We start from the raw sequence: 70,532 nt of genomic DNA, 5'->3' as shown, positions 1-70,532 counted from the left end.
AGAGCAAAGTTTTTGTCTCTTTTTGTGTTTTGTTTTTTGTGTTGTTTCCTTAGCTAAAAAGATTAAGGACACAGCTATGGTATTTCTGCACCTGATCACTGAATTCTGTCCAGGGATAAATAAGTCTCCCCAGTTAAGAGGTTTAGGATTACTTCAGCAGAATAGTGCATGTAGGTGTCACTTCTGGATCAGCAAAAACTGTATCAGTGGATTGGCTTTAACTCCAGATAATGCAGTCAAGGGGAACAACTCCTGCAGCTGAGTTAAGGACATCTGTGAAAATGTAGCTTCCTCAAAATCCTGGAGTTTTTGTGCTGTGCAGCGGTAGTTGTAAGGACACTACTTTTGCGATGTGTTTTTCATCTTACAAAACACTTTCATGCTTTTTCTACATGAACTCCACAGACACATGACATTTTCTGCTTTACTTGAGATTACAAAAACCGAAGCTTTTGTACTCTCAAAGACTGCCTTGAGGGCAAGGTTGGGCTAAGAGCACGCTAGTTCAAGAAACCGTGCTGCGGTCTCGGTTCCACAAGCTTCATATATTTGAAACAAAATTCTGAAAAGAATGTGACTTGTTACAGCTGTGTGCTGGGTGAAATAGAACCTTGACTTTAAATTCTTAAATAGCTCAGTTTGGAATGCTGCTTAAGCTAGGCTTTTATTCCCATTGTTCAGTTACTTGGTGAGAAGATACTTGTTACACATGTGTAAATGTCCTGGATGTAGTATCAATACTTGTCTCTAGTTCAGTGGGACTGTAGGTATCTGACTGACAGTTTATGTATAGCTAACTTTGGAATCTTATGTATAAGGCATATCCTGTAGCTGTGGCTGTACTTTCATTATGAGGCTTCCTGGTCTTGTGGATAGGTGCTGATTTACCACTTTGCAGGAGAAGGTGCAGCCAGTTTATGAAATCAAGGCTTTTGCCTTTTTTGAGTTCATGTTCTCACAGGCTTTATTTCAGCTGAGTAAGTCAGATTTCAAGTTTGACTCTGTTCTGTGTCTGGGTTAAGAAATTAAACAGCATGTCTGTTGTGTACCTGCTTCACAGCATGTTTGTAATTCCTTGAATAGATTAAGAATAGGTAACCTATGTAGTACCTCTTTTCCTGAAGTGTGATTGCTGTGTGTAATATCACACCTACAGCAGGTATTTGTTTCAGGAAACCATGAGCAACTCTCAAGTTAACTGAAGTGTCTTGGTTTGATCCATTTGCCAAGCTTGTTTATGTATCATATGCTGAATGTTCACTTACAGTAATGGTTTTGGTTGGGATAAGAAGCAACATCTAACTAGTCTCTCCTGGCTTCTTCTATGTAGAGCACTTAAGATATTTTTAACACATCTTTTTTTACAGTGAGAGTAGCATGTTTGTCTCCAAGAGACGTTTCATTTTGAAGACGTGTGGTACCACCCTCTTACTGCAAGCACTGGTTCCCCTGTTGGAGCTTGCTAGGGAGTACAGTGGGTTTGACTCAATTCAGGTAAGGTGCCAAAAATGCTGCATGTTCCTTGGGATGTACAAAGCTTTTTATGAATATTCCAAATTCACTGATTTTATTAAATATTCTGAAACTTACTTTGCCATTTATGCTTCCTGTAATGGGAAAATTGAAGTTTAAGGTTGCTTGCTTTGTTGTAGGATTCAGCCTTTTTCCTCTTAAAGGATGTTAACTTACAAGTGCTGTTGTGCTGAGTTAAGGTTACTTAAGGGTGAAAGACTTCCATGTCCATGTTGTCAGTGCTGAAGTCACGGATGTTTTCTTGTGGAAAACAGATCTGAAAGTAAGCGTTTCCTGAGGCTTAGAAATGAAGCTAGGAATAACCATATGCCTCTGAAATAGAAATACAGGTAGCAGCATTTTGATAATGAAAGCTTAGGACCTGTGAAAGCTTATGATAAATGCTTGCATTTTTCAGATTTTTATGTTCAAGGTGGGTGGGTATATTCAGTAGCTGTGATGCACTTTCTTTTTTTTCTTCAGAGCTTCTTTTATTCACGTAAGAATTTCATGAAGCCTTCCCACCAGGAGTACCCACATAGGAATTTCCAGGAAGAAGTAGAGTTTCTTAATGAAATTTTCCCAAGTAAGTTCATGAAACTTGAGCAAAATTGTGCAGCTTGTGTGAAATGTTGATGTGAAGTGAGAAGTGACAAGAGGTAAACCACATAGAGGCTGCCAGGCCATTCAGTGCTCATTCCTTGCAGTTCTGCAGCCAGCATGAGCTTGGGCTGCAGAAAAATCAAAAGCTGTAAATATCGATTTTCTGCATTTCTGACACTTAACTTGCCAAAATCAAAATTTAAATCATACTGAACTTGATAGTTAGCACTTTATCTTAACTGAGGTCTGAAGACTTCCAAATGGAGGGTAGCAAGTCAGTTTGCGGAATCCAGGTCTTACTAATCCTAAATACCTCATTAAAAAGGTAGGATGGTAATTTAAGGCAACTAATGCTGATGAAAAAAAGTAAGCTTTTCTCAGGAAATCACTGCGCTAAAGACTGGATTTAAACATTTTATACAATCTAAAGCCTACAAGAATAATGCTGAACTTTAACTGACAGAAAAGTTTTCTGAAGGAACACGAATGCTGTAGTACTTGTCCAGGTTATTTTGAAAATAAATGCTAATCATAAATTCATTAAATAGATGCTTAAGAGTACCAGGACTTCTGTCTGTGCACAGCCAAAGCTGTCACCTGAATTTCCTGCTAGTAGACTCTGAACCAGGGTGCCCAGGCCACCTTCTGAGGGAGCCTGTTTTCCTGATTATTGGCTTTACATTCCTGAAGTTAAATGCCTGATCATCTGATACAGAGGCTGACTAACAGTGCACTATTAATGTTCTGCAGAAGACTTCTATCTTTAGCTATGAAATGAAGCTAATTTTTTATGTGAAGTATCAGTTGCGGTGCATTAACTGGAGACTTTTTTTTCCTTCTCTAGATGGAGCAGCTTATTGCATGGGGCGTATGAATTCTGATTGCTGGTATGTATGTGGAGATTTTGAAATCTTTGGGGCTTACAGTACACCTTGGTGCTGCTAGTATTTATTACATCCATGATCTGTATTTTATGCAGGTACCTGTACACCCTGGATTTCCCAGAGAGTCGGATATCCAATCAGCCTGATCAGACACTGGAAATTCTGATGAGTGAGCTTGACCCAGTAGTTATGGACCAGTTCTACATGAAAGATGGTGTTACTGCAAATGATGTCACTCGTGTATGTTCACTTCAAAACTAAGCGTTCTGGGGGAAATGGCAATAAAATATTTCATTTACCATTTAATACAAGGTTTATTTTGGGGTAGGAAAGATGTCATAGAAAATATCAGATTGCTGTTTTGGGGATCTCATTTAAATCTAGAATGTGTTTTTGGGAGTATAATTTCACATTTTCAATGCTCCTGCTTTAATATGTTGAGAGGAGCAATTGGGTGATTGCAAGCTTATCTTCTGGAAAATGGAGTAGAAATAAAACAGCAATTGAGTAACTTCTGCTGCAGGATGGAGATTAGGAGGGGTAAAGCTTAGATGGAAGACAATGAATGACATAGGAATCTCTGTATCAGAGTTAAGGTTAAATCCTGGAGCCATTTGCATGGGGGAGGGTTAAGGTCTAAGTGTAACTAAATGGTTTTGCTTCATTTTTCCAATGGGAAAGTCCTGTGACATAAACAAGCTTCTCTGACAAGTACATTGACTTGATCTGGGTTTCCATCTTAGGCTTTGTTTCTTATACTGTATTTGCTATGGAGATTTGGCTGTAGCTCAACTACCATGTGGGAAATCAAAGTGCTTGGGATTGCACTTCATTCTAAAGAAATGTATTGTTACTCTGGAGTAGATGGTAACACCCTTCACTTTGTGGATACTGGTTGAACAGGAGCTCTGTTTTCCATTTTAGTTGAAGAAGCAACTAAACAATGCTATTTTAGAATCCTGAGCTGTTCCCTAGTGTTGGAGGCATGCAGCTTGGTTCAGTAGGAGGCAGTGTATCTGATAGCTTGCATGCAACTTGTCACTCTGGCACTTGGTATGTGACAGGGTGCAAAACAAGTTCATCTACAGTGGTACGCATTATCAGACTGACTTGTTCTTGGGAGAATTCTGGTGTCATGTTATCTAAATTGTTCATTCTGCCTTTGATTTAAATCTAAACAAGTATAGGGGTGTATGACAAACTAAGTGGTGTAATTTTAATTTCTGTTGCAGATGAGTGGAATTCGTGACCTGATACCAGGTTCTGTTATTGATGCTACAATGTTCAATCCTTGTGGGTATTCAATGAATGGGATGAAATCGGATGTAAGTTTCACACTTAGCGATAATTAACATTAAAATAAGTAGTTACTATCTGGTAATCATTTTTTTCTTTTCAGGGAACTTACTGGACTATTCACATCACTCCAGAACCAGAGTTTTCTTACGTTAGTTTTGAAACAAATATAAGTCAGACCTCTTATGATGATCTGATTAGAAAAGTTGTAGAGGTTTTCAAGCCAGGAAAATTTGTGACAACTCTCTTTGTTAATCAGGTGAGTTTTCTTGCATTAGGTTGTCAGACCCTGAAATGCACACAGGCACAAACAAAGCAAGGGTAGAGATTTCTTTTTTTACTGGCGCATTAGTGGTTTACAGTTTATCTCTGTTTAGATGGTAGTTTCTTTGGAAAGTAAAAATATTCCTCAGTATTGCTTTGGTATGTACTAAATCTGATCTCCAGAAAACTTATGAAAATACTAATATGGGGGGCAGCCCAATCTCAGTACTCTAATGACTTCCTGTGCAGTTCTCTATAGGCATAATTTCTTGCTTTGGTATTTTTCTGGATTTGGCTTCAGCTGTCAGTTGTATTATGGTGATGTTGCCAGCTAGTCACAGAATCCTGGCTCGGTTACGATTGGAAGGGACCTTAAAGCTCATCTAGTTCCAACCTTCTGCCATGGGCAGGGACACCTTCCACTAGAGCAGGTTGCTCAAAGCCCCGTCCAACCTGGCCTTGAACACTGCCAGGGATGGGGCAGCCACAGCTTCTCTGGGCAGCCTGTGCCAGTGCCTCACCACCCTCATAGGGAAGAACTTCTTCCTTATGTCTAATCTAAATCTACGTTCTTTCAGTTTAAAACCATTGCCCCTTGTCCTGTCACTACATGCCTCTGTCCAAAGTCCCTCTCCAGCTTTTCTGTAGGCACTTGAAGGCTGCTCTAAGATCTCCCTGGAGTATCACAAGAACCACATGTAAAATACATGTTTTGCTATCACTAAATGGTAAATTTACAAAAGTAACTTTTTCCCTCTTTTGTTTTCTAGAGCTCTAAATGTCGTACAGTGTTCTCTTCTGCCCAGAAGATTGAAGGGTTTAAACGTCTCGATCACCAGATTGCCCAATTCAGTGATTACAATTTTGTTTTTACCAGTTTCACAAAAAATCGCCAGCAACAGCACAGTTGATTAAGAATGAAGAAAAAGCGCAAAAAGAAATCCCATATAGAAGGTGGTGGTTGCTTTCTAGTTAATGATTCAGGGGGCCACGCTTTCCACTCCCACCACCTTGTAGTTGTGGAAAGCCCTAGGTGTAATCATAGTATAACCATTTTGAATTGTATGCATTATTATATCAAGGAGTTAGATATCTTGCATGAATGCTCTCTTCTGTGTTTAGGTACTCTATGCCACTCTTGCTGTGAAATTGAAGTGCATGTAGAAAAATCTTACTGTATGAAACTTCACAACACTTGTAAAAATGATTCAGGTAGAATTGCACACAGTATAGTTTTTCTCCAGGTATCACCAAAAATTCCCCACAGACAAGGCTTTCGTCCTCATTAGGCTTTAGCCTCCACCTGCTCACTGGGGACAGTTCTCTCTTAAATCGTCACTCTTTTTTCATTTATGTTGTGATTTCAGTCTAAAACAGTTTTTGACAAACTTTTATGATTTCTAATGAAACTGATTCCTAACTAACATGTCCATGTTTGGAAAAAGTTCTTAAAACAGTTACAAATTGTTTTGCTACTACAAGTGGTGGCTGATTTATTTTTTAAATCAGACTGACTTTCCATGCTCTAATAAAGCTTATAGGAATTTGCTCAGCTGTACTGCAGCACTGGGCTAATGCATTGGTCTTTCACCTTTAGAAACTTGGGTCTCGGTACTAATGCTGGTTAAATTTCACCTTACCTTAATGCCTCTTTATCTGTCCACATCCCTGAGTGTCATACTGCTACACAATGGCAGGGTTTGAAGAAGGTCCAAGGCTTGATAGGGGAAATGCTGAGTCAGGATGTGAGTGCTTTGGTGTAGTTGTGTGACAGCTCTGCAAAGTGCAAGCTCATTTTGGCACCAGATATTTTCTTTCCTAATCACCAGTTATGTCAGGCTAAGAGGCTGGTGCTTTCGGGTGCTGGCAGGTAGATGTAATGAAGGAGTGGGATTTGCCAGTCTGGGTGTGTTGATTGGTTTGGATTACTCTCAGTAAAACCTGTGACCTACCACTTCTAACTGTAAAGAGTGTTTCTAAACTGGTCCAGTGTCACTTCATTTTGTTGTTCAAAGCAAAGCTAATGCCTCTATCTTGTGACAGTCCTGTGACATTGTTGTGCATGTGACTTATGTTGTATTTGAGTGTTGTGACTTCATCTGTTTTTTCCTCCTAACTACTAAGGTGATTCCTCTTATGGTGACTTGAGGGCATTAAAGTGAAGGCATAGAACAAGAACTGTCTGGGACACCTGGACAAAAGTGAAGTAGAATGCTATTCATAGAGCATGAATAAGTGTAATTCAAAGTCACTTTAATGGGTATTGACTAAAATGCAGGCTTGAAAGAGCTGGCACACTTTCAGCTATGTTTGCAAATACTGGGATTTTAACAGCTGTGAGACCAGCATGTTCACTACAAAATTGAGATGATTCCCCCCCCCCCCCCGTCCTAGTGAGGTTTTGACTCTTTCTGGTTTGACGCAATGGTTTTTTGTTCCTTCCATATTTATAAATGAAGCACTTTTTTAGTGCTTCTAAACTAAAGTCTACTTGGTTAGAAATCAAGTGGTTGGAACATCTTGATTTTTTTTGTTTGTTTGTTTAAATATATTGTTGATGTTCTTTACCAATGTTATCGATTACATGCTGTAAATGGCACTAATGCTTTTTGGTGTTAATATTGAGGACCAATATTTCAGTGGGGGGTTTTTTGTTTGGTGGTTTTTGTTTGGTTTTTTGGTTTTGGTTTGGTTTTTTTTTTTTTCTTAACATTGTCCCAACTGACCTGACATTTGTTGGCTTGAGGTCCTTTAAGTAGACTGAAGATCCCTTTTCCAATAATACTGAAGTACACATTTTACAGATAGAAGCATAAGCCTCAGCTATAAAAATGAAAGCTGTTGAATGGATTATTGAACTGTGTAGGGTGATCAGGATGGGGGGAGTATGGTGTTTATAATTTCTGTGGTGTTAGACTTTGATCATTTAAAAATATCTGTACCACAACTTAATGCTTCAATAAAAGTTCGCTTAAATTGTTTGTAGTGATGATCCAGCAATTCTACTCTTCATGCTTCATGCTTTTTGATACCAGATAGTTTAATTCTGAAATAATCTGTGCTTGTCCTAAATTACTTTAAATTTACTTTGCCCTTGTAGCGGATGCATCTCAACTGTAACACATCAGTAGTTTAAAATGAGGCAGGATGTCAAAGGAAGCCAAATGAAAATGATGCTGTTATTGAGGCTAAAATTGTTTGCCTAAGTGAATACCTAAAAACTTGAGATTTTCTGTCTTCATCTAACCTGTATTTTTTTCTTCAACATTAAACACTTAAAATTCTTCTGAATTAGGATAACTCTTTCTTCTACTGGTCTTAAGTAACAGCTCTGGCCTGCGCGTATGGTACCTAAGCTTAGACTGACTTTGAGAGTTCAAGGTGAAGTTTGTCTCTTAAGTAGACCCAAGTACCTAATCTGGATAGTAAACTAGTCAAGAAGCTAGTGGCTAGGAATGTTGGTGCTAAGCAGATGCAACCAACATAAGACTTCATCAGTTCCATGTGATCAGTCCTGCAGGGACAACAGCTGCAGTTCAGCCATATCTGCAAAGCTCTAGCAATGGTGGTATCCCCACAGTCACCCAAGTACGGAAAACTTGTGTTGCCGTTGAAGGCCTAATACCTTTAAATCACTCATGTCTGGGTACAGGTTTCATTAGTTGCCCAGAACCTATTCTGTGATGCTAGATTTCTTTAATTGTACTTTGGATATTAAATAGTTAAGTCCTAGTTATTTCAAGTAACACTCTTGAAAATGCCCAGCTGAGTCCTCTACGAAAAGAAGTAATTCCAGCTTACAGCATCAAGAGACCATGTCTAACGGTCTCAGCAACCTACCATTTAAGAACTGTTTTCTAGACTGACTGCTACGAAACTCAAGATTTGTGTTAATGGTTTTCTATTTTAATCTTGCCTGGAGTTTGCAGGTTTCCTGTGAAATTATTCATCATCTCCACATTTTTCACCTCAGGAGTGTTCTTCAATAATATTCCTTACGCTAGCCCTTCTCTTTTATAAATGGTGCTGGTAATTGACATGAGAACATGGTCTATACATAATTCTATCCATTATGGCAACACAAATGCAAAGCTTGCTGTAGTCGTTAGCTCTGATAGATGTTAGTATTTCTCATAAACAAGTGGAGGAGAGAGAACTGGTTGCAAGTCCACATGTCCACCTGGTTTCTGTTAATAAATCAATGAAGTAACTGCTGTAAAGTGGTAGGAAGTGCTTTCCACAGATGTGCTGCTGTCAGGTGAATCCCCTCCAGTCTTGCGAGTTTGTGAGGTGTCCGGCTTTAATAGTATCTAACTTGATGGTGCCTGTAGTAGAAGGAGCACATCTCATTCCACAAACTACTACTATGATCAAAGACTTGCGTAGTTTGAGAAGAGACTCTCTAGTCACCTGCTTTGTTCAGCAGTTTTAAATCTGAACTTGGCCATTTTAGTTATCTCTGTGTGCTTAGGGGAGAAGCTTTATATTTCCCCTGCGTAGCCTGTCCTTCCTTCTGTTTCTGAAGGACTTTCTGCATTTAAGCTCAGTCTGGAGTGATGAGTGTTGTGGTCACAGTGTCTCAAGACAATGGAGAGATGAACTTCAAAGCTAATCAGAGCAATTGAAAGTCCGAGGAATTAAGGTAATACTGGTTGTTGCAAAGCTGGGGAGTCTCATCTTGGGCTATGTGGGGTGGAGGGGGTTGGGCAGACTGCAGATAGCATGGGTTAGTCCAGGCAAGAGGACAAGGCAGTTATGTGGGTCTGAGCACCCTGATGTAATTTCAAAATGGTAATAATGCTGCTGGTATCAAGCTATTTGAATAGGCATTAAAAGCCACTGGGTTTCATTCCTAGCCCTGTGCTGAAATGTGTTAATGCCAAAGAGATGAATCTAAGCTGCTCTGTACTTGGGTCTGAGTGTGGGGTGAATCCAAGAGCAGGTGCTGGCTGTCAGTCTGACTGCTGCTTTGGTGGTGTGGGATTATGTTGACACAGATGTTGAAGCTTCTCAGCTAGGGCCTGTGAACAGCTTTCCCTAGTGATGGTCCTAAAAGCAATGCCATCAATACCTAAAGGCACAAGGCTTAGAAACACTGCTGCTCCAGGAGTGTGGAGTTCTCCCAAGATGTACAGCTGAAACTGAATTAGAGGTGGGAAAAACTGCTTCCAAACACATTACATAGTATCTGAAGCCTGTCAAGCCCTGTGGCCAAAGCCTAGAGCAGGCTACTTCAACACTGCCTGTTAAGCTCCTGTGCAACCATAGTAATGACAATTCAGTAGAGAAGTTAATGAACAACTGAGGAACTGCTTGGCCTTGGCTACATGTGGCTAAGCAAATAGGATTCATGTGTAAAGGAATGAAGAGAATCACCTGCATGCTCTTAAACACACTTGAGTAAAAAATACTCCCATTTTGAATGCTAGTGCAGCCACACTGAATGTACTTAGAGACCAGCATTTGGAAGAGAATGCTGTCATTAGAAAGCTACTGAGACAGGCATTTCCTGACAATTTGTTCATTTGACTTTCAATTACAGGTTTAATTTCAGGTTAAGTTGCACTTGTGCTTTTTTATTCTGCTTAATTTTGTCCGTTGAATTACTGGTGCTGCAGTCCATGGGGTATTCTGCATATTGCTTACAGTTCAGGCAGGCCTCTGCTATTTGGGGCAGATTAGGGTAAAAATTGCTTATAATGTTTGCTGTTAGTACACTCCATGCCCACAAAGAAGCACTGCTGGAAATGAAGTTTAGCCAAATTTCAAGTTAACTGTTCAATTTTCTTTTATTTCGTGGTATGTGCTGCACTTACAATACCAGAGCTGCTGTTACATTTAATAAAAAAGCAGACTCTAGAGAATGTTGCTTCTGCAGCTGCCCAAGAGCCATAGCATGATACAGATTTTACACTCTCTATAAAATGCTTTGTTCTGCTTCTGGCAACTGCTATTAATTTTAAATCTATGTATACAAGTGCAATATATGAAGTCACATTTAGGAGCAAATTCAAACTATATATTGGCATTTGTCATTCCTGGATTAGCCAGAACATGAAACCACATTTTTGCTGTTGTGTAGTTCCTAATGTGCAGGGTTTACCTAATTGCTAACTTTATGAAATTTATAGCATTCCTGTCATTTTCTCCACATACCTTTTTCTAGGTTATATTGATCCTCTCAGTCTATACTTCTAAATTTCTCTTAAAAAAACTAAGATTTCAAAGTACCACGCAAGGCATCTGCCCATCTGAAGACATGCACTAGAACACTGCTTTGTCAGTCTGGAATAATGAAGTGTACCAGTGCGAGATTCCTGGTGCTCAGTTCAAACCCAGAAAAAAATACAGTCAGCCTCGAGAAGCCAAACTGGATCCTTTCCAGACAGGCTAAGAAGGGAGCAACATATTCTGTGGCTGGTATCATTTCATTTACCAACTCATAGGCTTCTACAGTCTTAAATGCAACCCAGGACAGAAAAAGTGCAACTTCTTCCTTTCCTCCCCTTCTGTCCACTGTACTGTATTTTGTTTGTTTTGAAGAGTTGCAGAAACTTACTAGTTGCAACAGACAGGAGTCCAGGTACAACTGTCAGATTATCTGCAATATGTAACCTGATACTGTCTGACTTGCAATGATGTTTCATTTTTTATTTCTTTAGCAAACATTTTAAGATTAATATATTTAGAAAAAAAATAAATCACTGATTTATGATGTGCAAAGTATTTGACCTCAAAGACTAAATTAGAAATCCATTTGATTTTTCAAAATCTTCCCACACAACCCATTTTGCTCAATTAACTGTCATGTGCAGTGTAATGGAGTCAAGTACCACCTGTTAAGTATATTTTGTGTAAATATGTAGTTGGTGGCACATCTGTTACTATAAGTTCATAAGCAGCACCATGGGTTAGTTAAGATAATCTTTTTCCTAGGGTAGTGAGAAGATTGATGCAAAATTGTAAGGCATGTGCATGACAGACAACCCCCCACCTGCAGACATACACACACACCTTTACTGCCTGATCTGCATCCGCTTGAGCAGAAGCCAAAGCTTATCAAGCACACTGTGGAAGAGCGCTGGGCCTTCTTTTGAAGGCCTCACTGGCCAGAATGGGCCTGTTTTAAAGGTGAGTTATGAAAGCAGCCATCCCCTGTTACAACTTCTTAAATGGTTTGCTTTGTGCTGGAAGTAAAGCTTTCACAGTGGATACAGTGCTTGCTCTTGGTGATCCAGTTTAGAAATTAAATTTAGGCCAGTTAAAAACTGCAAGTTGTCTGAGCTGCTGGTAGCTTGTTTATAAAACAGGTCTTATAAAAACAAGACACAGCAGACTCTGAAATACATTTGAATTCCAGAAACTGGAAAAAGTATCAAAACATCAGAAGAATACTGCTGTCAATTAACTGTTCAGTTTCCTACACTCTTGAGAACGAGCATGTGGAGATACAAAATGCTGTGATACTTACGCCTTCCAAATGAATAATAAATCATTAAATATTAGTTCATTCCATGATCAGAACTTGCAGATGCCTATGTCTAAGTTTCATGAAGCCAAATCCTGTTCTCTCTTCTAAAGAAACACACTCCTGAATATTAAAACTGAAAAAACCCCACCCTAAACCCTTTTTAAACAGTTGAATTTTTGAGTCTTTATCTCAGAGTACTCTCTGTGAAATCATGCGCTCATTTAACTCATGGCTTACACTGCTGTTGACTGAAGTGGAAGGGATAATAGGACACTGAGTAGTGAACTGTAATGAGTAATTGCTCTTGTAAATTCAATCCCAGGGAGCTCAATGGGATGACTTACAGGGGAGCATGTTCCATAGCAGAATTATAACTCAGTCCTACAGTCCTTATAAACATATTTCGCATTTCACTTTGCTGTCAAAAGTAATGGTGTGTTTTGAGTAAGATGATCCTTAGCAACCATGTGTCAGAAATGAAGGGGAATTTTAAAACAAACTTCCCTAAAAGTAAACATAGCTTTTTGACTTTGAGAGTGAACCAACTGATAGCATTACTACTAAATCTATTTGGTCACTTAACTATCTATTGAATCCTAGAATAGAGTATCTCAAGTTGGAAGGGACCCATGAGGATCATCAAGTCCAGCTCCCAACTACTGAGGCACTGACACAGCTAAGTGAGTTATGCAGACTACATAGCTGTTAACGTAATTGCCTGTTACAGCTCATCTTTCCGAGAATATTTTTTGTATTCAATAATGCAGTTGTATTCTTATTTCACAGTTTAAAGGAAATTATTGTGCAAATAGATCACTATAGGATTGCTGCTTTCTAACTGCAGATGTTGATACATGCCCGTGTGTTAGAAAGGTGCAAAGTTCTGGTTTGAGTTTGCAAAGTAGGCATGGAGTTCTGACTCCACTGGTCTAATTCCCATCTGTTAAATTTCATTGTCTTATTTATTTGCAAAAGTAAGGATTTGGTACTTGTTTTAAGCTGTTACAAATGCTGCACTAACAAAACTGTAGGAAGACAAGAAAACCAGCATAGGATTGAAAAGTTGTTAGTTGCAATTACAGGGCTAAACTCTAGCCTCTTTTTTGAGCGCAGTACTAGTGTACATAGGAGTTAATTACATGGATGTAATGAAACAAGACAAAATGTTCCACGTCCATTTTTCTTGCTTATGAACTTAGACCAGTATGGTGCCTTTTCATCATCTGCTTCTTCCAGAAGAGGCACTGGCCTCTGTGCCTGCCAGAGGTTACTCTTTAAAACACACCTTATGACCGCTCCATCTGCAGCTAGCCACTGTAGCTTTACAGTTGTCTCCAGTCTGTAAGTTTGGATTTGTTCTTTCAAAGAGGAACTTTCTGTGTATCTGTCAGCTTCACTAGACTCATCGTTAACAGCACAAGTTCTTAAGGGTTAGAAAATGTTTAGCCGAATGCAAGGTCAGATTTCCACTTACAAATTAGAATTTAGGCTATAAAAAGGCAGATAAAGCCAAACTCTACTTAACTAGAAGATTCCTTCTGAGCTGCTCTGGTTTCTTGCAGCCAGAATGCTTAACAGCCTAGACAGCAGTAACATACATTTTCCACGCTATTTCAGGATGAAACTTCAAACTACCCAGAAGGCCTAAGGCCTTGAGGGCAATTTTCTAATGGTAACCCCCTCCAAACTCGCTCTCTTCTCTTTGTTAAAGATGTCTCCCTCCTGGTTTTATTTCATGATGCTGTTGTAAAGCGAAGATAGTGTTGCTGCATTATCTGAAAGGAGAGGGGAGAGTGTGTTTTTATTCAGTTACTAAAGCATTCCCAATGCTGTTAGAATATCCTGCAGGGCATGTATCATAAGGAGTACTCATTGTATGGTCATTTGGTTAGACTTTGAGATTTGTATTCTTTATATGCTACATAATGTCCAAGCCCACATTATTAGCTAGGTTATGTATAGGATGCTCTGTCCAAACCATTTCTTCCATAGCCCAAATCTGCGGGTTTTAAGGGTTCTTACAGACATGTATTTTACAGACACATTCAGATAGTGCAGAGTTTGGGGATTTTTTCTTATTTGAAGATCTAACATTTTATAGTTTCTAATTCTCAAATTTTATTTAGAGCAAAAACCTGATGCAAACTAAAAAGTGTTGATAGAGTTGCTGATTTAAAGACCTAATTTATTTATGCTCTTTAAAACTGTTGTGAAATACAATACTGGGGGGAAGGGGAAGACACAGCAAAATAAAACAAAGAAAATTACTAATTCCCATTATAGAAGGTATATTTTACCCAGTGTGCTGTAGTGAAAGCTGGCATATGTAAGAACAAGACCAAGCTACAAAAAGGCTTTGGAGTGCAAATGCTGAAGCTGCAGTACCTACAGCGGAAGGATACTGGGCATGAGGCTGACAGGACTAGTGGAAACAGTAAAGCAAACAAACAAACAGCCATCACTGTATTTGTCTGTACTCTTCTATGATTAATATTGGTTTAAATGTTAGTATTTAATTTGTTGAGCTGTGCTTTCACTGTTTCTAGGCAGATAACTGTAAATTCATTGGTTTTAATATTGTAGTTTTAAGACCGGTAAAATGTTTATTTGCAGCTGTATTCTGTTGTTAAGTGTGTGACTTGGAAAAGCTGAACAATTTATATTTTTGCCTTTCAACTCTTCCATTTAGTGTGCTGCTACATAACAGGAAGATGTGTTTTCTGATTACCTGCTCTCTTAACATGGTGATCTCTTAAATACTTCATTCCTGAAATATTTAAACTATGCAGACCACCCAGAAGGGCTCAGCAGACAAGAAGTTACAAACCCATTATTTTCTCTTTAGCTCCTCATGTTACTATGTCTGTCAAGCAGGAGGTAAGAAATTAATCAGCTACTGGAAAAAGCTATCTACTTTTATTTTTTCGTAAAGAAAATGTGACAGAGACACATAGAAATCACATGTTTAAAGTAGCTTTCATAAAACTGTCCTAACTCCTTTTAAAAGCATTGTAATCCTAGCTATTCTTACTAAATTTGGACAATGCTACATCATTGAGCTACTTCTCAGTTTCTTACAGTATTAAAGCTTGATGATAGGAATTTAATGTAAAAGGTGATATATAGATTACATTTGTTTCCTGATCTTACAGATCTCAACCAAGCAAAGGCAGGAGAGCACTTCATCTTATATAACATAAATAGACTTCTTTATATGGTAGAGAAACATGCTAGGATTATTTTTAAGCAAAGCACGTCATCATATATTTGGTTAAAATGTGTTGAAACCTATCTATAATTACAACCACTGCTTGTCCAGGTCAAGAGGTCTCCAAATATGTCATTGCCTAAAATAAACACGTACATGAATCTGTTCAGAAATTAGAAGGGTGTAAGTAAGTGGAGGGTACTGCTTGGTATGATTCTGTGTGTATTTATGTGCACATGTGTTTGTTAGAACTGACATAGAATCATAGAATAGTAAGGGTTGGAAAGGACCTTAAGATCATCTAGTTCCAGGGACACCTCGCACTAAACCATGTGGCCCAAGGCTCTGTCCATCCTGGCCTTGAACACTGCCAGGGATGGAGCATCCATAACCTCCCTGGGCAACCCATTCCAGTGCTTCACCACCCTCATGAGAGGAACAGAGAGACAGTCACAGAAGGGCTCAGAATGTGAATCTTAAAAGCATATTGATAAAACTACTAGGTTAAGTGCTAATTGAAAAAGAGTGAAAGTTCTGAGGAAGGTAAATCCACGATGTGGTATTGTATACAAATCCTGGGGAATTCAGAAGATTTGGGAAAAAGGAGAATTCAATCACAAAAAATAGATGGTTACAGTCCATACTGAATGTCTCAAAATAGTCTTTTTTTTTTTTTCTTTTATGTACTAGTGACTCAAATTAATACAATCTCTGTATTCCACCTGTAATATGTAGTATAGATATGAAATATACATCTGTACATATATATAAATATGCAAATGATAAACACAAAATAGAAACAATTCTAGTATACCATTTTTGTAACAGTTCCTCAAGTTTAGTTGGGTTTTTTTATGGTTTTTTTTTTAATCCTTAATTTTCAAGATTGTTCAAGACTGAAGGCACTTTGAATTATTTTAACCATTCTATCTGCAAATCTAACCAAATTGCCCTTAAACAAAAGTCTGAGCTCTGAGACAGCGTGATGTACAGTTTCTGTTATGCCAGGAACCATACAATTTCCTAAAAGACATCTATAATTCTGCAGAAAGATGATGTATTTTCATGCATCCTGGGATGGAATGGGAAGGTTTAAGTTAGGCCTTTTTGCAAATGGTGCATCATTCCTTCCACCACCACAGGGACCCTATAGGAATGTGAGGAACGGTTGCTTGTATGCTGATGAGAATACAAATATCATTAAGTCTCCCCCTTAAAGAATGCTCTGAGTGCAGCCAAGCTCCCAAGGAACAACACAACACAAAGCATAAGTACAAGTTGCCATACAATCCAAAAGAGACAATCAGGATTTTACTGTACCGATAGGCATCACAGAATACAATTAAATCTGACATCACCTGAAACCACCCAGGAAGACAGACAATTGTCTATTTAAACTACTTAAGGATGAAATAGGAATAAGTCTTCATCTTGAAACTTGGACTTCTAGTGAGTCAGTGGGACTGCCTGCAGGGACAGAAGTCCTTACTCTTTTCATGATCTTGCAAACCAGTTAGTATGGAAATAAGGATAGTCACTTGACAGAAGCACCAGTGGCAACTAGAATGTTAGAAAAGTTGGCAATAGGCAGAGGCTGAATGAAATGATCTTTCATTAGTAATTACCCTGATGCCCCAATATAGCGAGGATTCTTTTGATAAGGCAATCTTAAGACTACATAAGCATAAATACGTTTCCTAAATTAGGTCAAGACATCTGAACTACTCACCCTCTTCTGAGTAACCAAAATGGTATTTATTAAAGTCGCCAGCCTAGAGATGTAGAGGTTGAATCTTTTTTTAAGTTTTTTGCTGTCTCCAGCAGTGAAAATACTCATCATAGTATCTCTTGTTTCAGTGCTGTACTAGGATTAGTTTTGTAGTTTCTAAAATTCTTGATAACACTTCCTGAATAAAAGGATGCAGTTGGGGAATTCCAGAGAAACAGCAAAGCCAACTAAATGAATCATTTACTGCTGGCTGCTGTGTGTATCTGCTAATATGGGAGGAAGAGTTAATGGAATAGTATAGAAGGCAAGAGAGAAAATTGTTGTTTCTAGGCACAAATTCAGGGCTGTTGCCTGCTAATTCTGAGCTGATTAGAGAAGCTGAAGTGAAGGAGAGGTGTTGGCAGTGAGCACTGTTCTTGCTAGCAGTGCCAGATCTGGCCCTTCTGTAGCTCTCTGCCAAATGCGCAGTCCCTTGCCCAGTCTAAAGCTGGTCTTTCCAGCAGAATCTTTCCACTTGGTTTTCTTCCAAAATGAAGATGACAGAAGGGTATTTGTAATGCTTCGCCTTGCTGTTTCTGGTTTCCAAAACAGTGATGGCTGAATGAGCTTAAAGAAACTGAGGTGGTGCCAGTTACACATTATTATGTGTTTTAACACACTGAATCTAAGGGAAAGGAAGTCTAAGGTGCTACTCAGTAGCTTCTACAATGGGAAAAACTTTTCTGCTTCCAAATGACTGGGCATGCTTTCATGCACAGTGGAAGTGTACCATATTATGTAACTATTACTGAAAGACAGAACGTCTTGAGTTTTACCATAGTATCTTTCAAAAAACTTGAGGAGGATAAAGCAAAAATACCAGCTCAAAATACAGATATGACAGTATAAACTTATAGGCACCTTTTCTCATCTCCTATAATTCTGTTGCTCAGTTACAGTGTGAAGGCCCTGGCAGATAAAGCAGCAGTTAATGGCAATCTTTTTTAAAAAACCCTCATGTAACACATGCTCAGATGAATGTTCTTTAGCAACAGTCACCATTCAATTAATATTTTATTCAGTATAAGCTACTCAGAATGCAAGAGCTACAATAAAAAGTTACAAAGTTAGTAACAAAAGAAGGTATTGGAAGTTCACTCACTGGGGACCTAGTACAAATACAACACATGCCTGTAAGAACAGAAACAGGAAAAGAAAGTCCTGAATTAATTGTGTGTAGAGGTTATAATACATGTGTGTGGCTGCTGACTGTAGAAGATGAGCCTAAGTGTCAATAACGTGCCTTCAGAATCTCCAAGAGGGCCAATAAAGAGAGCGAAAAAGGCCAAGGCCAACAGAATTCAATATTCTCCTTTTTAATTGCAGACTTGTACAGAGTGGCTCAAGTCAAGTTTCACCAATCAGAAATCCACAAGAGAAGGTATAAATTCTTCTCAAAGCAGATCTCTACAGGAAAGAAGAAAGAAAGAAAGAAAAAAAAAAAAACCAAACCCCAAAAACCCAACCAAACAAGCCTCCCTTCCCCCACCAAAAAAACCCCACAACTGAACCCCCAAATCAGCAGGAAGTACTGTTGAGGCATTTGCAGACAGCTAATAACTCTCTCCAGAGCTGACATTTGTATCTCCCTCTCTCAATTGCTTGCGGTGAAAAACCAGCTATGCTTCCCTGCAAATATACGTAATAAAAGATGGTGATGTCTTTAGGCCTTAAGGCTAATAGATCTTTGGGGTTTTTTTAAATAGCATGAGCTTACTGCAAACTAAATGAGGTAATCATCAGTATTCACTTTTTCTTTTTTTTTTTTTTTTTTTTTTAAATAAAGGCAAAAATCTCATTGACAGCAGTTGCACAGATACAGAGAAATTTTCTCAGACCTAATCTCCTGACCTGCATTTCTGACTAGCTTACACAGACAGTCATGCCTTTGCTCTATTCACGCTCTCAGCCAGCTGGACATAACACCAGCTTCTTTCCAGAAATCATGTGGCCACATTAGCACAGCTCTGAGCCCAAGCTAATATATCCTGCCTCGCAGACAGACTTATTAACTCATGCTCAGGAACACACAAATTGCAGCTACATAGCCACAGCTGGCTCACAGCTGCCTGGTTCAGGGCACATGCAGAGTGAACTTGTCCCTGTCCACACCCATCCACATAGATATACCCTCAAATCACCCTGGGCATTGTGCGCTGTAACAAAAGCTATTTTTAAGAATTGGTTCTCCAAATAATTGCCCTTTAATTACATAATATGAACCGTATTGGAAATGAAACAAGAAGATCTTACAGGCTATGGTAGTGTGAGTTTGTGTCAACGTAGCCACAATAGTGTGGCACATAAGCACGTCTATGAACCCACTTAAAAACACTGAACTGATCCGTTAGCTTGTATTATTTTTTTTTTTTTCATTATTATTGAAAATACATGCAAAAATTTACCTCTTGTCCTGTATCAGGAAATTGATACTCTATAGAATGCTTCTACATTGCCATCTAATATGTCATTTCTGTTGTTGCATCTAAAGCATTACTCTCCTCTTAAAACAACCATACATGCAAAACACTTTAAAAGAGCCAACTGTCAAGGGAAGGATTATCATATTGCACTGGTTGCTTTGCTTTCCAAACACATCATCTCTCAAGATATGAGGTGAATCAGGAAGGTAAGGCCTAGTAAAAGAATGTGGTCAACCATGTCAATTTCCTTCTTCCCATTTTTTTGTTTGTCATTTCTGAACAGTATTCCTCAAGCAGGGAAAATGGTAAATGTGCTATGCTATAGATTCAGGTCCTTCTTCCCATTCGTTACCCTCCCTTCCTCTTGAAAACAGACATAAGATGGTGTGACTGCACTGGTTTTGCATCAGACCAAGCCAACACAACTCCTCAAAATTACTTTTCCAATAGCTTTAAAGGCTTAAAAGTCATTCACAACAGCACTTTTCACAGTCTTCCTACATAGAATTCCTAAAGAGCTCAGTAACAGCCTTTTTCAGGAACTGTTGTCTTCACAAGTAAAAGCAGTAATTGTAAGCATACCAAATGTACATTAACTGTCAATGGGATCTTCACAGGGATTTCCAGCTCTCATCTGCTGTGATTTACCTACTGTGTTATATTCCTCTGCTTCTGTACAAAAGATAGTTGAGTTAAAAAGCTGGAATGAAAAATGAAGCTACTAATCAGAATACCCTTGTATGAACCCTAAATCTTTTGGGTGTAGCTAGCTTATATGCTGTCCACAGCAGTGGCCACCTGCTGAAGAATGCAAGTATACACGGTGTACTCCCAACTGTTGTCGGCTCAGTTGATGTCCTCAGCCTGGTATGATTTGCCCATTTTATTATTCCCAGTGTATCCCTCCTTCAAGTACTTGTCCAGTCTCCCATTGAGTTAATGTGAATTTCTGCCTTTACAAACTTCGGAAAGGAATCTAGCAGGTTTATTACCTGTTTGGTTTGTCATTCTGAACCTAATTTAAGAGCCCAAACCAGCCACAAACCGAGCTAGATCAAAGATCCACCTAGCCAGTACCCTTGTCACCTATATCAGCCTGTAGTGAATGCCTGGAAAAGAGCAGAAGAACCAGCAGGACTAGCACACAAAGGTATTTCACCTGGTGAATTTCAGCCTTCAGTAATCTTGGGCTCAGGAGTTCTTTAGCCAGAGAATGGTTGCAATTCACCTGCCATTTTACCATCCAATCATTCATGTGCTAATCATAGGAATGACCTTAAACTGATAGAGGGTAGATTTAGATTAGATATTTAGGAAGAAATTCTTTACTGTGAGGGTGGTGAGGCGCTGGCACAGGTTTCCCAGAGAAACTGGCTGCCCCATCCCTGGCAGTGTTCGAGGCTAGGTTGGACAGGGCTTTGAGCAACCCGGTCCAGTGGAAGGTGTCCCTGCCCGTGGCAGGGGGGTTAGAACTAGATGAGCTTTAAGGTCCCTTCCAACCCAAACCATTCTATGATTCTGTGATTCCATGAATCATCACAATAGTCTTTCATTTTTACAACCCCAAAATCACAGTGTTATCATCCAATTTCAGTACCTCACTTCCATCGCTTTTTTTGGTTTTTTTAAACAAATTAATTAGGAGTATGTTTAAGGCTACAAATTTCCATGGAAATCAACTAATGATCTCCATTTTGAAGACAGACCATTTCATCCTACCCTTTGTTTCCCACCATTAATCAATCCATAAGAACAACTTCTTATTCCTTGGCAGCCTAGTTTCTTTTAAGAGCCACAGTCCACAGCACTCTGTAATGCAAACAGATCTTTACTTTGGTGCAAAAGCATCAACTGCCAGTGATATTAAGATCACTATTTCAGAACGGCTCTTCCATAAAAACAGTTTGAAGTGGATCACACACAATGGTGATCAAGAATCAAATCCAGAGTTAGTTTCTACCCTGTAGGTTCCTTCACCAGTCACTCCAAGAAGCCTAAAATTTATAGCACCAAGAATTTTAGTCTCATCTCATTTAGAATTCATGTAAGTTGTATGTTACTCATTTTTAAAGATATATTTTAACTCTGATTTAACATCCTTTAGCATTGCAACAGGTTTTTACCTTCCCTGCATGATTTATACCTCCTTTTCTCAAATGTCTAGCATGCCCAGTATCTCCTTATCCCAATTTAGACTATTCTTACTCTCCTATTCTGGATTTTGGGGCTTTGGTGTTTATGGAGCAATAGATTTTAGTACTTATAGAGATGCGCACACAGATAATCGAGTCAGTGCATCCTCCTGTTGTACAACTGGACTTATTTGTCCAACTACTCTTCACTATTTCCTACCTCACTTTTGTCAGATCTGTCCTGTTCTTTGAAGATGTAGAATGCATTTATTATTTTACCCACACGGTACGAACTAAGATTGAAAAAGGAACATTCTAACACCTCGTAGTAATATCACAGTAAGAAAAACAAGTTCATAGTGTTTGCCCTCAGGCTTGAGCAATGTGATTTTTACTTTTTATACTGGGGAGAAACACTTCCCATAGGTCAGCGGGCATACCTACAAAAGCACTAAACTACGAGGAATTCCAAACTGCTGCCAAGTTACACCTCAATAAACACTTACTGAATTAAGACTCTGATGTTTCTGATGCAGATTGACTAATAAATATTTTTTATTTCCTGCACTGCAAACCACTTTGGCAGCTCCTGAGGTTAAAAAAAAAAAAAAAAGTGCTTTGAACAGTACTTCACTAACAAGGAAAGCTGTGTTAATGTACAAGGAAAACAAAACACAATTCAACAAAAATATTTCACTTTAATAAAAAGTAAGCCCTGGGAGCATTGATCAAAATCAGTAAATAAATATGAAACAGAAATAACCTTCTGCTTTTACATAATTGTATTAAAAAAAAAAATCCAAGTGCCTTTTATATCAGTTTGTTTTAAACATATTTTAAACAAATACAGACAGGCCAGCTGAGATTAAATAAGAGCTTGGCCCTGAAAAATAATGAGTATTCCCAGTAACCTTTGAAGTCAAGGGCATTCAGCCCACCAGGAATAAGAATTTACATCTTGGTATCTCAAATAACTGATGCCAAATAATCTGAAGTCATGTAAAAGATTCAAAACATTAACATTTCATAAATTATCAAGTCAATTCTATAGATAGACATCCCCTTCTGATCCAGCTGGATAACAAGTAACATAATTTACTCCCTACTTGTTACCACCTGCATCAGAAGATTGTCACCTGCCAAGTTTTACTGGGAGGGATCCCAGTTTTAGGACTCCATGCAGGACACTGCAGCAGTTCTCAGCTCTGCTACACCACTCTCCTGCCCCCTCGCTCATAGACACAAAGGTGCATTTCTCCCACATGCGAATATAGCACCAAGTTCCCTCAGGATTTTCCTACTGCTCTTGCCCTTATATGCTTCAGGACAGGACACTGGCAGGTATACCTTTCCCTGAGGAAAAGACAAAACAAAATAAGCCTCTTCAAGGACTACTGGTGGATAACACCCTTGAGAGAAGAGGGGGCCCAGAAAACCTGGTTAATATTCAAGGATCACCTCCTCCAAGCCCAGGAGCTGTCCATCCAAATAGTAGGAAGTCAAGCAAAAAATGCCAGGAGGCCTGCGTGGATGAACAAGGAGCTCCTAGCCAAAATCAAAACACAAAAAGGAAGCATAGAGAAGGTGGAATCAAGGATAGGTAACCTGTGACAACTACAGAGACATTGTCTGAGCATAGAGGGAACTGAAACCCATGAGGGATGTCAGAGACAACAAGAAGTGCTTCTCTAAGTACATAAGTGACAGAAGAAAGGCTAGGGAAAATGTGAGCCCAGGGCTGAATGGGGCAGTGGCCCTGGTGACAAAAGACGTGGAAAAGGCTGAGGTACTTATTGCCTTCTTTGCCTCAGTAAGACCAGCCTTCAGGACTTCCAGGCCCTAGAGGCCAGGAGTAGTCCGGAGCAAGGAAGAGATACCTTTGGTGGAAGAGGATCAGGTCAGGGAATACTAAAGCAAACTGGACATACATCAATCCATGCAACCTCATGGGATGCACCCACCCTTTCCTGCCTCTTCTTTACCACCGATTCACCAGTCCTTCCCAGCTCAATTCCCCTTTCACAGCTGCGATGCAATGTGTGGGAAGATGCTTTCACATAGAATCATACCATCAGCTAGGTTGCAAAAGACCTTTAAGATCATCAAGTCCAACTGTTACCCCAGGACTGCCAAGTGCACCACTAAGCCATGTCACTGAGGGCCTCATCAACACTTTTTGAACACTTCCAGGGATGGTGATTCTGCCAATTCCCTGGGAAGCCTGTTCCAACACCTGGCCACCCTTTCAGTGAAGAAATTTTTCCTAATATCCAATCTAAACCTCCCCTGGTGCAGCTTGAGGCCGTTACCTCTTGTCCTATCACTCATTACTTGGGAGAAGAGACCGACCCTCACCTCACTACAACATCCTTTCAAGTAGTTGTAGAGTTGCTTTTCAACTTTCCCTGCTCCTACCATGACAGACCTCGCTCTGAGTGTCTGTAGAAATGAAATGGGAGAGGTGTGGAAGCAGAGGCCAGGCAACAAACACCTGGCCAGACTAACCGCCTTGTATAATAAATGGGTCTGTGACACCTACACTGGCGTGAAGCCTTCAGACTCCTGAGCACAGAACTCAGGAAACATCTGACCCCTTCTTTAATCTCCTTCTATGCTGGCATCTGATGCCAGCTGCTAAAAATAAAGCAGAAGGCCAGCAAACTGCTGGAGGATCACCTGTGCCCAAGTCTCCATCCCAGAGAAAGGTCTCCTTCACTCAACTTCTTCCTTCCCTCCCTCCTACTGTACTGCATCTCACTCCACAGTCTTAGATTAGACATAGTAAACAGAATAAGCCCTGTAGAAATAAAGCATGCCTGACTTTACCCTACTGCTCTGATTGCTTTGTCTAATAGCGTTGCTAGGATTTCCTTACATAAGCTGTAAGGAGCTTTCTGAAAAGACAAAGGCACAGATGCAAAGGAATCCAGCAGGTGTTTTTTTTCTTTTTTTGTAACACCTACGAGCTGGTTGGCTTGCAAATTCCTAACTGAAGAGGCTCAGCAATGCAGCCACAGGGAAATGGAAATCAGCCTCTGTAATACTATCAGCAAATTACCTTTGTCCTGGGGCTGATTTACGTTTTGTAACCGTGACCAGAGCCAGAAACACAACGCTAGTCTCTTACAAGCCGCCTTCTGCATTCCTCTGCATCTTACAGCACTGTATCGTAACATTTAGTTACTTCACATGGTAACATTTTATTGAGAAGTCTCTTCTGATTAGGCAATCACCTTTTGTCACATCATCAATTTTAGTTACATTTCCAGTTTAAAATAAGCCTAGACACCTACAACACCCTTCTCCTGAGGCAGTCAATTCAGCAAATGGTACAGATACACAGACTATATATATAGTGTGTGTGTGTATACATGCACACATATGATCTATTAGCATTTTTTAAATACTAAATTCTGTGTAGGTTTCATTACATAATACAAAAGGTTTTTAACCAGAGGCACAGTCTAAACAGACAGATAAAACTCAAGAACTTAAACAAAGACTCTATCCTACTCTGTGTTTTTACAACACATCTAACCTTAAATTTAGACTAGTGCCAGGGCCTCACTGAGAAGGTAAGTGTTCACGAGGGCATGGAGAAAGGGTGATTGCCTTCTGCAAAAGGACTGAGAAGGAATTCCAAGCATGAAGATAAAAATCAAACCAAAATGGAAAAATGAGACAAAGTAGAAAGCCAGAATTCGTTCATTATGTGTAACAGTGAACTTTCTCTGATTTCCCGTAATGTAGCTTAACTGCAATAATGGCTATTTGCTAAAATAGCCCAAGTATCTAATCCATGAACTTCAACAACAAAAATTTGCAAACTACAGAGTCCAAAATATGTATTAACATGCTTAAATTGCAAGTGAACCCACTGAAACTAGTGCATACATATTACATATGTAGATCTCAGGCAAGATCTACATAAATTTATTTTAAATTTACCATTTGGTCATCGCTGACTTAAACTGCCCTAAGTGCCACGTGGGTACTTGCCTCTGGCAACACACACATATGAACCTGTTCAAGTACTGACAGGATTGTTAGTCGAGGCCTCAAAAAACCCAAAACCTGAATCCTCAAAATATGCATTTCCATATTTATCTCACCAAGCAGTTCAATCTCCCTGGCAGACTCCAAGTACAGTCTCTTTAAGAGATAAGTTGTTGAGATAGTCTTGCCAGGATATGGAAGGCACCAGCAAACCACTAATGCCCATGACAAGTTTAGCCTGACAGTGAGGTAGTCTCTTTTAAAATACATTTGGCACTAATGCACCAAAAATTTCTCATCATCCAGCTGCACGCCCTGACCCATGGTAACTAGGAGATTGAGATGAACCTGAATATTACATGACACTTATTACTGGTATAAAGGCAAACAAATGTACTGGCTCTTTCATCGGCAGTTCATGCCTGTCCATGATTTACACAGGCTTATCTGGCCCACATTTATGTTCTTGTAAGGGCTTTCCGTAGTTTTAGCTAGGGCATTTAACCTCCTCCCATCTATAAAAAGAGAATGATGGTGTTAGTGTAACTTACAGGAGCACTGCCAGTTATGACAATTTTTAAATAGATATTTGTGATTGAAAGTTTATTCTGCTTTATTTAGAACTTTTTTAAAACAATAAGAATTTTATCTAAAGGCAGGAAGACCTGGTGCCAAATATAACGATTTAATAAATAGAAACCAGTAGTTAAGAACTATTAAAAGACAACACGTATTACTAAAACCGCTTAAACACTGCAGCCCACAGTAAGCAAACTATTGTTTTAAAATATCTGATAATTAACACTTGCAATACACCAACATCTGCTCCCCTGCAGTCAAAATTCAAGCCTTTGCCATTCGCCTGACAAGATGGTGACATGCCACAGCATCTTTTTCTGTATTTAGAACCAATCCAAATTTATAAGCTGTTCTTACCACAGCAGTATGCAATATTCTAAAACGAGCTCTAAGAAAGAATAACTTAAAATATGAAGCTTAACATAAAATGAGATGAAGCCTAATGCTGGCTTCCCAGAGAAAAATCCTGCTAAACTTACTCGATATGTTTAAGATCAGTGATTTTTCTAGGAAAAGGAGAAATGCATTAAATCACACATATCTGGATGTTGTTAAACACTTGATACAGTGCTACACTGACATTTATGTTTATCTTATGGAGGTTAAGTAGAGGCTGGAAGAAAATGTACAGTGAGTCCGTTGGGTTTTTATTTAACATTTTCATTAATGACTTTGACACAGTGCATAGGAAAACACTTTTGGTACAAAGTCAGAAACATAGCATACAGAAGGAAAGCAAGGGAGAATTACATTACAAGAAACAGCACGAGACTGAGGATTCTGGAGTGCCATGTCCAACACATCATGCCAGAAATCCTTGTCAGATAGAAATCAAACAGGAGTGTATTTGTGTGCGTGTGTCTGACAAGACAACCAGAAAGCATTAGGCTAAATACAACTTAGCCATGCACAACGCGAAATATTTCCCTTTCTTTCACTGAGCAAGGGCCTGGCAAGACGCAATCTGCAATGGTGCGTGTGTAAGACGAGCGCACACGAAGGGAGAGCGGCGCAGGTGCAGAGACGGACTGCTAGGATGAAAAGGGGCACGAGGACGGGATGATGTGCCTTGTCCAACCTGGCAAACGAGGACTGAGCAAAGGGGAATGACTCCACTCTGGCGAAGTGTGGAAAACCTCACAGATGGTGGAAACTTCGGGTCCAGGAGACACGGTAGTGGCAGGAGGACAGTGGGGTACAGCTCACCTCGCACGGGCGCCCATTTGAAACTGAGCTGCTCAGGCTCTGGAAGCCGCTTCCCGACGCAGCCGCCCCGCCCCGGGAGCCCTCCTCCTCCTCCTCCTCCTCCTCCTCCTCCCTCGGCTGCCACTCCTCCTCTGCCCCGCTTGCAGCTGTCCGCGCCTGCTCCCGTTCCCACAGCCCTGTATCTTACCCCTAGCGCGCACTCCGCACACGGGCTTCTCCGTACCCGAGCTTCGCCTTCACGCCCAGGGCCCTCGGCTCCGCCGCGCTCCCGGCACCGCCACATTGTCCCCCAGCGCCCCCCCCCGCCTGGGACCGCTCCTCAAGTCCTACCGTTTAACGGTCGCCGAGGCGCGCGCCTCACTCCCGCCCCCTGCTGGCGGCTGCTGGCGCGAGCGGCAGCGCGCGGGCGCCGTTGCCGTTAGCGCCGTTTCCAGCCGCTGCCACCGCAGGGAGGAGGCGGGGCCCGGCCGCACTCTAAGATGGCGGCACCGGGCCCACGTGGTGCCGGCTGAGGGGAAACGGGGCGTTTTCTGGTGACATGGCGGCAGCGGCAGCAGCCGGCATGGAGGAGCACGATGAAGCTGAGGAAGAAGAGGTGGAGGTTGGTGGATGCCGACATCGGAGCGCGCTCCCGGGGCGTTTTCCTTCCTTGGTGCGGCGTTAGGGGAAGGGACGCGGCCCAGCTGGGCCGACCCCCTCGGGGCGTGTCCCTGCTGTGGGCCCGGCCCGGCCCGGCGCGGCCCGGCCCAGCCGGGCCCGTTCTCCCCCTGATGGCGCTGAGCGGTCCGCGCGGGCTGCCTGCCGGCGGGGCCGCGATGGCACCTGCGCCCGCCCTCCTGTGGGCTGCCGCGGCCAAGCACCTGCTGCGAGGCCCCGGTGGAAGACCGGCCGGCCTTTCTGCTCCCACCGTGCCTCTGTTTCCCCAGACCCCCGGTACCCGCCTGGCAGGCCGCACGCGTGAGGAGAGCCGGGGGCCCCGTGCCTGTCCCGGGGCGGCACCGGGCGAGCGCCTTTCCCGTCGCCTGCCGGGTGTCTCTCCCCGCGCGGCGGTATCGCTTTAGCTGTTCTGTTTCGGGTTTTCTGGAAAACGGCGTTGTTAGAAAGCAATCTTCCAGTTTCAGTTTCTTCCTACCCCCATGACATCCAAAAATACAGTTACTCTTTTATTATTGTGTGTATTCATGGGTGCTTAGTAGATGATGATTCTTCAAAGCTCTTCCTTGAATAAACTATTTTTCAAAGTGGCTGGTTTTTTTGTTGTTGTTTGGTTTGGCGCTGGTTTTTGGGTTGGTTTTTTGTTTGGGGTTTTTTTGAGGTGGGTGTTTTTTGGGGTTTTTTTGGGGGGGGGTCGTGGTGTTGAATTTTCCTCACCCTAAATTGTAAGGAATTGCAAACAGGAGTTACAAAGAGTTAAAACTAACCATTTCAAGCAGCATGTCCCTTAACCTCTCACTATGGTGTCTTCTTTAGATAAGTACTAAAGCTTTGGAAAAATGTATGTAACTGGTTGTATTATTATTAATAAATAATTTACCCATATTGATCCTCATTTTTAAAGGGTGAAAAAAGAGCTCCCTTCCTAGCTAGGGAGAAAAGGCCAGGAAATTCAGGTGTGCACCAGGTGTCTGGTGGAGTAGTCAGTCACTGCGGTTCCCTGGCTATTGCAGTTTCCATCTGCCATTTTCTCTAGATAAAATGTAGAGTAAGTCAGATTTGGAGGCTCTTTATTCTAAGGTCTAGGTCTTTGTATGCTGTTCTTTTTGGTGTGGGTTGTATATTCAGATATATCAAAGATGTACATTGTAAACTTATCTTGTAGGAGCAACTGGTCATGGTGGAACTGTCAGGAATTATTGATTCAGACTTCCTAGAGAAATGTGAAAACAAATGCAAGATTTTGGTGAGTGATTACAGCACAGTAGGAAAGGGGTAAGTCAGTACACGCGTGAACAAGGGACTGAGGCTATTTCTAAATTCCTTGACGTTGATAACATTTAGGTCAAATCTTGTGTGCACTATTTTGGCCTTGCTTGGCTGTGTGTTGTGGGCTCTAGTTCAGAAATGGCATATGGTCTTTTGAATATAATAAATATATATCCCTTATATAGTAAATATAAGGGAACATTTTTAGAAGTATTTATAAGCTGGGACCATTAGCCGCTCTGACTTTGAGCTCTAAGTTCATTTTTTTTAAACTGATGTATTTTACACATTTAAAAAAAAAAAAAAATTGTTAAGCATTCTTCTTCAAATACCTTGAACACAGCTGACAACTAAAGCCAAAATCTTTCTGAATTGTACTGTATTTATAATCAGGTTTCTTCTGCAGATACTGCCTGGCAAGTTCAAGTGTTGTAAAGGATAACCGGGTGTTAAGCATTTGGTAAACAGTTTTGGATGTCAGGTTATTTTAAGAATCTGCCTTACTGATCCTTTTCCTTCTGAGTAGTTTAATCATTTTCTCTGTATGGGTCAAATTTTATTTGCCCTTCAAAACCTGTACGGTCTACGAGAGCTCTATAGATAGTACAAGGACTATTGATTTACAAATACTTTCTGAAACTAGACCTTTATTATAGATTGAGAAGATGGAAGAGCACATTGGAGTATGCCACTGATGAGATTGTATGTGAGGTGGTAAAGCCAGTTCTGAAAATCTCAAATGTAGGAATGCATTAATAATTCATAAATTGTCCATCACTGGATATGCTTTTATAAGCAGATTTGCTTCCTGGACCTGACTTTAAGTCACTTGAGATGTATTACACAGATGATTCATGACTGGTGGCTGAATGCCTACATAGTCTTCAATAGTGTAATGGGATTCTTTTAAATTTTGAGATTCTATTGTAATGTTACTAGAGCAACTTGTAAGTATCTATACTATATTCTTCTCGTATCCCAGTCTACCTGCACTCGCTCCACAGAGTAAGCATTCATTGAGATTTTTGATAATGGACAACTGTTGCTAAAACTCCAATGAAAGATTCCTCTCTGTGTTATTCTGTTTTGCAAATTTTCTGTGATGCTGGTCACATAAGGGGAAGACAGTCTCCATTTTTGCGTACTCCAAAAAGGAATGCAAATCGGCCAAAGAAATAAAGTTTTTAATATTAAAAACTCTAACGCTGTTGCCTGGTTCTGATGTGTTCATTTTTAAAATTCATTTCCTGGAGTAAAACAAAAACTAAAATTCTACGTGTTAGCTTAATGCTATTGATGTTCTCAACTTATGCAGCAGAAAGAGAATCCGAGAGCTTAAATCTTGCTCATCTTATATACTCTGGGGTTTTTTTTTAAAGTACAAGAGGAAAATCACACAAATTCCTCTTAACCTGTGTGATATTCTGTATTTTACATAATTTACCACACAGTGCCTCATCTTCAAAACTTTTAGCATGTGCTTATTCAGGACATGAAGATAATGTTCATGTCCACAATGTACTATTAAAAGACATTTTCCCTTAATTAGTGTGTTCTGCTCAGACACGCTCAAACTGTATTTTATCAAAATACAATTTATAGGTATATTTTATATAAAGGATAATGGGATCCTGGCCTGTGTATTTGGAAAAGCTCTGCTCTGAGCTGACAGAACTGCTGCCTTACTCTCCCACTGCTTATTTAAAAAAAAAAAAAAGAAAATTAAATAACATTTCCAACTCCTTCATGTTATAGACACACAGTAATCACAGAAGCTTCTGGGACCCTGCAATTGCACTTCTGGTGCTGGTGTAATGCTTTATGCCACACTTCTTCACCTTGTGTATTTTCCAAAGACTTTTGAAAGTTATTCTGCTTTATAGAACTTAACACTGATTGGAGCTTAGAAAATAACATCTTTTTTTTGTGCAAATATGTATATTTTTATTTGTTAATTTAAAATGGAGGTGAAATTAATTTCCTAGAGGATATAACAGCACTTTAGATTTATTTACTATAACTTAAATATACTTCAATTTGATTTAAATTTCCTTGATCCTTTTTAACATACTAGAGCATTTTCTACACCAGTTCAGCATTGCTGGTTTTGTTGTGATTTACTGTGAACAGTATTATTTGTTATATTCTTTGTATTTAATATACTTAAACTAACACATACGATGACAGACTGAAAAGTTGTCATTACATTTATTGTTTTTTAACAGTACACTGATTCTACAGGAAGATTGGCTGAGCCCTGTGTCACAGTTGTTATCACTGCTTAGCTAAGGTCCCTACAAAACCAGAAAGAAAACCCCTTCTCCCCCCACCCCTATGTTTAACACTGCAGAAGACCTCAGGGACAATTGTAAAAACTAAAACTTTTTATTAATTTTTTTTGAAAACTGATAAATATTAATGTAATTGCCATTTTTCAGGAGTCTGCTTGCTTCTGTAAAGTCATATCCACTCTTATCCACTTCCAGAAATCCTGTTTTAAAGATGTACTTTTTGTACAGTTAAAGCTGACAGTTTGAGACAGCTTTGCAGTCCAAAATCCATTCCTTTTAATAGTGAAACTTATTATTTCACATTTACCATGTTAGGGAATACTTATTTTACTGTTTTACTCTTTTTCTTTTTTTTTTTTTTTTAAGCTATTTATCTTTTCAAGGAATTGATGTAACTGGGTTCTGCTCTATGTCTTCTCTGGCTTTATAGCAAGAAATCTGCCTGGACTAAGAGACCTGACATCTGTGCAATTTTGTCCCTCTTTTTGTAGGGAATAGAGACAGAGAGACCCATTTTACAAGTGGACAGATATGTATTTGCAGGAGAATATGAAGGTAGGAAAAATGATGTGGATACAATCTCTCCTTGTTCATGTGACCCAAAGAACTTCCTAACATAGGTTAATTGCACTGCTAATGGCAAACATGGTCCTGTGAGGTGCTGAATTTCTGGGTTATGTTTGTATAACACCATATGGAGGTGCACCAGTCTGAGTTCACTGCTAAATTAGCCATGCACCCATGTTACTTCCTGGAAAGTGTGCCTGGAAGCCGACTCCAGGCTGCGCTAGCTGGTATTTCAGCAGGGAAAAAATGTGGGGTATAAATGCTTCGAAGTAAGTGCTTGTTGTCTCCTGTATAAGCAGGACTGACATGTTGTGCAACCTGTAGTTCTCCATTTGCCTCACGGTGACAACACTGGTCTGGAAGAAAATGATCTGGAATCCTCCCTTTTCATGACTTTGAATGAGCGTGATACTCCGGTCCCTGAGCTGGCAGTGTGGTTACCAGTGCTGGGCCTTTGTGAGGGGCTGGAAGTTGGAATGTTCCCACAGCTGTGCTGGTGGTTACAGTATCTACAGGTGATATAAAATAGTCTCTAAGACTTTCTCACTTTGTTTTCCATAGATACCTTGGGAACCTGTGTGGTTTTTGAAGAGAACACAGAGCACGGTAATTGTTGTGATTTGATGTCCTGTCCCTTGTGGTAGCCGGAAAGGTTAAAAATACGTACCTTGTTTCAGTTGATATGGAATTCACTATTATGATTGGGGTTTGGGTATTGTTTTTTCTCCTTTCTTCCTAGTAGATGCAGAAGGCAACCAAAAAGTACAGCTGAAATACAAGTGCCACACAGTGAAGAAGTTGAACATGACGCGGACACTTTTGACAGAAAAGAAGGAAGGAGAAGAGAATGTTGGTTAGTACCTCTGCTCTTATGCACTGGGACATGGATGGATTATACTTAGATGTGTCAGCACTGACCGTTTGATTCAAGAGCAAACAGGAAGTTAGAGGAACTTTCTTCTTTAGGCACCAGATGTGTACATTTAAATACAAAAATACAAAACAAAACACACACGCAAAGAGATTCCTTCTGATCATGCTGCCTCCAGAAGTGGCTAGTAGGAGGTTCCTATAGAAGAGTGTATGAGCAGGGCAAACATATGCTGATGTTCCCTGGTGTGTTTTTCTGTCATCTAAAAGTTTTGGCACTGGTTCTGAAATAAGAGGTGCTGTTCTTCTCTTCACTAAGGTTTTTTTTTCTGTTGGTGGTGGTGTTTTTTTTGTTTTGTTTTGGTTTTTTACTTCCATCAGTTTTTCTAATGACCTTTTGAGTCTCTAATTGTTGAAAATCTATCATATCCGTAGTAAGAAGTTCCATGTTACATGCACTACAACTGACTTGTTCTTACTGAATTTACAGTTAAGTGTAAATGAATAAATTAATTGAACTTGCTTGCAAAAACACACCTGGCAGAGCAGTCATGCTGATTTTCATTACGTAGGCAGAACTCAGTGCTCATATGATTGCTTTATTTCATACAGAAGTCAGTGCTTTTACTTATGCGGATATTGAGTACCCTACTACATATAGTAGTATTTATTAGCAGTACCCTTTTGCTTTTCATTGGTTTCAGGTTTTTTTGATTCTTTGCTCAGGCTCAGCCTTAGTAACAGTGAACTTAAACTAATCAAAAACTGCTGCTAACTCTTAACTCCTTTTGTCACCAATATCAATTTTCCTTCTTTGCATCAGACGGAGTGGAGTGGTTGCAGATCAAGGACAGAGATTTTTCCTACAGCAGGCCTAGTACGATTTGCAGCTTCCTGCGTGAAAAAGAAGATTCTGAGGAGTCTGCTCAGGCCCACGACAAATTGACTGAGGAGTCAGAGGGAGAGGTGAGTGGTGGAAGAAATTCTGACATGAATTGTGATCTGGAGAAGCAGCACAGCTTGGAAATGGATGTCTCTATTCCTCTGCCTGACAGCCCTGCTTCTGGGGCAGAGGATTCTCCTTCTGGAAGTGTTGTCTTAGATGATGCCCCTCCATGACAGCAACTCTGATCTTTTCAGGACTTGTTCATGGAGTTAATGGGCCAACTTTTATAAGCCATGACATGATTTCCAATTTATCTGAGCAATTATTAATGGAAAAATGGACATTGTGTTCTTGTGCATTGCTTTTATGTTTGGCTTATAGTGGGAAGGGCTTAAGCGTTTGGTTTGTTTTTGGTTTTTTTTTTAAATGCTGATTGGAAACATGTATCTCTCTCAGAATTGAAGAGGAAATGGTTACATAATTAAACCCCCCCTACCTTAGAAAAATGTTGATGTATTGAACAGTCTGGAACATTTGGTAAAAAGGACCAAAAAATCATCTGAAATAAAGACCTGAATTTTTCAAATACTGCTTCACCTTGTGTGTCCTGTTCAGCCACATACTGTGTCTGCTCTTGTACTGCAGTTACTGAAAGAAAAAATCAAGTAAGTGTAGCTTTCATTACTTTTTTTGAGTTTGAATACTCATCAAATTACTTAGTTTGGATTTTCTCCAGTGTCCTTTAGTCCCCTTGACCAATGTGGTGCATTCATAGAATGGTTTGGGTTGGAAGGGACCTTAAAGATCATCTAATTCCAACCCTCTGCCATGGGCAGGGACACCTTCCACTAGACCAGGTTCCTCAAAGCCCCGTCCAGCCTGGCCTTGAACACTGCCAGGGATGGAGCAGCCACAGCTTCTCTGGGCAGCCTGTGCCAGCGCCTCACCACCCTCACAGTGAAGAATTTCTTCCCAATATCTACTATAAATCTCCCCTCTGTCAGGTTAAAGCCATTCCCCCTTGTCCTGTCACTGCGTGCCCTTGTAAAAATTCCCTCTCCATACTGTAGGCTGCTCTAAGGTCTCCCCAGAGCCTTCTCTTCTCCAGGCTGAACAAGCCTAACTCTCAGCCTTTATATGAGTGGTGCTCCAACCCTCTAATCATCTTCATATCATAGAGAATAATTATAGCTGGAATAACAAAGGTAGGAATGTTATGAACTGGTGCTGTGGCGCGTCTGTGGTGCTTTCTTGTACCTTCGGTTTTCAACTTCTGGTCAAACACAGACTTGAGGAGCAAACGCAACAACCTGAACAAATCTGAACAACTCGCACTGACTGAAGGCCTGCGGGCTTTGAAATAATCAGAAACTTTTCAGATGCAAGAGTAGATACTGTTTGAAAGGTGATGCTATCCCGTTAGGGATGTTAGGCAGAAATAAATCTCTGGCATTTGGTTTCTATTACATGTAAGGTCATGTTTCCCACTCGTAAGTCTTCCCAAATGAGCAAGTTTGGGGTGAATGGCCGCGCGGTAGCTGCTCAGCTCTGATGTGGTTCCCAACACACCCGGGATGACAGCAGGGCAAGCAAACCCGTCTGTCAGAAACCCGCCGCCCAGCCGGCGCTGCGGCCATGCTCAGCCGCGGAGCTGCTCCGTCACTTTGTGCGCGGTAACCGCCTCCCACCCCTGACCCCGCATCTGCCTGCGCGCCTTGCCCTACGCATGCGCGCTGTCCCAGCGCTTCCTCCCGCGCTCCCCGCGGCGGATGTGACGTACCGGATGATAGGCCGTGAGGCGGCTCGGCAGCGATGGACCCGCTGGACCGGGTGGTGTGAGTGTGGCGGCAGCGGGGAGCGGGTGAACGGGAGGGAGGGAAGGAAGCCGAGCGCTGCCGTGTCTGTGTTGGTGTCAGACAGCCCTTGCTCCGTAAAGGAGCCGCCGTGAGCGGCTGGTGTTGGGTTATGTATTCCTCTCGTGTGAAAGGGCTGTCTGCAGCTGCAGGTGGAAGTACCTGCGTGAGGTGGATTGCTTCGTTGTGAAGAAAATAAATATAATGCTTCCTGGAGAAGACGTTAAAAGCTTTGCGTTCATCTCGTGGGGAAATGTGGCCACGTAGTTATTAATGTGTGTGAGCGCTGTGCCCCTGCTGAGGCCGGTGTGTCTCCCCTGAGAGCTGCCCGTGCTGCTCTCTGGTTCGTGCCTATAGGTGCTCTGTACTTGAGCTGTGTTCTGGTTGCTGTTGGTGGTCTTTGAAGAACTGCGTTTTCTTCTCATGTGCGAATCTCTGATTTGGGGAGGGTGCTGGTGTGAGGGGAACATTTAAGCGCGTAGGTCTGTAGGAACTGTGGCGTCGTTTAAGCTTCAAATTAGGAGAAACTGAAAAGCCCAAGACCTTAAAATCACCTTTGCTAGTTTGGGGAAACAGAGAGGAAGAGGAGTGACAGTAAAATACGGTAGTCTGAGACTGGATATTTAGCACTTATTGTAATTCTGCAGGTTGGGATTAGTTTGAGTTACTGAAACAAGTTACTTGGACACAGCTTGTTCCAGTTCTTGCTGTTTCACTGTTTTCTGCAATGTTGGATGTTGTTACTAATATTAAGTTTTTAACTGTTAATTTGTTACAGAAAGCCTAAAACTAAGAGAGCAAAAAGATTTCTTGAGAAGAGAGAACCCAAGCTTAAAGAAAATACGAAAATTGCTATGCTCATAAAAGGAGGAAATGCAAACTTAACGGTGGCTGAAGTGCTTAAAGACATTGTAAGTGGTTGGATATAGAACGCAATCTTTCTTTTTTTCTTAGAATTTGCATATTCTCAGCTGCAAGATCAGTATTTTTGTACTCTCTCCCTTTCCCAGGTCAGGTTGACCAGCGCTTCAGAGGTGTCATTACATACCCCGCAATAGAGATTATTTTCTTCCAATTTCTTTGCCAGAGGTTTTGAGCTTACTGTTATTTTTTCCATGATTGTCCAGTACAGAAGGTGAAGTGTTGCAAGTCTGTTTGCAAATAAAAGGATTAGGTACAGAATTGGGACTGGATCACTCACCTGAAGTCGTATCTCAGAATCCTGTAAACTGCTTATGTGTATTGATAAAGAGCTTTCAGCCTCTTCTAAAACTTAAACTTACCAATCCTAACCAGTCTTCTGACTCCATACCTGAAAATATTATAGCAGTCCCTACACTCTTTTCTCTCATTGCTTTGTCATTTTCTTACCATCTTATGCTGCTGATAAACAGGTGGCTGTTTACTCCTGTTTTTTCCTCATGTCCCTAGATAGAAGCAGAAAGATTCCATTACATGCCTTTGATTTCAGCTCTTTCTTAGTTATTTTGTTATTTTGTCGCTTCTAGAAATAAGTCCTTCTGTAATTAATTTGGAACCAAGATTGCTATCAACTTGAAAGGCATTATTGTGAGCAGGCCTTTTGAAGTGCCTTCTAGACCCATTTGTACAAACAATCACTCTATTTCTTGTGATCATGTAAATTGTAGGGTTTTAGAAAAAGCAGTGCTGTGTACTTAAACGTTTTGGAGCTAATGTGTCTAAATTTGTCTTTTGCAGTATGCTGTGAAGAAGCCTTTTGCTGTACTGTATAGAAAGTAAGTGGTCTCACTTTGACATAGAATCGTAGAATAGTGAGGGTTGGAAAGGACCTTAAGATCATCTAGTTCCAACCCCCCTGCCCTGGGCAGGGACACCTCGCACTAAACCATGTGGTCCAAGGCTCTGTCCAACCTGGCCTTGAACACCGCCAGGGATGGAGCATCCACAACCTCCCTGGGCAACCCATTCCAGTGCCTCCCCACCCTCACTGTAAAGAACTTCTTCCTTATATCTAACCTAAACTTCCCCTGTTTAAGTTTAAACCCATTACCCCTTGTCCTACCACTACAGTCCCTAAGGAAGAGTCCCTCCCCAGCATCCTTATAGACCCCCTTCAGACATCTTTAAGTCTGCTGACAAGACAGCTTTTGGTAATTTCAAAGTATGAATAGAGATGCTGGCCAGCATGGGGGCTTGAACAATGGAAAGGGATGCAGAAGGTGACTGGGATTCATCATAAATTTCAGTAGACTTGGAAACAAGTTACATGTGATCAGTGTTGGTGCTTAGCCCAGTTTTGTGCTGAGTGTTACGGAGCAGGATTTGGTAAACTTGAACAGTTGACTTCACTTGACTCATTTGTGCAAACAGCTGGAGAGGTTCCGTCAGGCAAGTAGGCTGGAGTTCTCACACCCAAATTCTTATAAATTTGAGCTACAGATTATGATGATAGATAAGTCTTGCTCAGAATGGGAACCTGGTATCTGTATGGTTGTAGTACAGAGACATTAGTTCTAATAGCTAAATTTAGTGTTAGATGAACAGGGAAAAGCAGTTGTTTATAAAGTGTCACTGGTGGTGGTGGTCTGGAACTCAGGTCCCAAGAGACAGGAGATGTGGAGGACAGTGCTTAAAATGGCACTGAGACACTCCCAGCAGTACTAATATGGTTTATGGTTTGAACTAAACCTGAACCTCTACTGCTGGAGTTTCCAGTAGAATGCAGAATTTTAGTGTTATCAGAGAACTAATTAAAGTGCTTGTCTGGACCTGGGTTTGGTTGGGTGAAATCTTTTTCTCTTTTTTTTTTTTCCCCACAGGAAAAATATTACCAGGCCTTTTGAGGATCAAACATCATTGGTAAGTGTAAACCACTTCTCTTATGATATTTTACAGTCAAGAAGAACTTTATTAGAGGATAATTTTTTTATTGCTTTGTGAGAAACTAGATGAGAAACAAAGTTTATAGGGAGCTTGGATAAGTGGAAGGTTGTGCTATGGCTAGATTTATGGTGTCAGTAGGCATATTTTTCCTCTGACAGAATCATCATGCTGTGAGGACTTTGTCTTTACTGTAAATGCATGTTTCTGTAAACTGACTGGCAAATTTAAGAGCTCATCTAGTTCCAACCCCCCTGCCATGGGCAGGGACACCTTCCACTAGAGCAGGTTCCTCAAAGCCCCGTCCAGCCTGGCCTGGACACTGCCAGGGATGGGGCAGCCACAGCTTCTCTGGGCAACCTGTGCCAGTGTCTCACCACCCTCACAGTAAAGAACTCCTTCCTTGTATCTAATCTAAATCTACCCTAGTTATATGCCCGTGTCTGGATTTGGTGTTGATTCAGTGCTTTGAGTTCAAGATAATTTATGAGCAGGAAGGGAAAAAATAAAGGGACTCATCCTAAGATTATCTCTTACACGTTTGCTCTTCAATTGAAGCATTACTTTAACTGCTGAAATACCCATGTTATAAAAGCAATATATGTACTTCCTTCAAAATGAGAGAAAGAAGATAGTGATACAGCTTTACAATAAAGACAAAACTAATTATCTCAAAATAAGTTGTTTGGTTCCTAGTGATCATGATTTCTAGTTCTGTGCCACTGCTAACTCGCCTAGGGAAATAAGGGTCAGCTTTTCATGGCCTGAGACAGTTACTAAAATAACTCACTGAAGATGCACACTGAAGTTGGCAGATTTGGGGTATTGTACTAAGTAAATCTGTGTGTGAAGAGGAAAAAGATGTATACATTCATGTATAGACACAAGGCATAAATGCACTTTCTCGTCTGAAAGAGATCATGTAACTAAAGGGGAAGCATACGTAAGGAATCCCTTGTAAATAAAAAGGGAGAGGAGAGATAGCTGTGGATCATTAAGGATCATTTTTTAATAGTGACTGCTAGAGGAGCAGCTGGAGTTGTACTAGACAGTTGAGTTAAGGCAATTTTAATGTGTTAAAAAAACATTGTGGTTGCGGCCTAGGTACACCAACATAAAAAGTTGCTTCATCAGCGTTAAAACTGATGCTGAGGTGTTATAGTATGTGCTTCTGTTCCTGGCATGAAGCACAGTAAGGCAGCCATCCCTAAAATATCGTGAATGGAATGGAAAACTTAGAGTAGGTAGCAAGGAACGATTTGTGAAATGATTTGCTGGAACTATACCTCTTACAGTCCTATAGCTGACTGACTTGGTTTCACAGTCACATAAGAACTAGCTGATCGTCAGCTGAGTTTGTTGCATCTTTTAAGTAAAATATCATACTTCTGCTAGAGAAGTCACATATAGCAGCACACAGTGATTACCAGAGCTGTATGAGCAAGTGTTTCAAGGGGAGTCCCCTCTGGTCTGTTCTTGATCTGTCTACAGTCAGAATTGTTCAGGGACCTGATGGCAGAGCTCAGTGCTGAGCTGTGTGATTTGTACGTGCAGTTATTCCAGCCTGGGTTTGCCCCCGGGGGTGTCTGTCCTGATCTCCTGGAGGGGCAGAGCTGCGCTGTCCTCTCTGAGCTGCTGCTGTTGCAGGAGTAGGAGGAGGTGCAGTGGCATTTTCTGCTTCACAGCTGCAAAGCGCAAGTGTAGAAACTCTGGTACTTCTGGGAAGTACGGGATAAATAGCATGTGCATATATCTAGGAACCACGGTGGATGCACAGAATGAGGGGCTGCTTTGAGAAGCAGCAGTGCATAAAAAGACTTTGGAGTTAGACATTCTCAGAAAGAATTGCTATAATGTTAGTTCTGGTCAGAATACTGTAATAGGTTCTCCATCTACTCAGCCTGGAGAAAAGATCATCTCTGTGATAGTCACCACCGGCTTCGTTTTAAGTAGTGTCTTAGTCTTAAGTAATCAATAGACACAAAGTTGCTCTGTAGGTAGGACTCTTCATTCCCAAGTGGGAGAACTTTAGATATTTGCAGATGTTCCTAGGTTTGCTGTTGAGGGAACTAACTGGACATTCAGAAGCTGTTAGGCAAAGCTAATATGCTGCATAAAGCTTGTCTGGGTCACTAAAATGAGGCATTACAACTGTAACCAACTTGCAAATGCTTATCCTTCAGGCAGGGAGAAGTGGTTGAAGGTATTTTACCTAAAAACAAATAATGAGGAATTATGAAAAAGGGCATTACAGATAGAATGAAGAGAAAAAGTTGCCTGGCTTAATCTTTAAGACTGCAATGGGAAATAAAAAAAGAATTGTTATTTGAACCTTGAATTTAGCTGTCAATGTTAGCTTATGTGGACTTGGCCATGCTCAAAACGCTTCTGGTAAGTGCAGTTGCTCTTCTCATTAAGCAGCTCCTAAACTCATGTGTTTGTGACATGTGTCTTCGCAAAGTATTTCAAACACTACAAAGTGGAACTCATGAGTTTTGTTCTTGTCCTCAATTGTAGGAATTTTTTTCCAAGAAATCAGATTGTTCGTTGTTTCTGTTCGGCTCTCACAACAAGAAGCGACCGAACAACCTGGTAATAGGTAACTTGTCTCACTTGCGTTTTTATTTGGGTGAAAGGTCTGGTTTTCAATGAATATTTAAATAGCTGGATTTTCTTGTTTTTCACTTTCACAGGTCGCATGTTTGACTATCATGTCTTAGATATGATTGAGCTAGGCGTTGAGAAGTTTGTATCCCTAAAAGATGTCAAGGTAAGGAATTGCTAATTCAATATTTCAGTGACATCTACTGGTGGGTTTGTGGGGGTATTGGCTTTTTCTGTGCTTTGGAGTAAGGACAAGAGCTGTTCAAAAAAGTATTTCATGCAGTGTATGAGGATTGCTAATTTGTGTATCCCAGGATGGTATTTTTTATGTGCTGCTTTTTATTTTATTTTGGTTGTTTTGAGCCAGCTTGCAACTTTCTTTGCAGATACTTTTTTTAGGCTCAGTTTATTCCTAATATTTTCCTTTTTAATTAAAGAGTTACACTTGCAAAATTCCTTAGTCAGGTTCTGCTTGTGGTAGGTTCCTCTATAAACTGTCATAGACTTTGAAAACTGAAATCCTTCTTCCCAAATTGTAACCAGAGAGGGTCGTTCTGCTGGCTGAGGTGATTCTGAAACTTCCTTTAGCTTTCACTAACACGTAAATGCCAGATTTCAGAGGACTATACTTAATTCAGACAGGGAGCTAACATCTTGATTATTTAAACCTAGAGGAAATTCACCTTTTATGGCTATGTTAGGCTTATTTTGGCAAGACTAAAACATATTTCATATGTGTGTACATTTGTGTCAAGCAGTTCATACACTGCAAAATAAGGGATATTTATGGTCCCTGTTCTCATCGCAGTGTATAAACTGGCAGGACAGGCTAGCGAGTTAGTGAAGAAATTAGTGTTTACAAAGGTGAATCTCCCCTTGAGGTCAGATTGTGGTGTGTATCTGCACAACACTGTTTATAGCAGGAAAGTTATAGTTGAATAAATCTGTTTGTTGGCCAGAATTAAAATCAGGTGATGGACTAAACCGTAACTAGCCTTTTTCATGTGCACTCTGGTGTCAGAAGTACAATGGACTTGTTTGCCTCTAATTTTAGTGTTCTTGTTAGTAGTTGTGGTGGAATTTCACTCATTTTCACCAGAAGGTATTATCTTTTACATTTTATAGTCAAGAAGCTCTCTTTTGTTAATCCAGCACAAAGAATAACACAATTCAGCCTTTTAGAGACACAGTCCTTCCATACACATACAGTGTTTTTCCATGAGAAAACAGAAATGTCTATTCTGTCCATACTGATCCTGAGTCACAAGAGTTTTTCATTCAGTGCCGAATGGCTAACAACATACTATATCAATAATATGTTCCCTAGTGGGGTCTGAATCTTTGGTCTGTTTTAAAATTCTTATTCCACAGAACAGTAAATGTCCTGAAGGAACAAAACCGATGCTGATATTTGCTGGTGACATGTTCGATGTAAATGAAGAATACAGAAGACTGAAGAGCCTTCTCATTGGTCAGTATTTTGATTATGTGAGCAGTAGGATTGCATAAATCTGTAGTAATGTGATCTGTTGGGAAATGCCAGTTTGTCACTAAATGTTTGCTTCTGTTCAGCACAGAAAGAAAACAAGAACAGGCACTTGTAAGTTTCCTGTCATGTGAAATTGAAGTTAACTAATCATCGTGACTGTTACAGGGTGGGGGGAGACTAGCCTAAAAGACTCTCAAGTTGAAACTTTGTGTTCGCTAAAATTCATTGCTTTGATTGTGAGAAAAACATAATTTTCCCAAAAGTCTGTACCACGTAATTGTTCTGGATCATTGCTTTTCAAACCAAATAACATTTTTGAAGTATCTAATCTGAAATCAGTGGATAAAGTTCAGAAAGTGGGATATTTTTGCTTACAAAAAAAGTCAAATCTATATAATTGAACTTGTGTTTGTATGATGAAAGCATTTTCTGTTGGAAATTCGACCAATTCTTACAAAAGTGCCATTGATTAGAGTACTTGGAAAGAACAGGAAAAAGCACAGTAAAAAGCAGCCTGTAGATAATAGCTGTGTCATAACTTCAAAGCAGGCTTGGAGCTTGGTGAAAAACTGGCATAGAGTTTTACTGTCTCAAGGTTGGAGGCTCTAGAAGATAAAGCACACTGGGGGGGTTTTCTGGAGAACTACAAAAACGATTATACTTAGGGTAGTGTTTTGGCACATAGCGGTCATATGGTACTGTATCTCTTGACGCTTAACGCATCTTGCTTGGTAGAACTGGGTCTAGTAAGTAGGGTGGTATGTGTTTTCTTTTTAATAGGTTTCTTAAAAGTAGATTATTTTTTTAAGCTCTGGTGAGATACTGAAACTGGCCCAGTAAGAACAGTTTTGTTCTTTCAGTTCCATTCTTGGGTTGTACCAACTCATAATCTTACAGCTTTGCAAGATCTCCCTTTAATATAAAATAAATATTAGTTGGGCTCCTTTTTTTCTAGGCAAACAGATGAATGATTGCTCTTTAGAAACAGGGTTGGGGATTTTTTTTTCCATTAGAGATATCCCCCCCCCCCCCATTAGTATTGTAATTCCTTAAAGCAGGATATTTCCTCTGGAATGAGACTGAAAAAGGAGCAGAAGAGGAGAAAATTTGCATCCTCTCAATACAGCTGACTGGTTCCTGGGCTAGATGAAGGGCTAGTAGCTGCGCTTATAAACATTTGAAGCTGGTGGATGTTGAATATCCCGTTCTTTCTCTTTTGGTTTTGTTGTCTACTGATGTAGTCATGCAGGAGTTCATTTATTATGTACATCCTTGGAATGCAGTTCATGAAATTTTAATAATTTTTTATGCTTGTATGTATAAAATGTTTTACTACTTATTGCACTGCCTGCTCGCTAGTTCTGTTACTGCATACCCATTTCATCCTAAAAAGGGTGAGGCACTGCCTGACTTGCTTATACACTTCCTAAAATGTTGGTTTCTAGGAGACATCTACAATTTTAGATTGACCATCAGCTTGTTCTTCATACAGCCTTCCTCACACAGGCTTCTTTGAGTGTCTCAAAAGATTTGCACGTTCTCTCTGGCCAAGAAAGGGGGTGGCTGGGAAATGTCTGGGATAGAGTTTGAACTCTGCTAATGCTAACTATAGCTACATAGGTTACAGTGTTACCAGCTTTTGGATAGGAATTGATACAAAAAGAAGTGTATAGACTCATGTGCCAAAATAATTTAGGAATTTAGTCTGGAAATGGAAAGGTCCTGTAAGCTCTCTGCAGGAAAAAGTAAATTAGAAGTTCTGGAAACATGTTGAGGACAAGCAGGAAAAAGAACTAGGAATGGAAAGAAAGGAGAAAGTAAGTCTCTAGTCCAACCAAAGCAAGAGTTGTAAATTAAGAGTACATTTAGAAAAACTTCAACTCTCTGGGCATACTGAAGCCTGAGGTTTCTGCAGCTGTTCAGCACTGCCAGGAAACAGAAATTCCTGACCACCTGCATTTGTTGAAGAGATCATCCTGTGGGTAAAAAGATGTTTGATGCCACAGGAAAATATGAAAGGGAGATATTGCCAATAAAACCACCGTAATTGTAAGCTTGCGTGCCCACAGAGAACTAGTCAGAGGGGAAATACGTGCCAGAAGAGAACAAAGTATTTTATTTGCCGCTTTTCCTCTATCTACAAGCTCAACCCACAAGAGGAGGAGAGAGAGTATTTAGTTGACCAAGGAAGTTTCCTGGCTAGACTCCAGCTGCTGTCTGCCAGCAACAGTTTGTTTTGGATGTCACTCCAGTGCTGATACTCTTGAAAAAGGTAGTGGAGGAAAAGACAACTAGCCAAGGGATCTGAAAGTGGGACAGAACAGAAGAGACTGATGTGTTTTGCGTCTGTTAGCAGTTCTTCTGTGTTTCAGCATTGCCCTGTCACATTTATTAGCACACCTTGTTCCCTCAGTCAAGGTCACATTCTTTCTCCACCCTCTGCATATGTTGGACAGATTGCTGTGCTTACTGCAAGCTCTCTAATTGCACAGTATTTTTTTTCATAGCCTGATGTAAGAACCTCGTTAGAGACAGCTCATTTTGTATTTAACCTGTATTTCAGTGTTCTCTTTGCAAACTAAGCAACTATTTCAAGTGTCTTATTTTTATTGATGCGTTGCTTATTAAATAGAGAAAGCATTTGCGGTGATGAATGGTGCTTTGCCTGAAGGACAAAAGTGCTTTGTTCTGTGGGAGGAATGAAAGAAACTATCTATCTAAACTTTTTCCCAAGTCAGAGAGGGAAAATGCAGATAAGAGTAGGCTATAAGGTACAATTTCAATCAGTTTTGTACTGGCTTTGTTCCTTCTTTGCATTCTTCCAAAATCTGGCTCTAATTAAGAATCTTAAGTATCAAGTTTTTGAAATATGACTTTAAACAGATACCTGAACTAATGCCTTCTCCCTATTGATCTATGCTTAGCTGAGCTTAAACTGGCCTAAAGATACACGTAATTTTTCTGACTTTAGAGCTGAATATTTAAAAGAATAAACAGTGAAATTATCCCAATTAGCTTAATAAAGCTAAGTTACTGCTCTGAAAGTATGTTTGCTCTTTTCCATGAACTTATCATGTATGTTGCTAACAGTCTCTGGGAAGTCACTGTGTTCCTGTCAGGATTTCTACTCGTTTGGTTTCACCACTGCAGGAGCTAACATGTGCAGTGTTAGACAGGACTACAGTTTTAAATAGCAGCTATTTTGTGAGAGTCACATTAAACATACAGATTCAGCTTTTCTAGAGCCATCCCTTGTATAGCCTCTCTTAGTTAGAAGCAGTAAAAGTATCTGTATAGGCAAGGAGTTCACGTCAGTAGTGTGATGCGGGTCCGTTATGAATTAAAGCAATTTGTTATAGTCATCTGCTGATGTGATTTTCAGCCAAGAATGCTGGCATTTATTCTTCCAGATTTCTTCAGAGGTCCTACTGTGCCCAATATTCGTCTGGCTGGTTTAGAGTACGTCCTGCATTTCACAGCTGTAGATGGGAAAATTTACATGCGAAGCTATAAGTGAGTATGTGTTTTATCTATTTGCTTGCTTCTTGGTACATGTCGTGGTTTAAGTCCAGCCAGTAACTCAGCACCACGCAGCCACTTGCTCATTCCCCACCTTCCTGTCCGGATGGGCTGGAGAGGAGAATCGAAAGACTGTAAACCCCACAGGTTGAGATAAGAGCAGTCCAGTAACTAAGGTATAATATAAAACTACTACTGGTACTACTACTAATAACAATGATAAGGGAAATAGGAGGAGAGAATATAAAACTAAAAGGGGAAAGGAAAAAACCAATAAACACAAGGATGCACAATACAATTGCTCACCACCTGCTGACCGATACCCAGCCCGACCCGAGCAGCGATCTGGGCCTTCTGGGTAACTCCCCCCAGTTTATATACTGGGCATGACGTGCTGTGCTATGGAATACCCCTTGAGAGCAGAAGGAAAACACTTAAGCCCTAAACCTGCTGCTTCCTTTCTTGTTGAGCTCCCCCTGCTAGCTAGGAGGATTGCTCTTTCATGTGGTTGGATTAGTAGGGTGGTGTGAATTAACTTGGTGAATTCAGAGTACTGTCTTAGACTTCATAGACTTAGTCTGTTCTCAGGCTGATTCTAGGACTCTCCTCACTTAGGTGTTTGTTGGAGAATGACAGGTGGTTGGCTGCAGCCAGGACACCCAAGGTAAAACAGGAAAACGCTGGACAAGACAGTCTGTCTCGATGTATTGGTGTTCAGCCTCACAGTTCATGGCCTTGCCTTAGGAGGCTGTGAGAATTCATAGCTTGTGTTCCATGTGACTTTGATTTCTCTACCTTTATAAGTCTCATTCTTCAAATCAAACAAACAAAAATGTTCTCAGTTAGTGCTCAGGTTATTTTGCTGTAAACTATAGTAAATGTTTTTCATGTCTGTTAATACCCAGGCCACTATTTTGGATTTGAGGAATTATATGGCTTTCAGCTTTCTTACAGCAAGACTGATAATACTGTGTGTTCAAATTGTGATGGGATACATTTAATATATTATAAATTGTTATTGCCAGACATCATCCTCTATAATGTGTTAGCATTAGAGTTAGCAGTAGCAATTGTTTTTAATTGTCTTCTGAACTACAGGACTGAACCTGCCCTTTAGGTAAAGACGGATGAATGTTCATCACAGAGGACAATGTTGACTTTGGTTGGTTTTCCCTTCTAGGGTTCTCCTGAAGAAATCTGGCTGTAAAATACCAAGAATTGAACTGGAAGAGATGGGACCTTCATTAGACCTGGTTATGAGGAGGACACATTTAGCTTCAGATGACCTTTATAAGCTGTCTTTAAAGCAACCAAAAGCCCTGAAGGTATGTACCTTGGAAAGTATGTTACTTCCAGATCTGTCTGTCAAGAAGAGCAAAAGCTGAAGTATTAATTAATGTGTTTGACCAAAGCTTACTTTTATATAGGCAAACTGAGATTTCTGGAGCCATAGCACTTCTGGGGTGATCAGGTGGCATACAGACTCTTCTCTGGAAGCCTATAGAACATACAGAACAAATCTTAATCTCTAAGCTCCAGTGTACACGGCCTTACTTTTAGGCACTTGATTCTCACCTGAGCTCCTGGCACTCTCCACTCAGAAATACTGATGTTGTTCTTCCCTTGCAGCCTAAGAAGAAAAAGAATATCTCCCATGATGTGTTTGGTACAACGTACGGCCGAATCCACATGCAGAAGCAAGATCTTGGGAAACTGCAGACGAGGAAAATGAAAGGGTTAAAAAAGAGGCCAGCAGAGAAGGCAGCTGAAGATAGTGGGGTTAGTCCCAAAAAGTCAAAATCAGCTTGATAGTCTGGAACAGCTTTGAAACCTTTTTGTACCTTCAAATTTGGTATACATACTGTAATACAAATGTGTTGGACATAAAAGATTCGGCTGCTGTTAGCTTTAATTTTATAAAAAAGTCTTTTTTAATGGTGTGTCACTTTAAAGGGGACATGGGGGTATTGAGCTTTAACACGGAACTTGGTTATTTAAAATAAAAAATGTGATATAACTTGCTTAGTTTTCCGAAGCTGAGTATTTATTGTCTTGGTGTTAAGCAAACATATGCTAGCCAAGCAGATGGCTTATTTCCCAAACAGTTTTACAGATGCTATGTTGGGAACCCTTGGTCAATCAACTCATCTTGTAAATTCTGCGTGGGACCAGAGTAGTGTATATGCATCAATATACACAGCACAACTTCTCTGTTCATTTATTGTTTATGTATTTCAGGTTTTGCATGACTGCAAGACTCAATAAACTATAAACTCTTTTCTAAAGTGGGAGCTCACAATATGTGTCTGATGCCAGACTAGGTCTGTAACTATTGCACCAAGCCCTACTTTGCACTTGCAGAATCGGGAGTGATGACGATGTTTTTACGGTGTTCATCACCATGGTAGCAAAGTACCTGATGTTTGCTTTAGGCAAATGAAACCTTTACAGTTTGGATTTCAACCTTTGATGCTTGATTTGCGCCGAGAATGAAAGCCTGTGAGGCAACCATGAAAGGTGCAAGTCTGTTCTTCTTACCCTTGTTTCCTCCTAAGTTTGTGCTCGTGAGTTAGTGAAGACTCCACGGTTAAAGACGTGAGTTTAAGAGCTCAGTGAGACTCCGGTGTGGTGGTCCATGTTTTGGAACATACTGAAAAACCTTGCTTTTTTTCTTCTGCTTGTCTCTTTGGAAGCTATTACTCTGCCCTTTAGCATAAGTATGATAAAAGTATGCATACTTTATCAAGAAGATAATAAGCTTGCTCATCCTAGTTACATTTTTAATACTTGATCTTTTCTTGTTAGTTTTCTCAGTGTAGTCAGCTGATGTATCACATTAGAAACAGGCAGTTTGTTATTTTCACTTCTGCACCACAGATGGAAGCTGCTGGGCAGCTTTGATTTCCATGTGTGAGAGTTGAGCTGTAACTGGCTATGCAAATGCCACGCATGATGTTCTTGGTATGCTGGTTTGATAAAGCTTGCGTGAAAAAGCACTTTAAAAGTTTGGGATCTTTTTGAGGGCACAGGCATATTGATCTTCCATGTATTAACTTATTTTTATGCTGATTTTTATGAACTTACAGCTGTAAAAGAAATAGTAAAAGCATGCCCATAGTCATAAAAGACTTGGGCTTTTTAATTGTATTTTCCTAATCTGGAAGCTAATTTTATTGCTCAATGTGGTGTTTAAAACCTGAATTTCATAGCAGTAAAGTAGATCATCTAACCTGTTACCTCTTAATGTAAAAAGTGAGACAGTTGTTCGGTAGTAGTCCTCAGAGATAAGCTTTTGCATCCTGGCATTGATTTCGTTTCATGCTTGGGCAAGTGAGGACTACTGCACCTTCTGACAACTGTGTGTAGTTACTGCGCAGCTTCAGAGAGACGCAAAGTCCTTGAGCATAGGAAATGGGTCAGCAGGGAGAACCCACGTGCACCTGTTCACCCTTTGCAGGGTCTTCTTGCTGACTAGAGGTGGAACGTGAACTGCCTGATGTCCTACATCTGGGGCTGTTTGTGTGAATACCCTTTTATTTGCAGTTTTTGTGCTGGTGGAATACAGTCACATGTGGACAGAAATGCATGAGATATGTGAGGCAAGGAGAAATTCTGTAAGGTTTGCTTTTTCACTTTCATTTCCAAGTTACATTGTTAGCAAGGATTAAAATTTGCTCTATTTCTAATAAGTATGTTGCACTACTCAAAGTGGTGCTGGTTTAGTGCAAGCTCTTGAGTGGGAAGTGGAAATGTTCTCTTTTTTTTCTCATGGCAGAAATGAACCACTCTGATCTCTGTATGACGAGATAGGATGAAGCCAAATTAGCAACTGAGTTCACCTCACTTCTTTCAGAGAGGTTTCAACCTTGCTGTGAAGCACTGATTAAACCACAAGGCTGGTGGCTAATGTGATTTCAGATGTACGGCATGTACAACTGCACGTATGCATGGTAGGCAATCGCTACATTCTGAGTATCTGATTTAACTCAAGGTGAATGGAGATAGGAGGGCTAAATATAACCTTTCTGGTGGCACGTTCTTATTTTCCAGACTCTTCTAAAGTGTGATGAAATTTGTCAGGTGCTGCAATGTAGCTGTGTGCATGAGGAAGGTGCCCAAAGGGCAGCTGATGAAAGGGGCTTGCCTTGCCTCGATTGCCCCTTGCTTCCAGAGTTCACCAGGCACTGAAAACACACAAACATACCCCTGGGGTCTGCATGGCTTGGGCAAGGCATAACTGGCATGTTCACCCCTTTCCCCTGGCTTTCATCTTACCTCCCAACACACTAGAGATAGCTTTATTTACAGTTGAGTGCAGTAATAGATCTGGTTTCAAGAAAATCCCTGTGGGCAAAGCGTGGCTCCCGAGGCTGTACCAGTGCGGTAAAATGGAGGTGGAGCTGCAAATCAGCAGTCAAACCTGTGCTGTCTTTAGCTGGCAGGATGGCAATGGCAGGGAAAGTATCATTTGTGCCTCTGTTTGTATGCTGATGTTGCCCAACTGTGCCACTGGCATATGTTAATGAGGCTACTGTCGTTATGGATAACTAATGATAGACAGAATTTAGAGTCTATCTGCACTGCACTGCAAGTTTACTTGGCTCTCTTTATGTGTGGTGCAATTAAGAAAACTAGGGTGAGAGGTAGATATTGTTAAGTGGCATGATGTGCTAGGTTCTTGAGATGTCCACATTCTTGGGTATCGGTCCTGGGCGCATACAATCAGAGCCTGAGCCCTGTGCTAGTCTGATGTGACAGACTGAGCACTGAGAGCAATGAGTGACGTGTGTTTGAAAAGAGCATATGAACTCCTTTCTGTTTCCTGGATTTTATGGGTTGGAGTTTATCTTTACTGTTCCTTAGCAACCTTATTTGTTTCCACTCAGTGCTTTCTGGGTTTGACTGTGAGGGTTTCCTCCCCCCGCTGGCTTGGTTGTAGCTGGGGAGGGTTAGCAAAGAGCACGAAGGGAGGACATCGCAGACATACCCGGTGTCGCACTGACTGCTGCATCCCCCAGCCAGGGGGAAAAGGCTGACCACTGCTTGTTCTAGATACTGTCAAGTATAAGGAGACTAGAGCAGGACTGTGTTAGAGGCATTTTTACTGTTAAAGAGAGGGAAGTGGAAAAAGCTAGCTGTGCATAATTTATATTCCGTAGCCATACAAAATACATATTAATATGTGTATTACATGTGGTGCAGATAGTTCTCCCCTATCTCCAAGTATAATTAATCTCTTGCTTTTGGACTTTGCTAAAGTGCCTCTAGCAGTACTGACACAACCCAGCTGCAATCCAGAGGCATAGCTGAGAAATAGGTCAGTTGTATCGGAAGTCAGGTTTCCTAAAAGAATACAAGGAATAGAGCCACGAGGCTCCTGAATGTGAAGCCTGTGTAGGATTGCCTTCCTAAACGGATGAATGTTCGAAGTTAACAATATGGCTAATGCTGTACAGGAAGAACAGCTTTGCTGTCATGCATCTGTGCAGAAGATAGTGAGGGGGAGCTGGCATTTTTGGCAGACAGGGCTTCTGAGGGACCTACCTAACAAGGGGGGAATTGATTATCTTGGAGATCGTGGTAGGCAGGAGGAATCTAAGTGCTGTGTAGGCAAAGAAATGAAGATGGGCATTGGGAGAGAAATTTATCAGTAATCTGGGATTAAGCCCTATCCTAAATAACATGGGAATTATCTACTTGGAGCCATCGAGTGCAGTACATGTATGCTGGTTGAGACAGTTCTAAGGCACCCGTTCTTCATCCGTTCTTGTTTTCTCTGACTTTCACTCCTATTCAGTCTACTTGATCTTTCTATTTCCCTGCTTCTCAAAGATAAGCACAAAGTAATTCAGGAGAAGTAGAAGTGAAGTTTTGAGCAGAACTTAACAGAAAGCATGTGTGGTTAATGACATTCCTCAAATTCTCATTATGTTCCCTTTCTCCCCTCTGATAATCCCATAATTCTTCCTGTGATGTCACACACCACCTATAAAACCTGGATTTCTCACTCTGCCCATGATACTGAAGGGCCCATATGGGCCCTAACTGCCCTCTATTTTGATTGCTGCAATTTTCTCCTTTTGACTTCTTTCATTCTCACAGCCTCCAAAGCAGACACAGCTGCAGTGACCCATTTCCTGCTGTTTGTCCAGATCATCTCTTTGTGCTGGCAAGGAGTTTCTTGCGCTTTATTGCTCGTGGTGATACATCATCAATCTCTTCTTTCTGCTTTACTAGTGGCCACAATATCAGCCTTCCTCATCTTTCTCAGCTATCTTCTGTACTCTGAACTGACCGTTACTTGCTTAATTCTCTGTTCAGTTCATCGCTGTAACAACCAAGGCACTTACTGAGAGCGTCTGGGCAAACTGAAGTAAGGAATCGAGAGCCACATTCAGCATGAGGAGTCGAACTCCAAAGCCAGAGGTCAGGAGCCAGAATCAGAAGAGGGGATGGGATGAAGAGCTGTCCTGTCAATTACAAGATCAGGTATGTCAGTCAGGCAGGGAAATCTGCAGGAGAGGTCTAACCATTTCTCCATTCTTTGTTCTCAGCCCGTTTCTCCAGTTGTTACCAAGTGGGAGAATGTGAGCAAGAGCACTGACCTGCTGGTGCCAGTGGAAGGGGTGCCAGGCTTTACTCTGCAAACTCAGAAGGAGCTCTGTGGTTGATTATCCCCTGCCAGGGGGTCATGTACATCTGCCTTGTGTTATATTGCCTGTGAAGATCTCAGCAATGCACACAAAAAAAATTATTTCTTTTTTTACATATACAGTGCTGCAATGCAAAGAAAAATGGATTTAAAAATCTATATCTCCCTTTTTCCTAACATTAATGTGTGCTCCACGAGAAGGCAGTGCTTGGCACATGTGCAGTAAAAGGGCCTTCACTTAAGACTGAGCCCTGTATCATCAATTCTAAGGCACCTTTAGGTGCTGGTGTTATTTCTCCCTTTTTTAAATCTGTAAAATTCAACCATTGCTTCCTGCTGCTGGCCTCTAGACAGGGGAATTACTGATGCTGCTTTATGCCCTGGAATTACTGCTGGCAACCTTGATTATCTGTGTTAGCTGTAGATAGGCACACTGGGGCCTAACATCAGCTGCTGCCAAAAGATAGTTTAAAAGCGTCTTCCCTCGCTGCCTGTTTTTCAGATAAAGAAGGTGTATTCCTTGTACTAAGTTGGGGCTTCTGTTTTCCTAATCCAAAAAAGTCCGTGAGTAGTTAGTTACATCTTTTCAGTTTTGATTGCAAGTTGCTAATGTTTTTCTCCAGTGGAAATGGAGCTCCTTGGCTCAATAGTTGTTCTCTCCAGTTGTTCAGGCAAAATGTCTCTTCTCTATTCTGGTGTATCATGCTCTTGCATGTGACAGAAACTAGTCCCAGTGCAGCAAAGCAATTTAAAGTATTTAGCAGTATAAATTCAGACGAAACATCTCTAAGCAAAGGTGAGCTCTCCTGGTTCTCATGAGCGAAGAGCTGTTTGGCATGTGTCACTGCCAAAAGATGACCTCTCACATCTGCAGTATCAAGAAATTTGTACTGGGATGGTTTGCTGCAAAAAGTGCGATGCAGAACTTGCATCCATCTCCTGTCACAGCCCTTTATTTTTTTAATCAAAAACAGGTTATTACGAAGAATTAATGAGCCCCTCCAAAGTGCAGCATGCCCATAAAGAGTAACATGCTTTTAATTCGTAAGAGGTCATAGATTTCAGGTCCTGTTGGCTCACTTTGCACACAGGAATAATCCCTTGCTCATCAGGGTTATTTGAATTAGGCAGGCTTGATTTTTTTATGCCACGAAAAGAAGTTTGTAGGTGCTGGTTTTTGGTGGGGTTTTTTTTATATTCTTTCTTCTCCTTTCTTCTCTGAACATACCTGAGATGCCTAAAGGCTTCCAGGATATCGTAGGCAAACAGCTGTTCAACTCAAGTGTGCTCTGTAGTTGATGAGTGAGGGATTTCTGTTTGTGTTCCAGATGCACGTCTCTTCAGGGCTGAGCAGAAAGGCTCGCTTGAAAGATTCAGAGACCTGGTGACTGCTGAGCATTTCCTTCTCATTTTCCTTCCAGAGAGAGGGATACCCACCCTTCCTGCCATTAGCCTTCTCCAGTTTCTCAAAGGCAGTAGGTCATACATACTGATATTTCTTAAAAAAATCCCAAACAAAACTGCAAACCCAACACTTTATAGATAACACCATGTGGTTCAGCAGCAGTGCTGACGTAAGGGATTACGAAGGTGCAGCTGTTTATGGGACTGGCATCCAGATCAGGGAATTGAACTGGCTTTAAAAGGCGAGGGGTGGGGGAAGAAAAGAGGGGGAGTTCTTTGTTTTGAAGCTAGATGAGTTCCCTGATCTGGCTCAACACAATTGGGTGGTGCACTGTGTGCTAGGGAGGAAGCACACAGTGGGAGTGGGATGGGAGGCGTGAGGTAACTCCTGATGCTTGTACTGCTGCTTGCAGTATTATCTGTATGATGGTGCCCGAGTTTGAGAATTACTATGGTTCTGAGTCTGTGCTTAAGGAAACCAATGGTTTTGGGGACCTACATTTGCCAGTGAGCTTCATCACATCTTTCCCTGTGAAGATCACTTTTTAACACCATTTTACAGATGTGAAAGCGAAGGTTAACAGACTTTTTCAGAAGGGATTTGCTTTGTGAATAAAGGTAAAATGTGAAAGTTGTGAGTTCCCTGTTGGTGTGGTCTCTGTTGGTGGCTTTCATGTGCCTTCCTGGGGCTGGAGTCTGTGCTGTCTGTGCTGTGCTGGAGCTGGAGCAGCTGTCAACAGTGCTTGGCCAGAAAGAAGTGGACTTAAATGGAGCCACTCACAATTTGTGATTTTATTTGCAAAGAAAACCTCACAGAAATGTTGAGGTTTTTCAACAAAGCCCAACACCACCTAGCCCTGGTCACTAGTAAGAGAGATACTAGTTCGTATGTGTGCGTTTTAGGACAACACAAAGAAATCTGTTCAAGTCGGCTTAAAGGTAACCTTCAAAATAATATTCAGGAAACTTCTCCTTTCCATCAGGAGTAATCTTATGACAGAACTCCTTATGTGGCTTCTCGTTTAGCCGGAAGGATTTTCCCCACTATGAAGATTTTTCACCATACTTCTTTCCCCTCTGATGTTATAGAGCTATGGCATGAATAAGATTTTTTGAGCTGCGTTGAATGACTTTGTTTAATGAACTTGAATAAAAGATTAAGTTGTGCTTGTTCTAGTCTGAGCATGATCAGAAATACTGCACAGTGGTATGTTATGTTTGGAAAGCTAACACTGCATCTTAGCAGGAGCCTCAAACCTTTTGAAGACAGATTTAGTTATTTTCTCCAGTTATGAAAAATATTTTCAAATTCATTTAAGTTACATTAGACCCATGTTGCTGTTTTCAGGAGGTAATAGCTGATTAGGTTCTCAGTTACTTTTCTTTCAATTCCTGGAAGGAAATCTATTCTGTGGTTTATGTGGTAAAGTGACTGAAGAGTTTAAGTGCGTATAGACAAAGCTGTCCCTGTTAAGGAAAAGGTATAGTTAAAGTAGTATTATGAGAAAGAGACAAGTGAAACGCTTTTTCAGCATGTGGGCTGCATAGGACACAACAAACCTACCCTAAAGATGGTCTCGTGCATGAGATTCTGTCAAAGATAAATCTTCTTCCTTTAGAGGCTCATGCTTGAGGCAGGAGATTTATGCAACCTGCCTGGTATGCCTGGTGGAAAAGATGTTTAAATGCTAGCAGAGAAGAAGGAAAAAACTTGTCAAAATCTGTGTTTTTTTAAAAGGGTGCCAGCATTTGGTCAGAGCCAGCTGCACCAGACTTGTAATCGATTCTGGGAGCTGAGTTTACAGGAAAGTTTTGTTGTTCTATTAAGAAGTAGAACAGGATGAACTTTTCAACCTAGTAGGTAGAGAGCTAATTTCCACGGGCCTAACTCTGCCAGCAGGACAAGTGAGTGTTAAGAAAGAACAGGCAAACTGTTAAGACAAGGCATTAGCAGAGGTGTTTTCTCACAGGCAGGTGACTGGAATCAGAAAACCAGAAAGTTTCTAAAAGTCCTTTCATGGACATTGAACTAGACATCTGACTTGAAAGATAGGAAAAGGAGAGATAAAAACTTATATGATACTCATGTCTACGAAAACAATTTTGAAATCTGTATGAAAAAGGGGGGTTTGCAGGGGAGAAAGAATCATCAATTATAAAATTAAAGTTGGAGCAAGATCTTTAGGACCTTTTCCCATATGTCAGACAGAAAGCTGTCACTTTGTGTCGACCCCCACTCTGAGCTGCATGGGTTTCCGTAAGTGCATCACAGTATGAAGTGTCATATCATTCCTACCTAAGGATCCTTAATCATGTTCCATTTGTAAAAAGTCTTAGGCCCCACTGACACTTATTTAAAAAACAAAAACAAACAACAAAAGCCCCAAGGCCACAGCTTCCCAACTTTGCATTTACCTGATGCAGTCTGTTTTGTAGCAGACTTATTGGAGAGGCTTGTCTTAAATCTTGCTGTATTCTTATTAAAATCACAGTCCAACCTTCAAGAAGAAAAAGTTTTGAATGCCCACAATTATTTATTGTAGAACTGAAACACCCAGGTTCCTCCAAGAAGGATCCCAGAAGCTGTGGTGCTCAGCAGAGTTAAAAAACACAATGTAAGAAAAAGTCCTCACCAAAATACTGAAGTGGCACATGGCTCTTCAGAGACTGAACATGCTTTTCCTGCATTCTGCTAGCTTCTCCTGAAAAAAAAACCCAAAACCAAGACACCTTAAGATCTTATCCTTCCCCTCAAGGGCTCCTGTTGACTTGCAATCACACATTGCAGAAGAGTGTTGAACACAGCCTGTCCTGGAGAGCCTTGTTTCTTACTTCTCTATTGCACTAAGGAAAATCCTTAATGAGAACAAGCGTTCCTGTTTCTTTGTTTGGAGAATCATTATTCCTCTTTTCTATTTTGTGCTTGCCAAGAAGTACTTGTGTGATTAAAGTGGTTTGTTGTTTTAGATTGATAGTTTGGGTGTGGGATAGGAGAATTGCTGGGTCCTGATTCCATGGGCCAGAAAATCTAAGTGAGTTCATTGCCACTCTAGCTTCCTGCCGAGGGAAAGATCTTAGTGGGATCATTAAGGATTAGCAGTTGCGTGAATAAAGATACCTACAAGATGAATGTTTTGAAGTGACACAAACCTTCCTTTTCCAGACAAAAACACTGGCATTTCATAGTCAGTCTATGATGAAGAACAAACTGTTAGGAAAAGGGAATTTCTGGGAATTGCAACGTTGCAAACTTTTTGTTCTTCCAAATCAGAATGAATAGCCAAAACATCCCACTGAATGAAAATACTGGGGCTTGGAAAAAGTTGATTTGTGACCACGGAAACATTTCGTACCTTTATATTTGGTATAACCTGATGATAATGCAAATATCCATGCTAATGTTTCATAAGTTAAAGAAATTCGGTTAAGTGGAAGCACAGTGCTTTACTCTAACATTTTTACTTTTACTCACTTAGAATTTTCACCCCTGTCACAAGATAAAGAACAACCACACTCAATTCACATCAAGAGTTCTTTTCATCTGAAGGGACATGATTTAGAGAGTTCTTTTCCCAAAGGTAAGACTCACTCCTTACCTGCTGGATGGGTTGTCCGTGTGATTTCCCCAGATATGGGAAAATAAACTGCAGTGTCTGTGGTAGTAGGGAACTGCATTTGTCTTCACCCTGGAAGTTTAAAGAGCATTAAATGTCCTGTTACAGGTGCTTTAGGGAAGAGTATGAGAACAGGGAGAAACCAGAGCTTTATTTCAATAACTCTCCTGTTATTTCCTAGTATACTATTCCATAGTATAAAGAAACTGAAGTATAGAAAGTTCTTGAGCTGGAGATAATCTCCTGCGTGTTGTGTTTTGTTGTTACTGCATGTTTCTTTTATGACTCTTGCTATTGTTTTATTGTTAAGGATATAATTTTGGCATTTCAAGCACTTTGTATTGATTAGTTTCATAATTTAGTTTCATTGAGTGACATAGTAATTATTGGGTTAAACCTGAGGCTTGACAGGATTCTTGGATCCTCCCTTAGGTCTTTTATTTGAGAGTCGGGAGATAAACATTTCCCTTCACCTTTCATGATTTTACAGGGCTCAGTTTCCTTACTGATTTCTTTCCCAAGCTGAAGAGTCTTGGCCAATTTAAATGCTTTTCACAATGAAGCTGTATCATATGGATAATTTGTCCTCTTTATACTTTTTCTACTTCTGTTATATTCTTTCTGAGAAGAGAATTGTATGTAATAACAAAGGTATTGTTGCATGACTAATTCTGATATATGCAACACTTTCTTTTTGATTTTCTCTCCTTAATAATGATTAATGGTTTATGTGCCTGTTAGACATTATTGTTTAGGGAGCTATTTCTGCCAGAGAAGGAACCAAAATAAGTCCAAGATCTCCCTTCTTGAATGAACATTCTAATGACAACATATTAGAGACCATTATTTTATGTACCTAGAGAAGGTTTTATTTTTTTTTCTTCGCATTTATGTTTCTGAGTATTGAATTTAAGCTGCTATTTTGCTTCCCAATTACTGGCTGTATTCAAATTCTTCTACAACTTGTAGTTTGATAACACGATATGACAAAGTTTGCTGCTGATGTTGGATAAGTTGGTGTTGTAAAGATGAGTGCCACCTGCAAAGATATCCAGAAGACTCTTCTGAGGGTGCCCTTTTCATACCACTCAAATTAAATTTAGTGTTGGTATGTACAAATGATGAACAAAACTGATATCAGCTTAAAAAATGAAAGATACAAGCGTTCTGAGCTAACAACCATGGCTCTTTGGGAATGAGACCTTGCCATTATGTTAGAGAGTGAAAAAGTCACTCTGATACAGTCAAAAAAGTAAATCAAACATTAAGAATGTGTATGGGAAAAGAAGAATTAATGGGAGGAAAATTAAATAGAGTACAAACATTTGCTCCTGTATAAATTCAAGTTGTGTCCATACCCTGAGCTGCTGTGTGCAGTTCAGCTATCCCTGTCCTCCAGCTTGAAAGGGGCCACAACAGAGCTAGTTCAAAGAAGGCCAAAGATGACCTAAAGATATAGAATGGCTTCTATAGGGAGAATGACTCAATCAGCTCTTCTGCCTGCAAGAGATACAACTGAAGAGGAATATTGCAAAGATATATTAATTCATGGGTGATACAGAGATGGTAAAGAGAAAAAGATTGTTCTTGTATGGGAAGAGACAGTTAATTTGGGTCTATCTAATGAAATTTACAGGAAATAAGTGCACATAAAAGAATGTGTTTTTTCACACAGGCAATGAAGCTATGGAACTCCTGCCAGAAAATATTGTGAGTGATAGAACAAGTCCATGTATCATAATTCCACTAAGGCTGGGAAACACTGAGAGGAAGTTACTGCTTCACTTCTTTGCCAACCACCTGTGCAGTGGGATGGTCTGTACCTGCATGAAGCTCACGGATGACACTGAATTGGAGAAAGCAGTCAATCTCCTGGAGGGCAGGATGGATCCTTCTCCAGCTTAGCACATTCCTTCTGAATGACCAACAGAAAACTCATGGAGTTCAGTGAAGGAAAATGCAAAATACTGCACCTGGGATGTCATAACCCCATGCAGCAGTGGAGGCTGGTGATACACAGGATAAAAAATAGCTTTGCAGGAAGCCGCAGGTGAGCAATCAGCCTAATAGTCATCTGTAGTTTCTTTTGCAACCAGGACTAACTGGTCTGTATTAGCAAGGGCATGGCCAGCAAGTTGAGGGAAGTGATTATTCCCTGTATTTGACATGTATGAGGCCATGTCTGAGGTACTGTGTTTGGTTTGGGCCACTCTAGTGCAAAAGCAACATTTACAAATTGGAGAGGGTCCAGGAAGGGTCACCAAGATGGTCAGGATGCTGCAGCACATACTTCACAAGTGGAGGCTGAGAGAGCTGGATTTGTTCAGCCTGCAGATGAGAAGAGTAAGGGAGGGTCAAATTCCTCTCTTTTACCATCTAATGGGTAGTTATCAGAGAAGTATTCAAATAAATTTACCTCGCATCTGTGTTTCCCAAGACATATCATGCCTTTCTGCCTCCTCTGTCTTAACTTAGAGAGGTAGGGTTCTGAGCAGAAGTCAGGCAGCTTGGGCAGATGTGGGGGCCTGTACTGAGGGCTGGGGGCAAGAGGTGTGCCCTACAGGCTGGAGTTTCTTGGAGTAAGAAGGTGAGGGATGTGGAAGAATGTGAGACTGGGGGAAAAGGAGGAAATCTGGTTAGGAAAAAGAACTAAGGGAAGGATGGGAAAGGAAATGGAAAAGGTCAGGGGTTCTGAATTGAAAGGATGAGGAGAAATGGCTTGGCTCGGAGAGTCGGGGTGGGTTGCAAAATGAGTTTGGAGACAGAAGGGCTTGGGAGTAAAAAGTCACAACTGGGAAAAAGCAGACAAGAGGGGAGAGTCAGGGGACAATCATGCTGTGCTACACAGGATTCGGGATGAGAATAGGCAGGGATGACTGTGGTGCCTCCCTCCTGCTTCTAACCAGCTCTAATCTGGAGACAGAAATTTGCAGAGACCTGGCCTTCCTCCCCCAGCAGCAAGGGATTTGTCTCTCCTACATTCTCTTTTTGTCACTCGAAAGTATAAAATTTAAAGTTAATTTTCAGACGAGAAGATAACAATAATTTTGCTAGCTATCTATTTTTAAATCGACACCTTAAAAAAACATAGTAATGTCACAGAACCCTCAAACTCAGCTCCTCCTCTACAGTTTTTCTCCTCCTTTCCAGGATGAGATGGGGAAGTATGCGCACACTCTGTCCCAGTGTGCAGACTCGGCTGCCAATTGCACTGTCTCCCTTGCCCAAATCCATTTCCAAATTTAGCCAGATGAAGTAAGCTGTGGACAAAGACCATTCCCGGCTTGGCCGGCAGATGGCAATTACTGTTCTTTAAGGGATCCTTGGGCGGCCTTTAAAGCGTACAGAAACGGGATTTGCAGTAGCTCAGTCTCCTTAATATTATATTGAATGTAAAAACACCTCTGGAAATTGAGTTCAGCTTTCCTGTCATCCACTAACAGATCAGATATCGGAGCTTCTCAGTCTGTGGAATAAGTACTGTTGTACATTAACGAGAAAAGCACTTACTGCTGTTTTGTTCATTTGGCAGTTAACTCTTGTATGCTGCCGTACCATGCAGTACAGGGACTTTTGGTCCCTTTTGAAAGGTACTGTAAAATCTACATTGTTTCTGGGATGCTTCCTGTCACATCAAAGGGTCCTGATATGCATTGCCATGGAGAGTTGAAATGAAAGAAAAAGTTGATGTGTGTGTTTCCTATTGTTACAGATCCACGGGAAACGAGCTGTTTAATTTCAGAAGGAAGAAAAAGCAGAGCATGCAGGTATGGATAATATATGTAGTAAATGACAAACTTCTGGAAAGGTTAGCAGAGAAGGCTCTGCAGGAAAATAATGGAAACTTGAGCAAGGTTCTTTGCTGAATAAGGAGAATGTTTCTGGGATGATGTAAAAAGCCAGCAAGACAGCAATCAGAACTATGGCTAATGGACAAATATACTCACATTTCCCTTTTCCTTGCCTGAATTTCTCTTTCAATCTCAGTTTCTTAAATCATTCTCTGATGATCTTTTTGCCTCGAGATGCATAAATAGAATTCGAAACAAGCTTTATCTAGCTTTGCATGGTTTAAGGTTTAGTTGCCCTGATGTGAGTCTGAGGGCTGAAAGGAGCAAAGAAGGAAAACTGGTGCGAAGACAAACTTGGGGTCCTGCCAAAAAGGCTGGTTTACTGTCAAACACTAAATATTTCAGACTGACTGAAATACTGTGGTTTACTTTCCAGTCATAATGATACAATCAAATTATAACAAAAGAATGAATTCCTAGACTGAGAGTGTGATTAACAGTTTTTAACTCAAGCTCCTTTCCCGAGCTATTGCAGACAGTCCAGCAGCGTGTGATGTCTGCCCTTGTATTTCTATGGTTAGTGGCCAGAGCTCTGTGAAACCATGAGTTAGAAGCCCTCTCATTGTCAAAAAAAGAAAGTGCTTCTTTGAGTAAGAGAGAGTCTGTACCACCAGAAACAAGCCAGTCAAAGCGGAAGTCTGGAGAGGCTGTCTGGCCTTGGGCTTCAAAGGAAGCCCAGGATTTGCTGGTGGTGAATAGTTTAAGCAGACTGCAGGGACTATGTTCAAAAGTTTGTTTAAAAACAAACAAACCTGTAACTCTCACATGTTCATGGGTAAAAGCCTGTGCCCCTGGCTTTAACACCAAAGTTGTTTCTGAAAACTGCTGTTAGGAAACCATGTTATTAGGAAACAGCAAGACAGACTCAGAAGGAATTTATCCAAGAAATTAGGAGGGTTGGTTTGGGAGTAAGAGACAGAAAAGTCTCACGATGGTGAGAATGGGGTTAAACATGATCGCTATACCTGGAAATCTGCTTTTGAAACCCAGAGTTAGGAACACCGGGTCTACCTGCATCAGCGAGTATTTAAAATGTGGGAGGTTGAGGTTGGAGACAATCACAACAAATCCATGTCTAACCAGAGAATAGACATCAACCCATCTGTGACAACAATTAATGCTTCTAGTTAATATCTCATACATACATTGCTTCCCAAAATGAGCTTGACATCTCATCTTTATGAGAAGCACACATCTTGGCTAGAAAAACATGCGAAGTCTAGCTCTCTCACATTGCTCCTACATATCAGGAAAAGCAAAATGAGAAAAAATGGCACTCAAACGCCCCTGTAGGTTACCCTGAACTATCAATGCCACTGTGAAAACTGAAATCGAACACAAAGTTTGGGGTTTATGTTTGTATCTTTAATTCCTGGCTACAATTGGATTCATTGCACAACCAGAAAACTGCTTTTTCCAACTGATAGCCTTGTAAAATCATAGTGGAAACAGAAAATACTGTGTACTTTGGCTGAGGTATTACCAACCATAAAGATCTGGCAACTGCACCTTGCGAAATGATTTTGCTAATTATATTTAAATTGGAGTGAATCAACCCTTCTAACACTGAATTATGAACAACTTCATTTTTCCCAAGGAGAAAAGCAGCTGGAGGATTGGATGCATTCAGGTGAGCAGGTTTTTAACAAGCATTCCTGCACTAAGGTTTAACACCACTTTAATGATACGTATTCATTGGGCTGGTGCAAGTTATTACACTGTGTAAAGTAAAAGAGGATCTAAAGTTAAAGCTCTGTAGTTACTCCACAACAGCTCATGTGTAAACAGAAGGTAAAACTCTGTAGTTACTCCACAACAGTTCCTATGTGAACAGTCTGATATCAGAATATTTTTTTTCTCTTGGTTAACTTCTTCCACATGTCCATGATATATTAAGCTCGTTCATGAAAAAAGAAATAAAAATCCCTCTTCTATATGTGGATATACATCAGGTTTTGTAAGAAAGGGCTGGTAGTCCTTTAGCTTCTGCTTTTCTACTGACTGGTGGCAGTACATCAGGTATCCTGCAGAAGTACAATTAGCAAAATGCCTTAAGATCAAAGGAACTACAGAATTATAGAGTCTGGCAACAGAGTGGGTCACAAAAACCCGCAGGGTCCTGAGTTATTTTTAAGATCACCTATTTATGTCAGCAGCGACTTTCTCAGCAAGTATAATAGGCATGTTTGGATAGTGATACAGAAATCTGAGATGACTTAATGATTGATAATGTTATTCTCCATAGTAAATTTACCTCAAATAGAAGAATTGTGAAACGTATTGTACAGATTTTTCATGCCCAGTCAGTAACATTATAGGTCTTATTAATTGTAAAATCCTGTTAGTACACAGTAGTATACTGCTGTAAATTCCAGCAAAGTGAATTTTGGAACTCTGATACTGCTGCTTGTATGGTTCTAAATGAGATTCCTACGTGTTTAGGAATCATTCATGTGGTTTAAGTGGTTTGGTTTTACATCATCTTATTGCTTATTTGGCCCAATTTGAGCACACGATCTTTCCCTTCAAGGGCGGTACTCTGTGTACTATGTTGCTCAAACAGTTGGCAACTTCTTAAAGGTTTAAAAGATGCTACTTGGAGAGCTTGGAGGAGTTAAAGGCTTTTAGCAAAATAATTCAGGTGGAGTGTTGTTTAATTTGAAATATTACTATCGCAGGGAGAATTTACTCTTATAGAAGATGACCTTGATTTCACCCTGGTGAGAGAAGGAGGGAAGACTCACCTTTTTCATTAAGGTGTTCGTAACCACAATATAAGACCCAGCCAGCCACCTAAACAGTTAGACATTTCACACACTGAATAATTCTGCCTGAAAACTGATGCTGCATCTGTTGTGTCGCATATCTATGATCACATGGTACTATAATGCAGAATCTTGCCATAGTCTTTCTTTTAAATAATTGGGATCATTATGGTGATAAAGCAAATTAATTATTAATTTAATCCATTTTAGGGAATGCAATCTAGGTTTCCCAGACAGGAATTTTAGTCTATTTGCATCCCTTGAGTTACCAAAAATGCTATTTCAGAGGGAGTGCAAGTCGCACTTAGGAACTACTGCACCTGGACAATATACATCTGGCTTTCAGGTAAATGCTGAACGATGAATGACCAGTTATTTGGTAACCTGGTAGTCCTTTTGCATGAGGCTGGCCAGGGGAGTGCATTGTCTTTCTAAACTTAAGCAACATTGGAGGCATTAACAGTTAAATTTAGGATTCCTTTACGAAATTGGCTTGTGTGAACAGCATAGATCCTTTTTTTCTGTATCCATGTATGTTTTTTCTATATCTAAAGTAAGGGTTATCTCATTACTCTAGATGGATTTCTATCACAGCATAAATAGAAAGTGCAGGGCCTATGTGTGTGCTTACTTTCGACCAAGTGGTGTATTATAAATACATATTTAGAGGAAAGGCATTGATATGAGATTTATTTAACTTAAAAAAAAAAAAAATCCCTGTTAATTCAAGGATTAACTTAGTTCTGCTTTTGAAGGAGAGGAGATATGTGATGGTACCAACAAGATTTGTTATGTTTATTTCGCAAAATACCGTCATTGCAAACTGAATGAGGCATTTCCATATGCCTTCTTTCTGAAATCTATTTTACCCATATTACCAGATATGGGATGAATTGTGAGGTAAATAATCTATCAACTAGAGATAACTGAACCAGAGAGAGTACATTAATTTTTTTCCGAAGTGACCTGCAACAGAGTGAATTTTTTGCTGTGGGATACTCAACTTGCCAACTTTAAATGCAGGATTTCAGATAACAGTTAAGAAATAGATGTAGACCTAGCACAATAATTAAAAAAAAAAATTTAAAAAAATTGCCCTTCTGTCAGTCTTTCATATATTAAAGCAACTCCTTGTGAGTAGAAAAGTAGAATGAAATGAAGCTCTTCTGTGCCAGCTGCAAGGAAATTTATCATGTATTTAATATGTCCTATATATTTTAAGTATTTCAGTGCAAATTTGTACAACCTGAAAATATTCCTTGATATATTTAATATCCTCGTACTATTCTTAAAATGTCCGATTTTTAAAAGATCGTATTTCTTGACACAAATGTGTTCAATTTGCAAAGGCAAGTAGACTTTCTACATGGAAGACTTTGTTAACAGTTTTCATATGCCTTAATATTTGAATTGAGTCACTTAGGTAAACGGTTTTGTTTATCTAGTAAGTAAAATGCTGACAGTGTTGTAAATCATATCTTGAAATGGGGCCACTAACACCTGCTAACCCTTTTTATAGCCTTTAATACAAAAGCACTTTCAAACTTCGAAAAAGAAAATGGTGGTAAACAACATTAATTTAACTTGAATAGAAATTAGAATTCTTAAAAAGCAAGCAAGCAAGATTAGTGTCATCTATTCCTCGTGGTTTGATGCTTAGGTACTATTATCGAAGGTAATAGCTCTTTGCTTTTTTGACATTTTGCAATCTGACAAGTTAGTTGAGTAGCAAATGAGCAGACAACCAAAATCTGCTTCTAGACAACAATCGGATTGAGTTTATTTGATAAAACATTTGCTTCCCTGATGCTCCAAACTTTTGTTGAAAACAAAATTGAGTTCTTGAGATTGCAAAGGTGGTTTGGAAAATATTTAATCTATATAAACAAAGGAAGGAACTTTGAGATGCTTAGATCCTATGATAATGGATGCAATATGAAATACTTGACCTGGATAGTGGTATCGAACCAAGCCTGAACACAGCCTAAAACAATGGCTTGAAGCAGTTCCTGCTCATTTGAAAGAGATGTTAACTTTGAAGCTGCATTAGAATGTTGCTAACAGTGTTAGTTTTTCCACTGCCAAGAATGATCATGCTAGGACAATGTATTCTTCACACTTCCACGTTAAGCAATAGGATCAAAACAAACTTCATGTTTGGGGTCTAAATAAACATTATCTTAGGATGTTCTTCAACTTAATATCCATGGGTGGGATTAATTTCACCAAATTTTAGGTGCCTAGAGTTCTCACTTGTATATCTAAGCTAGCTCATCATAAATGTTAATGTTAAATGTAATTTGTCCCCTGGAATTTCCTATTCCCTCCTACTGAGACCAGCTCTGATCAGATGTTCACAGTGGAGACAGTGATAAAGTAGGCTGGAGGGATCCTGCACTGAAAGTCTGCCATAAAATACTTAGCTTTGTGCAACTGGAGACTTGCAGGGGGGCTTTTACACTTAAGAACTATCACTTTCTTTCACTTGCCTACCTTTAATAACAGCAGTTATATGTTAACTGCATCGCAGATAACAGCCTGTCAACTCCCATTCACACTTTGCTGAATAAAAACGCAAACCCAAGTTTAATTTGTAATGGAGCCAGACATGAGGCATGACCCATGCTTTAAGTGAACCTAAATGAGGAAAATGTTATGTATGAAACTCTTGTTTTAAATAAATGTAGATGTGGGAATTGGACCTGTTACCCTTAGCTTCACTAGTTAGACATTTAGGGTACTCTCTTTCCCTCTCTCCCAGTGCTCACTCTTTGTCTTTTGAAAGGACAAAAAAGAAAATTCTCTAGTTATTTGTGAAGCAGGAGGGAACCTGTACCTTGACAACTGATAGCACTGTAGAAAACTTTTACTGTAGGTATTACCAAATGCTAAAACTAAAGTTAGACACTTCCAATGCTCTACTGTGCTTTACAGTAAACAAAAAAAGTCTGTGCTTTTTATCTTTGAAAATGTGACTCACTTGCTTCAGCAGCGAGATGCAGTCCCTGTACTTCATACGACTCAGCTGGAGCCCTGTCTGAAACATCAGTAGAACATCCTGTCTGGCCACGCGATGCATAAACACTGCTCACTGAATGTCATTTAATCTGATGTTGATCTTCATGCAGTTGGTGATACCATATGTTTTTGTGGTTTAATGGTTATCCTGTTTATCTCATCTTTCTGACTTAAGGCCAAATACTTCTCTTCAATAGGTGCATTATTAATACAAGCTGAAAGTTAAACAACATAAAGGCTTAATCATTAAGAGCATGTATTAGTCTAAGTCGTCACAAAAGTTTGTGTTAGCCTTACATCCTCTCTGAAAAGTGCACAGCTTTCTTGGGTTTGCATCTATTGTACTGCTTGCTGCAAATTTGTGACCAAGTTAGGTATTTTTCTAAAGACCTTTTTTATTTTTCCTGGATGATGTAGGTATACCCTTTTCATTGACAACAGTACAAATTCTAATCAAATCAACACAAGAAGGAAGAATTAAACTCTCTGAGCATGTACTCTTCATGCTTGGTATCCTGTCCACTTTACCTTTGCAGAATACTACATCATTTTGAAATGCTCTACATATAAAATGATTTATGGAAAAGGCTGTCTCAGTGTGTCACTGACAGCATGCTTCAACAATATAGGTAAATTTTTTGTAAGTAGTTGGCAATTGAAACATTTCTTATGGTGGAAGAAAATGCTGTATGTGAGAGCTACTGAAGTATTGGTCTACTTTCAATAGCTTGTGGGTGAGTGAATGTTTAATAGGGAGCTGGCTAGAATTTCAGATAGGGTTGCAGAAGATGCCATTTCCTCGTCTGGCTTTTGAGAGCCCACAGATGACAGGGCAAATTCCTCCCTTGGCACTGGCATTTTATATATTGATCCTAAAACAGGCATAACCTAACTACCACCACAACAGATGTCTGTCACAAGCATTATGTCTTTTGCATACACAATTGCTTTTTGTTTGTTTTATCAGCTATTAATAAAACATATAAAATAAGCAAGTTACTATAAACAGGAACAAATCTGTGGCGGTTGACTCTGTCTGGACATGAGGTGCCCACCAAAGCTGCTCCATCACTGCCCTCCTCAGCTGGACAGGGGAGAGAAAATATAACAAAAGGCTTGTGGATCAAGATAAGGATGGGAGAGATCACTCACCAATTGCTATCATGGGCAAAACAGACTCAACTTTGGAAAAATTAACTTAATTTATTACAAATCAAACCAGAGAAAAGACTCTTCACGCTCTCCCCCTGCTTTGGCGTGGGGTCCCTTCCACGGCATGCAGTCCTTCAGGAACAGACTGCTCCAGTGTGGGTGCCCTGTGAGGTCACAAGTCCTGTCAGCAAACCTGCTCCAGTGTGACCTCCTCTCTCCACAGGTCCTGCCAGGAGCCTGCTCCAGCACAGGCTTCCCACATACAAACCCACTACAAAATCTCAGACAAAACCGCGGTGTTTCTCATACCACATTTCTCAGCTTATTGATTCTCACTTGGTATTTTTACTTTCCTCTCTGTTTTGATGTTGGTTTTATGATTTTTTTTCCCTTGCTCATAACAGTTTAGCTGAAATAGTTACCTGTATAGAAGTCAGTAATCTTTTTATTTTCACTATTTTGTGGCAATTCTCTCATGTCTGTCTTCCTTCTTTTCCCCTTTCTTTTTGAACTACTTTTCTTCTGATCACAGGGCTTAAATAACAGAACCTCAAGAGTGGCTTTCCTGTTACATATCTTTCCAGAATTAGGTTGGGTTTTTAATTTCAAATAGCCAGGTTTTAAATTCTTAGATAGCAAGAATTTAAACACCAGTGTTTTTATCGTGAATTATTTGGGTTACAAAAACTTTAGAAATCAAACTGAAATTGAACCTCCCTGTACTCTGTTTGCAAAGTACATTTTCGAAGGAAGGTGGGGATTGGAAATTGTCTGGCTATGAAGAGTGAGCCTTTATTGTTCTTGTTCTTGGGAACTACTAGGGAAATAGCTGAGATCTCAAGAGACCTCTCTTGAAAGGGAAGAGACTTAATTCTTGACAGGAGCAGAGTGTACCAAAGAGCACAGAGGTACAAATTTTCCCTAGATATCTACTGAAGGCCTGTAAAGGAAGACCCCATGTGCCCTAATTTTTTGATAATATAACCCCTTTTTTTTTAGTTTATATAAATAGCAATAGGACAGTAAGATACAGAATACTGAAGGAACATGCAAAGTAGTTATAGCTGTCAAATGTATAAAAATTGTATGCACTGATGAATCAGATTTTTGTGACTCTTCATTCCCAACAATGTGAGGAGAAAGGGAGAATAGTGATTTCATACTAATCAGGGGTAAGAAACACTTAACAACTGGAAAATATAATCTATCTTAAGACATGCCCAGAAATAGAAGTTGCACACAATGTGTTCACAATGGATTTTAACCCCCTCCCCCATCTTTTATCTTAAAAGGGGGGGAGGGGAGTCATTACAGTGTTTATGGGAAACAGGGAAATGAAACTGCAGTACATAAATATTACACTGAAAAACATGTGGAGAAGGAATTAGTTTTGCGCTTAACCGAATGCTGTCCAAAAAGAAAAAAATATATGGTTCTTCCCTCAAGCTGATTTGACTGTATTATACAGGTCAAAGGCCCCCAGTCAGAGATGAAGTTGAAGTAGTATGAGGAATGTAACTAAAAGTTAGAAACACGTTAAAGCATTCGCGGAACTGGGCCCCTTCTGATCAGTCCTATTAAGATTCAATCTAGTTTTTTGCCCTTGTTTATTACTATGCAACCCAAAGTTTTATTAATCATCGCTGGCAAATGTAATGAGCATTGAAACCACTTCCGAAGAAGTTTCTCTCTGTCCTAACTGTTCCAAAATGTTACATTGTGGTGGGCGAAGCTTGATTTATTGTAGGAAAGCTCCATAGATTTGGACAACAGCCTCTGGACAAAGACTTGCTGAGAATGTGAAGTGTTAACTTTCGCATGTTAAATTGCTTATGAAATATTCTGAGTGCATTTCAGCTTATGATAGGCT

General features: G+C 40.3%; 3 protein-coding genes and 2 long non-coding RNA genes across 11 annotated transcripts in view; 3 read left to right on the top strand and 2 right to left on the bottom strand.

Moving 5' to 3' along the window:
* Window positions 1-7,850, top strand: part of AMD1 (adenosylmethionine decarboxylase 1) — a 19,923-nt gene extending 12,073 nt beyond the window's left edge. For all 3 annotated transcript variants that reach the window (XM_030490882.1, XM_030490883.1, XM_030490884.1), the window contains exons 3-9: window positions 1,368-1,494; window positions 1,996-2,098; window positions 2,960-3,002; window positions 3,095-3,239; window positions 4,232-4,324; window positions 4,399-4,554; window positions 5,330-7,850. In XM_030490882.1, the coding sequence (XP_030346742.1) occupies window positions 1,368-1,494; window positions 1,996-2,098; window positions 2,960-3,002; window positions 3,095-3,239; window positions 4,232-4,324; window positions 4,399-4,554; window positions 5,330-5,470 (808 nt within the window). In that variant the 3' untranslated portion in view covers window positions 5,471-7,850. The remainder of the gene's footprint in view (window positions 1-1,367; window positions 1,495-1,995; window positions 2,099-2,959; window positions 3,003-3,094; window positions 3,240-4,231; window positions 4,325-4,398; window positions 4,555-5,329) is intronic.
* A 16,268-nt stretch (window positions 7,851-24,118) lies between these two features.
* On the bottom strand, window positions 24,119-27,411 carry LOC115609312. The gene is made up of 2 exons (XR_003991808.1): window positions 27,215-27,411; window positions 24,119-26,072 (listed from the first exon to the last, which is right to left on the bottom strand). It is a non-coding gene; the product is annotated as an uncharacterized LOC115609312 (long non-coding RNA).
* A 77-nt stretch (window positions 27,412-27,488) lies between these two features.
* Window positions 27,489-34,467, top strand: GTF3C6 (general transcription factor IIIC subunit 6). 4 transcript variants are annotated; one of them, XR_003991807.1, is made up of 6 exons: window positions 27,489-27,943; window positions 29,162-29,271; window positions 32,048-32,111; window positions 32,685-32,729; window positions 32,863-32,976; window positions 33,817-34,467. XR_003991807.1 is itself a non-coding variant. In XM_030489339.1 (6 exons), exons 1-6 carry the CDS (start codon window positions 27,881-27,883, stop codon window positions 34,110-34,112), a joined length of 663 nt encoding a protein of 220 aa, XP_030345199.1. In that variant the 5' UTR covers window positions 27,494-27,880; the 3' UTR covers window positions 34,113-34,467. The 4 variants fall into 4 exon arrangements, 2 of the variants coding, with proteins under 2 accessions (XP_030345199.1, XP_030345200.1); XM_030489339.1 differs by having other exon boundaries at window positions 27,494-27,943; window positions 29,162-29,242; XR_003991806.1 differs by having other exon boundaries at window positions 27,495-27,943; window positions 32,866-32,976.
* A 1,157-nt stretch (window positions 34,468-35,624) lies between these two features.
* Window positions 35,625-48,491, top strand: RPF2 (ribosome production factor 2 homolog). 2 transcript variants are annotated; one of them, XM_030489338.1, is made up of 10 exons: window positions 35,625-35,714; window positions 36,511-36,643; window positions 37,452-37,489; window positions 38,534-38,573; window positions 41,112-41,193; window positions 41,288-41,364; window positions 42,570-42,669; window positions 46,098-46,200; window positions 47,387-47,531; window positions 47,836-48,491. In XM_030489338.1, the coding sequence occupies exons 1-10, from the start codon at window positions 35,692-35,694 to the stop codon at window positions 48,013-48,015; spliced, it is 921 nt and encodes a 306-aa protein (XP_030345198.1). In that variant the 5' UTR covers window positions 35,625-35,691; the 3' UTR covers window positions 48,016-48,491. The 2 variants fall into 2 exon arrangements, with proteins under 2 accessions (XP_030345198.1, XP_030345197.1); XM_030489337.1 differs by lacking the exon at window positions 35,625-35,714 and adding an exon at window positions 35,755-35,903.
* A 1,489-nt stretch (window positions 48,492-49,980) lies between these two features.
* On the bottom strand, window positions 49,981-52,899 carry LOC115609313. The gene is made up of 2 exons (XR_003991809.1): window positions 52,812-52,899; window positions 49,981-52,676 (listed from the first exon to the last, which is right to left on the bottom strand). It is a non-coding gene; the product is annotated as an uncharacterized LOC115609313 (long non-coding RNA).
* Window positions 52,900-70,532: the final 17,633 nt, after the last annotated feature.

This window comes from Strigops habroptila, chromosome 6 (assembly GCF_004027225.2).
Source record: "Strigops habroptila isolate Jane chromosome 6, bStrHab1.2.pri, whole genome shotgun sequence".
Lineage (NCBI taxonomy): Eukaryota > Metazoa > Chordata > Aves > Psittaciformes > Psittacidae > Strigops > Strigops habroptila.
Note: the sequence above shows the minus strand (reverse complement) of the source record. Positions and strands in the feature narration are given on the sequence as shown.

Excerpts from the sequence above, each read along its gene's own strand:
- GTF3C6 (XM_030489339.1), top strand. The coding sequence starts at position 27,881 with ATGGCGGCAGCGGCAGCAGCCGGCATGGAGGAGCACGATGAAGCTGAG. Across the intron at positions 27,944-29,161 it reads CTGAGGAAGAAGAGGTGGAG|GAGCAACTGGTCATGGTGGA; the intron begins GTTGGTGGATGC and ends CTTATCTTGTAG. Across the intron at positions 32,730-32,862 it reads TGAAGAGAACACAGAGCACG|TAGATGCAGAAGGCAACCAA; the intron begins GTAATTGTTGTG and ends CTTTCTTCCTAG.
- RPF2 (XM_030489337.1), top strand. The coding sequence starts at position 35,845 with ATGTATTCCTCTCGTGTGAAAGGGCTGTCTGCAGCTGCAGGTGGAAGT. Across the intron at positions 37,490-38,533 it reads TTTGCTGTACTGTATAGAAA|GAAAAATATTACCAGGCCTT; the intron begins GTAAGTGGTCTC and ends TTTTCCCCACAG. Across the intron at positions 41,194-41,287 it reads ACCGAACAACCTGGTAATAG|GTCGCATGTTTGACTATCAT; the intron begins GTAACTTGTCTC and ends TCACTTTCACAG.